The sequence below is a fragment of the Siniperca chuatsi genome, linkage group LG19, assembly GCF_020085105.1.
Source record: "Siniperca chuatsi isolate FFG_IHB_CAS linkage group LG19, ASM2008510v1, whole genome shotgun sequence".
Lineage (NCBI taxonomy): Eukaryota > Metazoa > Chordata > Actinopteri > Centrarchiformes > Sinipercidae > Siniperca > Siniperca chuatsi.
Window position 1 is genome coordinate 20,293,814 of NC_058060.1, and position 51,389 is coordinate 20,345,202.

Below are 51,389 nucleotides of genomic sequence, written 5' to 3' on the forward strand. Positions count from 1 at the left end.
ATGAGTGTGATGCATTACGGTTGATCACTTAGCACTCAGTACTGGATAAAGTTCATAGTGGAGATGCACCTGATATGTCTGCAGGAAGAGGAAGCTGTCACTGGATCCAGCTCAGTAGTAGAGAAGGTTACACTTAAAAAGCAATTCTTTAGCAAAAAAAGTAAAGAATATTGATATTCATATTGGTCTATACTGGTCGATATATTTGCTTGTGTAAAATATTATATTAGAGTCTGATGGCTGAATGATGTAATGAGTGTGCTGCTCCCATGTAGAGTATTTGGCAAAGGTAACCTCTGGGATGACAAGGGAGATAAATGTGTCATGAGGCGAGGACATGTAAAGATAGTACAGGCTCAGTTACTGTACTTGTACAGTTGTACTTGTACTTGTGAAAGGGGACAAGTCTTTTTTTTTCCCACTGTAGAAAGATCCTGAAACAATTAAAGATCCTACCATAAGTAGTTTAAGGTACAAAAAGCAAGATGTTTACTGCCAGACTGCACAAATGACTATATAATTATATATAATTTATATGACAGACATTGAAAAACCTGCCAAAAAATGCCAGAAAAGATCTCTGTAATTTCTGTTTATTTTTGCTCATCTTGATTTATAGCAGGAAGTTTGCAGTGATCTAGAAACTGCTTCATATTGAGGGCAGTACGGGTTATGTTGGAAGTATATAAATTCATACTCATTAAATTGCTGAAACCTCCTATTGATATCCTGGGGTAATATGAGAGGTTCCCCAGTCTGTTTATTTTATGACTAGTGTGGCCATGCTCTAATTTTTTCTCATTTGACACACAACTATAATAATACAAATATTGAGAGGAGACTTCAATGTGTAAAATCGGATTCCCCTTTAATAAATGACTTATAAGTTGTAAAAATAAAACAACAACAAAATACTAGAAAGTCTATTCTTTGACATGAGTGAGCTAGTTTGTTATGAAGCTAAAACAAGGGAAAATCCGGGAAAACAATTGTAGAACTGAAACAAATGTTAATGTATTATTTATGTCAACATTGTATCAATTCTTCAGTCACCAGTAGAGGTCAGTAGAAGTCACAGTGGCTTAATTCCCCTTTAACTGAGCTGAATTTCAAGCAAGCTTCTAAAAAACATTTCGATAAAGTATAATCTATGCAATGGCAGCTTATCCTGTTACAGTCCAGTAAATAACTAAAATGCCACCCTTTCGTCCCGAATCCATGATTTTAGATAATGCTGGCAGGCGTTTACACTGAAATATGATGCTGTATCTCATGCTGCTATAAATGTCATTAAAGCAGTAAAAGCAGCATTAAAACAGGCCGCCCTTCTCCCCCAAAGGAGCACACTTAGACAGCTCTGAACTACAGTATTGACTGCTTGAGAAAGCTCTATAAATAGCGGTAAACACCTGTTTCCTGGGGCTCATGGCACCCTAATGACTGTCTGCTCACCTTCAAAGGCCAACATAACCTAAATTCACCACAGTGCCATCTTGCGACAATCTTGAATTATCTCTTTGATGGGCAGAGCAGAACACATTAAGGGCTCGAGGTTGGTGTTGAAACACACCCTTGACACTGATGCTGTTCTTTGTTGCCTAATTTTCTGTGACAAAGTGACACAGAGGTTTAGCTGTGATGATTCATGCTTCCACCAAGATGAAACAGTGACGATCAAAAGGTGGATATTAAGGGAAGGAACTGAAAAATTATTTATTCTGTGCTCTACTTACTGGTTTGAATTGGGCTGAACTGGGTGATGTCACATATTTATGTGCACCAATCAGGATTTAGCAACATTTGAATCAAACTCTGATGACAGACCCACACATCATTCATTTTAGTTCACCCAGCCCATCTATGTGTTGGTTGATTGTTATATATGTGTATGTACATGATTGGTTGTCTTTTGTATCTTTTTAAACTTTTCAATTTTGTTTTGCTCTATACCCATCCTATTTAAATGTTCTGTTTATGATGACACGTTGGTCTGATAATAAAGTTGTTCTTTATACCACAAGTGTTGCTGGAGTTTTGTATTTGACATTTGTAAATGTAATTTAAGTGGAATTTTTCAAGAACCAAGTCTAGAATAAAGAAAACAGATCAATCACAGTTTTTTGACAAATTATACAATATTAAATATCCCATTAGTGTGAGACTCATAATTACAAAGGGGTATATTTAGTTTTCTGCATCTAGGGTCAAACACAACCTGTACTTTAATACCAAAAAGCACATTTAACCCCATAAGGGGGAGGTGTTGTTTAACATTTTCCACAACATGTTGTATTGTTTAGATACATGTGGGAAGAACCACTTTCCAGTCCTCAAAAAACATCTCTTGGCTGTTTCAAAGAAAGAATACCTTTAAATGACCTTTCATATTTTGTGCTGATTTCTCCAGAGAAAATGAAAACTGGTGAGAAAAAGGCTTTAGCCCAGTTATGAAGGGAACTGATGTGGCAGAGCTAAATGCTGCAGTGTGTTTCAGTCAACAGCACAGTGGTGAGATGAAGGGATCTGTCATCTAGTGTAAAACAAGACCTCTGTTTAAAGAAAGACTGTAATTATCAAAGTGTAGATTTGTATCTCAGGGAAATGGTGCAGCAGTTGAAAAAGCCATTACAGGTTTGAGATTTGCATCAGTAAAGAGGGACGGTCTGAGCAAATGAATGGCACCATTTATGTGTTATGTAACCACCCAAAGAGGTGAGGGAGGCTAAGAGGGTGAGAAACTAAATACTGAGGCTAGCGGGGGGGGGGAGGGGGCTGCAGAAAGAGCCAGTCTAAACAGAATATAAGTGTTGGATGAACCAGTAAAGGCTTGTCTGTACAGTAAAGGTGATGGCAGGAGATGAGGACACTTGGAGATTTTTATCATGTCCCACAGCTTCACATAATTTGAGGTTTTGCAGATGAGAGCTCACTGTACAAGCCAGACTGGTGGCCGCCTGCGTGTGTGTGGCAGGGGAGGCAGTGAGGGACGTGACCTTGGAAAGATATTGTTATAATGTAAACAGTAGGGCTACTCTGTCAGCTTTGCTACCGATCTGTTTTAAAAGACCAGAACATGGGTTTTCTTTTATTTAAACATAGTTATTTTCAAAATCACTATGTTTTGAATGTTTATTGTGGCCCTTTCAGCCCAAGCATGTCTGTCTTGCAAAGTCAGTCTCCTCCATAAAACTCTGTAATGAAAAGGTCTTTAAATTTAAAGTCCCCCTCCACTCAAAAATTTGCTTTGCTTATTGTTCACTCAGATGTTTGACCTTCACTTTGCAGACTGATGTATGTGCAGAGTCTGACACTAGAAGGCTGTTTTCATATACCTATCTCAGTTTAAGGCCTGCACCTTCAAGCAGGATTTTGTGACATCACAACTGGTCTGGAAGCCAATCACAGTCCACTATGCAACGTACACAAGTGTGATGTGGAAATGTGAAACCTCCAGTGCACTTTTACCTATGTTTACCTGTTTTATTATTGTATTCATATCATAGCATTCTTTAGTTTTGAAGTGAAATGTTAATAAAGTTTGATGTTATTTTCATTTATTTATTATTATCATTATTATTATTATTGGCCTGCCATTCAAAGGTTATGTGCAATATTAATGATGGATGTCTACAAAATGCCATTTGTAGGTTAACCACATTTCACAAAGTAACAGCCATAGCAGCACAGTGACTCGTTAGTTTGGATTATTTTACACATTTTTAGGATGTGTTTTACACATCTTTAAAATCAACAGGTTCATTAATTTCAAGACAAGTCATACTGCAATTGTTGCTCAACCTGCACAGTCATATCAACATAAGATGATGTCCTCTCACTTGTTTATTTGTGTTTTCTCCCCTCTGTATAAAAATAAAAACCTGCATCCTCTTGCGCTCCATCTGCCAAAGTAAAGTTAATAGTCCCATTATAGCTAATGGATTGTTCTCATGGTTTATTCAGTGCATCCTCTTGCCTCTCCATTGTCTTTGGCCTCTGGGAACTGCTAATGCAGCGTCAGTAATGGCTTAGGTAAACTGTTATGTCTGATGACAAAACAATAGCAGCAATAGCAAACATGAGAGTGGGAGATGGCATGCAAATAGTACACAAATAAGCAGATATATTGATAATGTGTCACATAATAAAATCTAAATCAAAAATTAAAAGTCAGAGGCTATCCTGGATGGCCAAATATACACTTGAATGACATAACACATGGTTCCCTGTAAAACCACAGAGTACCTGATAAATAACAAGATGATTTACTGCGAGGCAATCACAATAAGTCACAATGTCAGACAGTACATGAGAAATGAATCAACAGCCACTCACAACCACTTCCTCATGCCACCACTTGTTGCTTAAATAAACATGGGAAAGGAAGTTAAGTTAAGGGGAGGTGGAGGGTCGGGAGGAGACAATCAGGAAAAGTACACACAAACTTGATTTGGACTCCTTGGTGTTTTCTAATCAGCGTGGACCTAATTATGTCTGACACTCACATGACTGCACACCTCTGTCTGTCTTTGTTCTTTGTAAAAATGCACACATATGCACACACACAAACGTAACACACCCATACACTCCTCAGCTGAGAAAAGGGAAGGAAACGTTTGCTTACGCACAATCAGCTGATGACTTGCACAGTGTTTCCTGTTCTAATGACCTTCTGTCCAGTGTAATCCCACTGTATGCTGTAATAATGTCTCTAAAATATGAATGAACCATGCATGGCGTTTTGGTGACCTTTAGAGAGGCATGATGGGTGATAGGTCTTTTCTGTTTCCTGCTAATGATTTGCCAGCAGAGTGAGATCTCAGCCAAGGACAGATTTACCCAAATACCAACCTGTTAATCTTTCTACAGACATAACACAGTAACACATGGCTGGTGTCAATGTAAAACAGGCTCTCTCAGCTGATTCATGGTGGTAGATGGTCATTGACTGCCACCTGCTGGAAAGAGTTTGAAACCCTGAGGACTGATGGGACGTTCATGTCTAGAGAGCAAGTGGGTTTTCTTGCTTTTGTTAGTGTTTTTTATTTGTTTGTTTTAATTTGCTTTGTTTTTATAAATAGGACGTACACGTATTTATTGCAATCATAATTTACTGTAAATTGGATACAATACAGAGGGTGTTTTAAAAGAGGCTATGCACTAGTACTGTGTGCTGCATTTTTAAACACTTGGGGAAAGTGTTTAGTGAAAACTCTGTTTGTTAACCCTGAGATGAGGAGAAGAGAGGTAACTTAAACTCTGGGTCTGGTAATTGGGTTGATACCATTTGTTACACAGATTTGGTGCAAAATTTAACCATTTTTGAAAAAACAATCAAAACTTTTGACATTTGGAGATTTCTATGAGCATTGCATTTTTCTGCGATTGGAAGCCCCTTATTGTCAATATTTCCTGAATGCCATGTGTCACTAGTTTGTGCTTGTAAAGTTGCATGAGGCTGTTACCATGGTAACCGACTCTTCAACAAACCCTGAGTTTCTCAGGGTTCTCCTCCCTCATACAGAGTCAGACACGCTGTTTCATTTCCTCATTCATTCAGTCATTAGTTAGCGGAGGTTTACTGTCAGAATCTAAATCCTGGTTGGATATTAGTTTGTTACTCAGGAATATCTGAAGTTGCCGCTTTTATGCACTGTCAGTCATTTATTACACAGCATCAGTTCACTCAGCTCAGAATAAAACCTCTGCATGTCCTTCTGTTTTTATAACACTGTGACTCTGAGCACACAAGACAGCTGTCGGTCTGTTTATTGCACGTAATGTGTAATCTCAGTTTAAATTGTAAAAATCAGTTTGAAGCTTTAGACATGTAGGATCAATGAAGAATTATCTTTCTCACTCATGATGTGATTGGTCTCACTGATGGTACATAACTCCTGTAATATTGGAGATTATATGTAAATATTTCTGAGTGAGCAGGATCGTGGTCCTGTTGCAGAATTCGGTTTGATTTTTTTTAAATAGTCTGTGTATAGTCTGAACGTGTTTTAACAACATGTCAGTGACTGTGTTTACATTTACTACATTTGTTCAAGTAGCTGAAATGAAGCTGAATGATGTTGATCCAAAATCCATTTTTACCTCGATGCCTTTTCAAATCCAAACCACCAAAGATATTATTACTGGACCAGATTGTGAGTTTACAGTAATGTCTCTATGTCTTTGATCTATAGGCTAGCCTATATTTTTACATCTTCAGTTGCTGACCCCTGTGTTTTGTCAGATTAAAGCTGAATAAATATATTTAAAATGCTATGTAGGCTATGGCCTAATACACAGCCAGATACGTCCACTTCATCATAGTATATATGTTATTTATTTATATAGATAGATAGATAGATAGATAGATAGATAGATAGATAGATAGATAGATAGATAGATAGATAGATAGATAGATAGATAGATAGATAGATAGATAGATAGATAGATTTAGGAAATGTAAGTCTGGTAAACAATGAATTAATGGACAACACTGAAGAAAACTTCATTGTGTTAACTTATTGACACTTGAAGCTCTGACTCGGGTTCTTTTTTTAAAGAACATGTGCACAGTCTCAAGGGCGTAGTGTTGCCATGGTGAATCGTAGTATCGGAGCTCCATTGATGATGGCTTTTCATAGTCCTCGTGCACCCGCTTAACTGTGATCATTCTCAGAGTTGATTGAACTAACAGATCAGCTGGAACCGAAAACTCACCGCCCGTCCGGCGCAGCCCGTATTCACAATCGAACGTACACCCCGCAAAAGACGGACCCAAACTTAAAGTTAAACCAATCAGTGTTGTCATAGAGCGATGATGTCGCAGTCGATTGGCTGAAATCCCAGCCTGTCAATCCACTATTCAGTGATACTTCCGCATCGCCAGTTTTTTAACTTTACAAACCACAGACGCGTTTCGTCAGGTTTGGTGCGGTTGAATCTGAGATTATAATTTTGTTTTGAGGTCCATCAACCACCTGGCTGCTGCAGTAAAGAGAGATGCAGGCTATAAGGTGAGTACCCCGCACATTCATGAAAATACTCCAGCTGTCTAAATAAATTCTGTAGTTTTAGTTGACTTTATTAACAAGTGAATTGCTACATAATAGTTAATAAAAGTTGTCTTTGCCTTAGTTGAGAGCAAACTAGGATATATGTTTGTAGTAAGTGTGTTTGCTTTGCCATTGTTCATATCGCACCCATTTTGCTGGTTGAGTCATTAACGCACTTGATTTCTCAATATCCTAGAAATTTCTTCCGGACTGCCTGGTCCTCTGCTGAAAGGCTAGATGACAAAACTGTGGTCATCACTGGTGCCAACACTGGTATTGGCAAAGAGGCAGCCATCGACCTGGCAAAGAGAGGTTGGTCTGACTGAAATTTAAGACTGCAGTTTGAATTATAACTTCGAAAGTTACATGTTCATGTTCAAGGTTCAGGGTACATTTATTGTCATTCTGCAACACAAGGCTGCGCAGTGAAATTAAAGTTGTTGCCCTCTTCAAGTCAGTCCTGCTGATCCTCACACTGAAGGAAACGTTGAAGGAAAAAAAGCACAGATGTCATCGTGACTTGCAGTCTTGTATATTACTGGTTGTTTTACCAGTTTCAAATTGGGCTGGGCATCATTTGACATTTTTGCATATGGTGCTAATATGATACCTTAGTTTCTGTACTGACACTGACACACTTATTTTCTGTGCCTCACGTGGAGAAATATAAAAATAGTTTACTACAACCCCCCTGTTTCTGTTAAAATAAGCCAAAATTCTCAAATGCATCAGTGTTTAATTTTGTCCTAACACAAAGCAGCCATATCTGAGGAAGATTTAAAATGCAGCAGTTCAAATTCAAATTAATTACTTGTTACTTTGGGTATTTTCTAATTACCCAAAGTCACATACTAAGCTCCACAGAAAGTTTACATTACATTTTCTTTAGACTTTGTAATTTGTAATTAGAGCGGGTTATCGAACTCCAATGCCATCTGAGTACAGATGGAAATGTAACATTGAGTATCAAAAAGACTATTTTATCACATGTTCTTCTATAGTATGGAAGATTTAAAATGCCTAAATTAAAACATCAAACAAATAATAAAGTGAAATACAATACACATTGTTATATGTATTTCCTTTTTATGTATGCATTTACTGTCATAATTAAATGAAAAAACAAATGTTAAAAACAAGTAAGTACATTTCTAATATGAATCTCTTTTAATCTGTTTTCAAGCTGAACCACAAATAAACAGATTGTAGTGATGATGTAGACAAGAGAGTAAATTCTGGAGCTGCTTAATATGACATCAATTGCATTTTATATTAATTTTCCATGCAGCTGCTTCACACAGCACACTGGCATGACGTCATGAATTGGAGTTTTAAAATCTGCATTTGAAGCTAAACCTCATTAAAACCCAGTAAACTGAGTCACATTTTCCTTTAATGTGCCATCTTGTTATTTTCTAAGACAAATATGGGCCCCATTTCCTTTTGTCCAGGTTGAAACTTTCTCTCTGAATTCCTCTTTATGAAATACGGTACACGTATTGTCAAGAGGGGGTGCTCTTCAGCCATATTACATGCATGCCTGGTGTGTGTGAGTGCATACATACACAAAACAAGCATGTTTATACAGACATTTGCTTATGCTTTTGTATTTCACTGCTCTTTATTTTTCTTTTTTAGGAGCAAAGGTCATCATGGCGTGCCGGGACATGGAGAGAGCACAGGCCGCTTTGAAAGAAGTGATTGAAAGCTCAGGCAACGAAAATGTTGTTTGCATGAAACTTGACTTGGCAGATAGCAAGTCAATAAGAGAATTCGCTGAAGCCATCAACAAAGGTGAACCCATTTGTTCCTTTAGAAAAATGCACACATGAAGGGACTTTAAAGCCACACCATTTTACTTCTTGATGTTCTTTTCAACAGGAGAGCCAAAACTCAACATCCTCATCAACAATGCTGGTGTGATGGTTTGTCCTTATGGGAAAACAGCAGATGGCTTTGAGATGCAGATCGGTGTCAATCACTTGGGTAAATGCAACTATGTAGTCTCTTACCTGTGTAATGAGGAAAGGAGTTAAAGATTCAAGAACATTTCTTTCATATCTGACACCCAAATTATTAATAATACGGTGTCCTGTTCATATAAAATCTATTTTAAATGAACCTCTACAGATACTTTGCTCTTCTGTGTAAGCAGAGCCAATTGTATCACCGGATAATTACAATCATTTAAATTTTTAAATCATTTAAAAGTCATGTTGCACTGCCAACATCAGTGAAACAGGTTGCTTTTAGTGTACACAGTAAATTTGGTCACTAAAAACCCTGCAGTTTGTCTTGGACATGATTACTGGTCTGCCTTTTTGATCAACATACAGACAATCTGGACACCTTTTTATATTAGTCTCTTACACCACCAGTCAAAAGTTGTTGTTTTTTAATACCCTATAGGTAGGATATGTTGCTATTCTAAGAATGGAGTAAATATAACTGAGACGTCCTTATTGGAAATGGCAGCGATCCAGTTGGACATAACCTTGGCAACAAAAATTTCCAAACTTGGATCGATCAATATACTTTTTCCATTTTATAGCTGTCCAGTTCTTATGTTTCGTAGTCTAAGCAGTCTTGTGTTTATACCTTAATGAAGGTTTCCAGTGTTTTTCACATCCCATTAGCGCGGCCACTTGGTTGTCAACGCAGGCCTGCCACCTTTCACTTACAGTTCTATCCAGTTTCTAACTGATTTTTGATAGTTTAAGCAGCAGTTTTCAAATATACTATTTTTAAACTATTTAACATATTGTCTCAATTATCAGTAGCTTCTCTTTTCTGCCATAAGCTAATCAAAATGACTGCTGAGTGTCCGTTTAACCAAAAATTTGAAACTTTAAGCATATGTTAAAACAAGGTAGCAATTGTCAAGCTAATTAGTGCTGTAAAAGCAACTGGAATGGTTCACCCACCTAAGCCTGTACTATGAGGCGTTTTTAATATTTTGTCCACCCGTTTACTGTGTCAGTGAGGGTCAATTAAACATTAGAAACACCTCTCAGTATAATGCAATACAATTCAACAGCACCACAAACTACAGCCTCTAAAATTACCTTTAAGTTGAATCAACACCTTTTTAAAACCGTTTCAATAAAGAATGAACATTATAACCTTTGTAAAGGTAGACTAAAATGTTTAGTTTTGGCTAGGTTTATCTAATAATAAACTGGTAACTGCATGTAAATCAACAACACAGACAGCGAATGAAGTATCAGAGAATATAATGTTACCTGCTACAAGTGTCATTACATTTTGTCAAAATATAATGACAAAATCTTATCTTATTAATTGCTATTTCAGCTACTTCTATTGTAGATCACAATGGTAAAATCCTAGCATCTGTTTGATGCAATTTAGATTCTGGATATAAAAACCTTTACCAGGTTTGGGATATTCAGCAGCCGTTTTGTGCAGTTTATAAAGCTTGGAAACGTAAAACAAAACGAAACAAATTTTTCTCAAATATCACTTTTGTGGTAAGATAGAATATTTTCTTCCTGCTTTCTCAAACTCTGAATTTGAATATGAAAGTCACATTCCCTTGTTCTCCAGGTCACTTCCTGTTGACACATTTGTTGATTGACCTGATTAAGAGATCGGCACCAGCCAGGATTGTCACTGTATCTTCCATGGCTCACTCCTGGGGCTCCATCAATCTGGAGGACATCAACAGTGAGAAGAGTTACAACAAGAATGGGGCCTACTCTCAGAGCAAGCTAGCCAATATCCTCTTCACCCGCTCATTGGCTAAGAGACTAGAAGGTGTGCATTATACCCTTATCTCCATCATTTTAGGCATTTTAAGAGCATCCTGAATTAGATTTGAACAGAAGATTGTCAAATAATGTTTTATTACTCATATACTATTTAATTCATGTTGTACAGTAATCAGGTATTGACTCGTCTTCCAGGCACAGGTGTGACGACATATTCTCTCCACCCCGGAGTCGTCCAGACAGATTTATGGCGTCATCTGAGTGGTCCTCAACAGGTTATCATGAAGCTCGCCAGTCCTTTCACCAAAAACTCTGTCCAGGGAGCTCAGACGACCATTTACTGCGCGGTGGAACCATCACTGGAGAAAGAGAGTGGCGGATACTACAGGTACACTTTGTTTTTACATACATCTCATCATACATTTCCTATCAACATCAGCATCTGATGCCATTGCAGAGGTCAAGAAGATAACAAGTAATGGCTTAATGCAGTTGTTTGTGACGCCTAAAAATTATGTTTTACAGCCCCTTATCACAGTCTACAAGTTGTGACCTGTTTGCCAAAGAGAAATTTATTGTGGTGTGGGCAATTTAGTCTTACACAAACATGAATTGTCTAGTTAGAGTTGTCTGACACAGGCCCTGAAATTACTGCTATGTGGGTTTGTTAGCTACCTAGCATACAAAAAATGCAGCCACTGTTCATGTTAACTTGCAAATAAAAGACTGTTAAAAGATACAATAGTTGGCTTGTAGATTAGAACTCATATACAAGTAAACTGTTATTTGCTCCATAGATATTAAGTAAAAAGTTAAGTATAAATTCATCACATGAAATAATCACTTCCCAGTCAAAATGGCATAGAAATCTACTGATGGCATAGAGAAAACCTTAAACTCATTGTGCATTGAATCATTCACGACCACACTGAATGCGTGAAAGAGCTAACTTATCTAAACTTTAAGTTGCTCATCTAATATGTCTTTGCTTACAGTGACTGTGCTCCTGCCAACTGCTCAGCGGCCGGTAAAGACGACGACGTGGCACAGAAGTTGTGGGAGTTGAGCTGTCGGCTGCTGTCGATAACGTGGGAATGAGGCAACCTGGATTCAAAATAAAGTCTGTTGTGTTTCTTTACTAACTGATGCGCTATGTCTTATTTCACTACTATTGCCTGCCAAGAAATTATGTTATTATAATATGAGTTTTCTTAGTTACATATTTTTCCAACAGTTCTTGTATGGATTTGTGTTACATACTAACATGCTGTATTTGCATAACTATTTCGTACTAAGAAAATACTAAATATGTAATTTGTGTAAAGTTTATGATACCACAAACTTATAATACTTTTCTATAAATTTTTAAAATATCTTTCTTGTAGTCAGAGTACAGGATTGTCTACATCTCGCAAATGTTTTTCTGTACCTGTATTTTCTGACATTAAACACAGTGTTACACTCCGTCCATTTGTTTTTGTCCCTCCTTGCACATGCTTGATATTTCAATTAATTGGATACAAAGGCCAACCTACCTGCTTATTTACAATGGGGGAAAAGTGAACAGTCAGCACCACAACATGACAAGGCATTGTGATATATTACTGTATCTCTTCTCGACACGTGATTCGATATCTGCTGTCATTAGCTGAGTTGCTCATCTCATTCTTTATTTGGGGGGGCGGTCAGTACCAGGCTACCATCACTCAAGGGTCCCTGAGGAGTGAAGAGACATGTATCATAGATTTCTGTTGGAAAATAAAGGTCCTACTAATGTAGAATTGAATACTTGTTTGATTGATTGTCCCTGTGAGAATTCATTCTGTGCCTTAAAATGAATGACAAAGCAACTAGTCAGTCATTTTGAAACAGTTACGACAGAGTTTTTTGGCACAGTGATAAACAGTTCTTCCTGCCTTTTAGAATAGTTATAAATACTGTTGTGTGTTATAAAAGTCAAGTTTATTTCTTATCAAGATAATTTCTTTATTACTAATGCTTTCGCATTCATCTTACCTCTGACACCTTTTCGACAGATAGTAATAAAGACAATCACAGTTACTAACTTTGATACCACTGTGTGATCTCTGTGTGACTGCAGTGGACTGATAAAGGCAATAAAACAAAAATAACCAGGTGTTCTCATGCCCCCGCGCAGGCGATAGCCGATGCCGGAGGAATTAAGTTTTTGGGTTGTCCGTCCGTCCGTCCCATTTGAACGCGATATCCCAGGAACGCCTGGAGGGAATTTTTTCAAATTAGGTAAATAGGTAGAATTTGGTGGTCAAAGATCAAGATCACTGTGACCTCACAAAACACATTTTTGCCCATAACTCAAGAATTGTGAAGACATTTTATATCCCAAAGGTCAACTTCACTGTAACATCATAATGTTCAGCAAAAACTCTTGAAGCTCTTTATCAGTCCTCTTTACTCCTGTTTAAAAATTGTCTCTAAGTGAAGACAGCATGTTTCTAACTGGAGGTTATTCACTGGAATCTCAATGTCAATATAGTGACATTCCATTTTGCCAAAAAATACATTTTATTAAATTCCTTCAAAGTCGTCACTACGTATATTATATGAGCCTGGACAGACATGGATGTAAACAGCAACTTGACTGGTTGGCAGAGGCATACAACCACAATGCAGTAATTGTAGTTTGATTCTGCTTAATACAGTGTTCTGAAACTCCATTTATCAACCAAATTATCAAACCAAAAACTTAATGTTCTTATAGAATGTGAGGCTGTTCTGATTGGTTTTTAGTGAAATCACTGATTTGACATAAATCGTTAAAGAAAACAAATGCTACAGTAGAAATTGAGAAAAAAAACACTGTACCTTTACATTACAAGTTCTTTAAGTTGCAGTGTTTGTGAAAAACATCTTTAAAAGTGGTCTTTGTTTGTTCCTATGATATTCGGAGTAATTATTAGTTGCATAATGTGTCCAAAGGTAACTTTGCATACATTGTTATTTATGGACATCACTGCATTGTATGTGAAAAGAAGCAGAGAGTCTATTGGATGTTGTAAAGACATCAGAAGAGGTTTTTCCATGCTTAGTCACTCGTTGTTTGAGTGCATCTTGGAACATCTACCTTGACCTTAACATATATAATGAAAACAAATATTTTAAACTTGATGTCCTTGATTAATTGGTTGATTATGGTATAACTGTGATAAGCTTAAATGAAACAAGACCTGAAGTCACCCCATTGTTTGATAACATATTGATTTACTCATTAAACTTGGTCTAATCATTTGCAAGGTGCCATAAATGTGTGCACTGAAGTCCTTCATCTCCATGGCCACGTATACAATCAATCATTAATGTTTAATAAAGAAAAGAAGCTGGCTATAAGACTCAGCCGCAGGTCTGGTAGTGATACCATCAGTGAGGAATAAGGCAAATGGTATGGATGTAAGGATGCACTGGTGCATGAAAAAACTGGACTAATTACACAGTTTAAAGAATGCTAAACGCATTTATGTCTAGGTTGGATGTTGACTGGAAAAAAATGTGATGTTGACATGACGGTGCAGTAAAGATTTTTGATTTTTCTTTCCCCGTGATGTTCAGTCAGAATGGAAGAAGCTGAAGACAGTATTGCAGTAGTAGGCATTGGATGCAATTTTCCAGGGGGTAAGCCATTTGAATCTGAAATCTTAGTTTTGGTTTATTTTTTGTTTCTTAATATTTTATTGACAAATTTGCCATTTACAGACATCTCTCTGTCTCTCACAATGTGCATTAAGATAAATGAACAATATCTCTGAATGTAATAATAGAAAATTGAAAAACAAAAAACAAGCTGCATAATTTCAACATTATTAGATCAGCTCTGAAATTAACAGATTAAAATGTGTTCACCTGAGACATACAACCTCTTAATGACCATCAGGGTTGATAAAATGAATCCCTGGTAATTCTAAAAGGGATGTTTGTGTGTGGCCAAATTATGTATTTCATTTCATAAAGCAATTTCTACCCTTTTCATCACAACTTTGTGTTTGCCAATCAGGGGAATCACGCAATTATAAAATAAAAAATAAAAATAAAATCTTTTTTCCAAACAGGAGAAGGGCTTGACAACTTCTGGAAGGTTCTGGTGGATGGAAGAAACTGTTCTGTGCCAATTCCCAAAGAGAGATTTGATTTAGCCAGCTGGTATGACCCTGATGACAACAAAGCGGGTAAATCCCGCACAGCCAAGGCTGCTCTCATTGACGGGTATGGTCTTTAAACCTTATTATAAAACCTATTTGGATAGGCCTACTTATGTGTTTTGTAAATTTAAAGACTTGTCTTTTTTCCTATTGATGAAATTATCTTATGTTGTTTGTATTACATCTTATGTCTCTATGTTATAATTTTTTTTGGCTTGGGCCCCTAACTATATTTTTTATTTGTAGTGGGTAAACAAAAACAAGCCTGTGTGTCCATTTCTTTGTAGCTCTTACTTTTAGATTGTCATCTTTAAACTGGGTTATTGAGACTTATGAACACTTTTGGGACATACTCCAAAAGTGTTTATGTTGTCTTTTGGTTTCAAAAAATATATATGGATAGATAGGTTGATTATTCTCTTACTTGCATTGAACTAAAAAGATGGTGTGTGGTCAAAACGGTTGTAGAATAAAATCAGAACTTAGTGTCACCTTAGGTTCATCTTCTCTTCAATATATGGCTTCTAAAACTAACACATAATCACTAATTAAGTAAAAATGACAATGATAAATATGGGAAAATACAGAAAAATTGTACCTCATGATAGAAGTGATTTTAGATAATCAAAAAACTCAGCTCTGTTTGCAAAGCCCTTTCTTAATTTTTCCATCTTCTCACATTTCCTGTGCTTAACCAGCATCTAACTGAATTATGCTGCTGTGTAGAGCACATCTTATTTTCTCATTTTAAACTACTGTCATCACCAGGTTAAGTAATTTTACTTTAGGCAATTAAAGTATTAAATTATGATCTATTTCTAAGTAACTAAATTTGATCTAATGGTTTTTAATTTTTCAGGTTTAATGAATTTGACCACAAGTTTTTTGGCATCAGTGACAGTGAAGTGGAACAAATGGACCCTCAACAAAAACAGCTCCTTCAGTGTGTCTACAGGGCTTTAGAGAATGCTGGAATTCCTATGGAGAAGGCCAGTGGGACCAGGACAGGAGTGTTTTTTGGTAAGTCAGTAAAAATGTAATGCCAGTGATTGGCTTTTATAGTTTTGTGTAATATTAGGAATAATGGCGCCATGTCACCTAAAATGCAATTACTTTCTGCTAGATGAAATTCTTACTTACAATTTAAATTTCCATCTGATTTTTACTACCGTTCCTTGAATTATTTAACTGAACTCTGAATAATCTTTTTTTTTTGTATTAATCTTTTATTATAGGTCTAATGAACAGAGATTATGAGACAAATGCTGCACACGTGCACCCAAGTGTGATCAACCACTGGACTGGCACAGGGCTTGCCATGAGTATTGCAGCAAACAGAGTCTCCTACATCTTCAACTTCACTGGGCCCTCACTGTCCATAGACTGTGCCTGCTCATCATCTCTCGTGGCTCTTCATCTTGCCTGTCAAGCCATTAAACAAGGTCTGTACAGTATGTCTAACTGAAGTAAATGACACTTTTTAAAGCAACCTGTGAGGTAACTCTGATGGAAAGCCATACCCCAGCATTGTAGTTTTAATTACAAGGATACATGTTAAAAAGGGCTCTCAAATACTACTGTGAGATATCGAGATATAAAATATGTTTTATCTTATGGTAGGTGATTGTGACATGGCTGTTTGTGGAGGTGTCAACTGTATCATAGAGCCAAGAGTGTTTGTTGCTCTCAGCAAGGCCAAGATGATCTCACCTGAAGGCACCAGCAAACCTTTCTCCAACAGAGCAGATGGTTATGGCAGAGGGGAGGGCTGCGGGGTTGTTCTCCTGAAGCCTCTGAAAAAGGTTAGAATATGTAGAGTAATAAAAGTGCAACAATTTCCCTTTTTCCCTTTTATTAAAATGTGACCATATCAGACATTAGACCAACATCAATTAATAACTGATTGACTTACTATAATTAAGCAATTTGTTTCTTTTCAACATTACTCAGCAACAGTACTCAGTCAGCAACTTCCCAGTCCCCGTTAGCCCTGTTTCTCTCCAGCGATGCTTTACAAGTCCAAACATTTTTTTTTACATAATTTGGACCGGGACTAAATATCACAATTTTCAGTTCCCATGTTATTGCATACCAATATGACACACTTTACAATATTATAAACATTGTACGCTCATTCTTGTTTCATTTTATACTTGTTGTCACTTCACAGGCTATACAAGACCATGACCATATCTGGGGTGTCATCAGCAAAACAGCAGTCAACCAAGATGGACACTCAGTCACTCCAATCACCAAACCGTCCATGACCCAACAAGAGGAACTCCTGCGTAAAATCTACTCAGGGTCTGACCTTGCAAATGTCCAGTACATAGAGGCACATGGGACTGGAACTCCAGTTGGAGATCCAACAGAGGCAGGAAGCATCTCAAATGTCATTGCTAAAGCCAAACCTCCTGGTTCAGAGACACTGCGGATTGGCTCTGTGAAGAGCAACATTGGACATACAGAATCTGCAGCTGGAGTGGCCGGACTCATTAAGGTTCTCTTAATGATGAAGCATGAGACCATTGTTCCCTCAGTTTTTTACTGTGAAGAAACTGCCAGTGTTGATGCCAAAGCCCTCAACATTAAAGTTCCTAAGGAAGCAGAAAAGTGGGATGCCTCCGGGGCAAGAATTGCAGGAGTGAACAACTTTGGCTTTGGGGGTACAAATGCACACGCCATTGTCAAACAGTACAAACAGTCACACATTGAGCAAAAGATTGATGGGAAACAGGCAAAGTATTTTGTCATGTCTGCAAATTCACCAAAATCTCTTACTCTGATGATGGAAGACACCATTAAACAGCTAGAGGCAGATAGCAAAGTTAATCTAGATTCTCTGCTGTACACATCAGCTTGTAGGAGGAGCCATCTAAAACATAAATACAGAAAGGCCATTGTGGTTTCATCTGTAGTTGATCTTAAAGAGAAGTTAAGTGCCACTGTAGCCAAAAAGATTAACCCGTCCTACTCAGATCCACGGTTAGTGTTTGTCTTTTGTGGAAATGGCGTCACTTACCATGGCATGTGCAAACAGCTACTAAAACACGAGCCTGTGTTCAGGAATAAGATCAAAGAGATTGAACAAATTTTCCAAAGACTGGGTACGTTGAAAATCTTGGACACACTTGAGAGTGAGTTTGAGGGTAGTGACTTCCCACTTGTTGTCCAGCCACTCCTTTTTGCTATCCAAGTTGGCATTAGCACCCTACTCAGACACTGGGGTGTCAAGCCTGATGCAATACTTGGACACTCTGTTGGCGAGGTTGCAGCTGCTCACTGTTCTGGCCTATTGTCTCTTGAGGATGCAGTAAAAGTAATCTATTTCCGCAGTACCCTCCAGAGCAAAGTCATTGGGGGGAAGATGTTTGTGATCAGCAACATGGCTGTATCAGAGGTAACTGCTCTTCTCCCTCATTACTCTGGTAGAATTTGCCTTGCTGCTTTCAACAGCCCGCAGTCCTGCACCCTCTCAGGTGATGCAGATGCAATTGAGAGCCTCCATAAGGAACTAAGCACCTCAGCCAACAGTCAGAATGTGTTCCTTCATGTACTAGATGTCCCTGCTGCTTACCACAGCCACATGATGGACCCAATTCTGTCAGAAATCGAGGAGACAATTGGCTCCTTACAGGTGAATGATCTCGACACAGAGTTGTTCTCAACAGTGACAGGCAATGAAGTCCAGCAGGGTGATTTCTGCACAGGGGAATACTGGGCTAGAAACATTCGTGAGCCAGTAGCTTTTGAGCAGGCAGTGAGGTCAGCAACTGAAGGAAAGAAGAATACAGTCTTTTTGGAGATAGCGCCAAGAAGGGTGCTACAGAGAAACATCATGGAATCTCTGGGTAATGACACAGCTGTTCTTGCATCAGTGCAGCCAAAGAAAGATCATGAAACAATAATGTCTGTTGTTTCTAAGCTGTTCGAACTGGGTGTCCATGTAAATTGGAACACCTTCTACAGAGGATATGAGACAATACCACTTCCTATACTGAAATACCAGTTTGATTGCTCAGACAGAGATGTTATCATTGGCGCGGCACACAAAAACACAGCACGTAATCATCCTGTGCTCTGTCAGACAGGAAATGAAAGCAACGTTTTCAGCTGTGATCTGAAGTCTGATTCTTGTTTCTACCTGAAAGAGCACAAGCACAATGATATACCCATCATCCCTGGTGCCTTCTATGCTGAGTTAGGTTTAGCTGCATTCATGGCCAGTGCCAAACCAAAAGTGCCGCTCAGCTCACTACAGCTCAGTGTCAATTTTCACAGTCCATTTGTTTTAACCCAGAATTCACCTGAAATGAAGGTGCAACTAGAAGAAAAAGAGAAAGAAACTAGTTTCATGGTACTCTCTCCATCTGCAGTGTATGCATCAGGCACAGTGGTTTCAAAGAAAGAGAGGCTGAATGAGGAGCAGTGCATTTCACTAAGCTCCATCTACAAAAGATGCAAATCTGTAGTGAGCTCTCAGGAATTCTATGGGTATCTCTCTCAAGGAGGCTTTCAGTATGGTGATGTCTTCCAGAATAAGGGGGATGTGCACTATGGAGAAGATCTCAAGGAGGCTTTTGCAGCTGTCACAGTTCCAGAAGAACTGCAGTCTCAGTTGCATGATTACTGCATTCATCCTGTTGTGCTGGATTTTCTGATGCAGCTTCTCCCAGTTACAGTAGAGCACATTTTTGCTGGTAGACCAGGATTTCCTTCAAAAATAGGAAGTTTGACAGTGCTTGAACCCTTGCAAGATGAGATGATTGTCTATCTGAGAGCAATTGATGTGGGCCTTGATCACTTTGAGGTTTGTGGTTGCTTTGCAGATAAAGAAGGAAGAGTGCTGGTTGAGGTTAAGCATGTGATAATCAAGTACCTTGGCAGTCACTCTCATGTGGTTGAGGAGTATTTCTACCATAATGCCTTTAGTGTCATCCCTGAAGGCCTCACATCTGCTCCTCCTCCTAAGGCCTTGGTCTTCTGTGACTGTATAGGGATCTCTAAAGGCCTTCAACAATATTTGGACTCAAGGTCTAGATACATTTCCTTCACACATGCAAAATATATCTTGAGTCATGGGTTTCCTTCTCTCTTGGCAAATCACAATATAACGGATATTGAGAAAAACTTTGATGAGGTCTTATTTTTGTGGGGCAAAGAAAACCTCACTTCACTGGCAGCTGATGTTGTCCTGCAGAACTTGGCGAGCTGCTGTGAGATTTTCCGCCAAATAGTCCTTGAGCTAAAGAGAATTAGCTTCCCAAATTCCATTAGGGCAGTCACCTACTGTTCATCTGACATCACACTAGACCACATAAGTCCAGGTTTTGCTCTTGTTGGCATGACAAGATCATTTGCTGCAGAGATACCAGATCTTTTATTTCAGCTGATTGATATAAGCACAATCTCTGCTAAGGACATTGCAGCTCTGTCTGAGGTCCTAAGATCATGTCCTTGCAGCAAGTACCCAGAGTTGGTGGTGAAAGATGGGCTGATTCTGAAACCTTCTATTGTCCGTACTCCACCTGAAATCATTGACAGTTCAGAGGGCAGTTTTACCTCTACAATGTCTGAACCCTGCATCCTTCAGACAGCTGACACACATAAGATGACTCAACTGAGTGCCATTCGCTTTGGGGAGGAGGCCCAGCCAATCAGTGATACATCAGTTGAAATTCAGCCCACTAATATATGTGTTCATTCATCTGATTACTTCCCTGTCAGTGCTTCACATCTGAAATTTGGCCAGACACTGTACTGGAACAAACACTCATCACAGAATCATAAGCTACTGGCTCTTGATTTCAGTGGTACTATTACAGCAGTCGGAAAATATGTCAGGAAATTTAAAGTGGGAGACCACGTTGCTTCCTGTTATCCTGTGGTGGCAGCCAGCAAGGTCAGAGTTCCAGCGGATGTGTGCTACAGTGCCAAGCGGTTCCCATTCCTTAAAAAAACACCCTGTGTTTCCTACTTTGTGCTAGCATGGGAGATCCTGCATCGAGCCTTGCCCAGAGTCAAACATAATCTAGGAATCATATCTTCTGTGCCTGATACTGCTCTGATGAAAGTATTGGCACTCACTTCTTACAAGTCAGGTTGGAACGTGATTGTTGGCACACAGTGCAATGGCTCTTTTGTAGATGTCAATCAAATGGATGCATTTGTCATCCTGCCTCCATTTAATGAATCTTTGATTGCTAAAATTTGCAACTTTCCAGGTGTCCAACATGTTGTCTTCATCTGCGAATCTCAGATGCAGTGTTCCTTTGCTCAGGATGTGTTCCAAAGTGTAAAGGAAAGTGTTCATGTGCAGACAATTCAGATGCCAGCCATTTTGCGAAAGGGATCCTTGAGTGCACAAAGGCCACACATTTATCACTGGCTGAAGTCCTTGAGCTTGCGCAGAAAATTTGTTCTTGAAAGCTTTACCTTTCAGAGTGTGAAATCTGAAAGCACCAAGAGCCTTAATGCAGAGAAACCACAATCATACTTCAACTCAAAGAAGCTGGCTGTTGTGGCTCTGGAAAAAGATGTCAGCAGTACGCTGTCTGACATTCCATTGCTGCCAACAAAAAAACTGCTTTTCCGAAAGAGAGCAGTGTACATAGTGGCAGGTGGTCTTTCTGGTCTGGGCTTTGAAACCGTCAAGTTCATTTCGCAAAGAGGGGGTGAGTACATTGTCATACTTTCCAGGAGCAAGCCTACACCAGATGTGCAGCAAGAGATACGCAATGTGGAGAAACAGTGTGGAAACTGCATCACTACCATGGAGTGTGACATATCTGAGTCTGAGCATGTGCACAAGGTTATCAGTGTCATCGGTCAGAAATTCCCTGGTTGTCCAATCAGAGGAGTGTTTCACAGTGCTGTTGTCTTGCATGATGGGCTGATTGAAACTCTTGAAAGATCTCTTTATGAGAAAGTCTTCAAACCAAAAGTAAATGGTGTGCTGAATTTGCACCATGCAACACAGCACTGTCAGTTGGATTACTTTGTGTGTTACTCCTCCATCTCAGCTTTTCTGGGAAACGCATCGCAAACAAACTATGCAGCAGCCAACACATTCCTTGACATGTTCTGCCAGTACCGGCGGAAACTCGGGCTTCCTGGACAGTCTATCAACTGGGGAGCTCTAAACCTTGGCCTCCTATTGAACAAGGAACATTTCCAGCGGTTTCTGGAGGCAAAAGGGATGATGGTGTTGGATGTGGCTGAGATTCATAAAAGTCTGGAGCAATGTCTTGTGCTCAATCGACCCCAACAGGCTGTTTGTAGGTTTCACTTCGGAAACATCAGATACAACATCCTCTCTCAAAATGCAGCCTTGACCATGCGCCTGTCTGCATTGGTAGAGGAAGCTTTCCAAAAATCCAAAGAGACAGATTCTCAGACTAAACAAACTAAATCTGTCTCACCAAAAGAGTATGTCGTCTCTCTGCTTTGTGAGACCATTGGCATGGATAGAAGTGAGCTGAAAGATGAATCACCTCTTTTATCCTTAGGCATTGACTCCATGCAGGCCATGACTCTACAGAATCTTATCTTTCAGGAGAGAGGTGTGAATGTGCCTTTGGTGAAATTGTTGGATCCCAATGCCACGCTATCAACAGTAGTAGCTTTACTAAGTGAAGAAGGTGAAAATTTCAGTGATGACACAGAGTATCTTCCAGTTGGAGACATGAATGATGTTTCTACCAGATTGTAAAAATGACAAATGCAGACACAGAAATGTTAAAATCAGTTATCAGAACATCATTATACTGGACTGGTTTAAATTGTGTTATTGGATTCAATAGAAGGCTTATGATGGCCATTGCAATACAACAGCATTTTTGTGTTAATACCACATGTTCATACTGTATTTTGCCTATTTTGTTGTCTTTTTTTTGTAAATGTTTGGCTCAGGTTTTTTGCTTTGGTTCATTTTGGTATTGTAGTTTTACATTGTTATAACCATACACCATGTTATTTTTTGGAGACATGCCCAATTTTTAATGAATGTTTTGTATCAGTTTTATTCATTCTGTTCATGAAAGCATCAAAACAGTCAGCATTACAATTAAATACACAATTATTGTTGCTAAATTATGATTTTAATAGTGAATACTTTATTTAAATTAAGTATATTCTTTATTTTATTATATTCATTTTCAATACATTTTGTATTTAATTTTTCAAGTCTGTCACAGGGTTCGGTCCTCATAATACTAAAATCAACTTACTTTTGTCTGCATGTTTTACATTCACTCATCTCTCACAGGATGGTCAGCTCATTGATTCTGATTGATTATCACTTTTATGATGATGATGGAACAAAGCATGTGATGCAGTATTCTGGCATGTTCCATAAATGTTCAATAGGGGGAACTGTATGATTATTGAGACTTTTGCTGACCACTAATTTATCACATCATGTGATAAGAGCATTGCTCTCCTAGAGGACATTGCCACCACAAGGACATACAAATAAAATGAAAACAGATACAGTAATCTATCATGTTAGTGTTTACAGCCCTGTTTTCCTACTAAAACTAAATTAAAATCACAACTAAGCAGTTTCCTCCGTTCAATCAAGAAATTTTTGGCTATACGATATGGTGTTGCAACTAATGCAGAACATTGTACCTTTTTGCCATCATAGCATCATTGCAGTTTGCAATTGCAATTGACACAAGAGTTTCGGGAGTGGCTCCAAATTGGTGCAGTCATGGCCTATTTTGTCTGTTCACATTTCCAAAAATCAGCTATGCTTCAATGATTACAAATATTACAAAATCTAAAAAATATGTAGTTTCAAAAATCCATTTGAAAGTCAAGACAATGTATTTTTGTATGCTAAACGTGTGTAAGTGTAAGTGCAACATCCAAACAATGACAATGACAGTGGAGTTCCATGGCATGAAGACTCAAACTATATCAGACTTTGGCTACACAAACAATACTTGATAGTAGGATAAATTAATTGTGGCATAAATAAACATAAAATAACACCAGCCTTATCCTTTTTTCCAACCTCATTTTGTGATTTAATAAGCTGCAACAACATTTAAGACATGATCAAGTATATTTTAATGTAAAACTGCAAGCTGACTCTCAGTTCTTAACATACCCAGGAAATGTAACCGTAGCACATTAACGATCACAGTTATTGTACAGATTTTCTACAGAGAACTTGTCAGCAACATAAATATACACATTACAATAAAAATCAGAAAGTAATACAGCACTGTATTCAAAAATTTGTGACTGAGCAAAGATGCCAGTGGAAAAACAACTATAACATATACTTACTAACTATAAAAGATTATTGTGGGGTTGTTAAACAAGCCTACTACAAAGAATTTCAATCAATTTGACTGCTATGAGAACAATACTACAGAGGTTAAACAGTGCAGTCCCTGTGCAAAAACTAAAATTAATTACAAACATTCTCATACATTCACAAAACCCTTTCTTACACATCATTCAAAGTATTCTTTGATGTAGTACATGAAATTATCCATTATTTATTACAATAGTTGCCAAAGTGGCCAGTGTACTGTTGGGGTCCAATATTCTAACCAAAGGTACATTTACGCCGGTCTCTTGGAAAATCTTATTCTGCAGAGTCATGGCCAACATCGAGTCAATACCCAGTGCACACAGAGCTGAGTCATCATCCAGCTCATCTACACTAATATTGCTGATGTCACTGACAATAGTTCTTACACTTTCATGTGTGGAAGACAAATCCTGAACCCTAGGTTCATTACTTATATCATCTTTTATCTCCATTTCCACTAAAGCTGACAGCCGCTCTCTGAGAGATGCATTTTGTGAAAGTACATGAATGTTAAGATTTTTGAAGTTGAATTTGCATATGACTTGTTGTGGTCTGTTCATCAGAAGACACTGTTCAAGTGCCTTTTGAATGTCCCACACATCCATTATCATCATCCCTTTTGCCTCCAAGAATTTTTGGAAATGGTCTTTGTTCAACAAGAGACCGAGGTTCAGAGGACCCCAGTTAATGGACTGTCCAGCAAGTCCAAGGTTTCTCCGATAATGACAGAATGTGTCGAGGAAGGAATTGGCTGCTGCATAGTTACATTGTGAGGGATTGCCAATGAATGAAGATATGGAGGAGTAGCACACAAAGAAATCCAGTTTGTTGCGAAGTGTTGCATAGTGAAGGTTTAGAGCCCCACTCACTTTGGGCTGCAGCACCTTTCTGAAGAGGGACTGATCAAGGGTTTCAATCAACGCATCATGTAATACTGCAGCACTGTGAAACACTCCTTTGATTGGACAAGAGGAGAATCTTTGTTCAATCTTTGAGATTGCATCCACTACCTGCATCGACACAGAAACGTCACATTGGACATTTATGATTGTCACCCCATGTCTTCTCTGGAGAAGTTCCATTTCAAACTGCATTTCATCAGTCAGAGTACTTCTGGACAGTGTTGCAATACAACCTCCACCATTGTGGGCAATGAACTTTACCGTCTCAAGTCCCAATCCAGAGAGCCCTCCAGTTACAATATAAACACAGCTTTGTTTAAAGAGTTGTCCATGCCTTGCAAGCAAAGGGATATCAGATACTGGACTATCACATTCTCTGTGATCTAGAGCAACTTGCTGCACCAACGTTGTTGTGAAGTAGGACTCAGCATCTGCATTGGTATGAGGCTCTTTTGTGCTTGATAATTGAAAAGTCTCCCTTTTCAAAGGCAGAGATATTGCATCAAAGCCTAATGACATTAGCCAATTAGAGACATTCCTGTTTTGTACTTGTAGATTGGCTCTCTGGAGAACATTAGCCACATCAAGTTTATGTACATGCATGTGTTCACTCTTCAATGCAAACATGTTTGCTGAGAGTGAGGAAGACATGTGATTGTTACATACAAAAATAATGTGTCTTTCATGACCACCACTGTCATACATCCACTGCCAAGAGTGATCAAATGGGGGAAGAAAAACAAATGCATGACTCTGAACAAAATGTAGAGATTCTCCTCTGAAATGTGGCAGAGAGGAAACATTCCAGCCTGACCTGTTTGCTGTCAGAGCCAAAACTTTCATCAGAGCAGAGGCTGAGTTGGAGGAGATAATGACCAGCTTTCTGTGCTGTTGTTTTACCTTAGACAGCATTCTCTGCAGGATCTCCCATGCCAGTATGAAGTAAGACACACATGGAGTCTCTTTCAGAAATGGGAGTCTCCTTGTGCTGTAGCACACGGCTTCAGGAATTATAATCTTTGCAGTGGCAGCAACTGGATAACATGAAGCAATATCATCTCCCACTCTTAGATTACAAACATCTTTCCCAACAGCTGTGACAATGCCTCTAAAATCTAAAGCAAGAAGCTTGTGATTCTGTGACGTATGCTTGTGCCAATAGATTGTCTTGCCAAAGTTCAAATGTGAAGTGGTGACAGGAAAGTAATCAGATGAATGCACACATACATTGGTTAGCTGAATCTCAACTGACTTCTCTTGGACAGGATTTACATTTGTGTCATAGGGAATGGCAGACAAGTGAGCCATAGTGTATGGATCAGTTGTCTGTAGAACAAAGTTGCTCAGATATTCTGAGCGCATATCTCCTTCACGTAAAGCCCCGTCCCTCATGGGGGTCCGTACTATTCTTGTTGTTGATGCTTGCCCTTTGCTGATCATGACCTCTTGTTGTTTGTAGGTGTTTATTACATGAACCAGCGTTTGAATGTCTTCACTGGTCACAGAAGCAAGGTCAATCAGGTGAAAAGAGAGACCCACCATCTCTGTTGCACAAGCCCTTGTCATACCAGACAGCACAAAACCAGGACTGACATGGTCCACAATCATTTCTGTTGATCTATAGGTTATGACGTGTACAGTGCAAGAGCGTTTGCTCTCTTTCAAGGCTAAAACAATCTGCCGAAATAGCTCACAGCAAGTCACCAAGCAGTCCAGCATCTTCTCAGATGACAAGTGACTGAGGTCCTCTACCCCCCAAATGAAGAGAACATTTTCCAATTCCACATTGGTGTTAAGTGAGTGGAACACTGATTTTTGAACTTGGTCTGCCATCCAATGCTCTCTGCTCTCCACCAATGCTGACTCTGGGTGTATGTATGGCCTAAGTCCTTTAGCAATGCCATGTTTGTCTTCAAAAACTATTGCTTTTATTTTGCTGTTTTGCAAGTCTCTCTTGTCAGGAATTGCAATTACTTCATTGTGGAAGAACCATGACTGAAGAACATTTGAGCAATTGCCCAAAAATGAGATCCTCACCCCTTTAAGTTCCACCAGTACATGACCCTCTGGGGTGGAAATGCAACCACATACATCGAGGAAGTCTGGAGTCTCTTGAGTGGCTCGTAAGTACATGACCATTTCCTCTTGTAGTGGTCCTGATATAGCTACACTACCAATAGCTGAGGGGAATCCCTGTTTGGCTGTTAGCCGTCCGATAGCTACCACAGCAGTCATTTGCAAGAAATAGTCCAATAACACAGGGTGAATGAAATAGTCATGAAGATGTTTTAGGAGTTCATCAGGGACTTGAATTGCTGTCACAGCTTCCTTGAATTCATCTCCAAAATGCACATCATCAAGCTGTTTGAAGACAGAGCCATACTCAAATCCTGCTTGAGAAAGAATTGAATAAATCTCTTTTTTCTTCATAACCAATTTGCACCTTTGGGAAATCATGTCAGGACAAATGGTTGGTTCTTCTAACAGTGGTTGGTCATCTGTACACCTGTATGTGCCAGAGCTGTGTGTTGTGACAGAAGACTGTATTTTAAATGAAGCCTCATTCTCTGCATGTGTCACTTTCAACTGATGACAGTTTGAGTTTAGTGTGAACAGACTGTCAAATCTTACACTGAGCTGGAGCAGAGAAGCAGGTTTCTTTGGCCTTAAACTTGCCATCACTGAGGCATAAGCTAGTTCGACATAGAACGCGCCTGGCACAATGGGAACACCATTGTTTTGATGCTCCCAAAGATATGGTACAGTCTCTAATGAGAGGTTGCACATGTACTCTTTCTTATCCTGCTTTATTTGGGATATGAGCTTATGGGGAGAAAAAGCAGATGATTCATCATCTTTTATCACAGCGCCAAAATTCAGTTCTTTCTTTGTGTTGACAAACTGATAGACTGGAAAAGTTGTGGGCAATGTCTCACAGCCCCTGTAGAGCTGAAACCAGTCCACACTGATTCCCAGTTCAAATAGTTTTGCCACAGTAGACAAGATTGTGTCATAATCTTTCTCTGGCTGGATGGAGGAAAGAACTATGGCATTATTTCCCAAAGTCTCATGTATGTTCCTTTGGAGAGCCCTACGAGGTCCAATCTCAACAAAGACCACATTTCTCCTTGATTGCTTATCTTTGGTGGCAGCACGCAGTGTTTGTTCAAACAAAACAGGCTCTCGGATGTTTCTTGCCCAGTACCTGCCTGTTCTAAAGTCACCATCTGAATAACTGTCTCCAGTCACCGTTGAAAAAAGTTTGCACTCCTTATTGTTGGCATCCAAGGGATCAATACTTTTCTCAATGTCATCTAGTATAGGATCCATCATATGGCTATGGTATGCTGCTGGCACATCTAGTTCATGAAGAAAGAGATTTTTCTCTGTAAACACAATCTTCAGCCTCTGATGGAGGATGTCTATAGCATCTGCATCCCCTGACAGAGTGCAGGACTGGGGGCTATTGAACGCTGCGACACAGATTTTCCCAGAAAAGACTGGAAGGATTTTTAATACCTTTTCTACAGCCACATTACTAACAAGAAGCATTTTCCCTCCTGTGACCTTGCTCTGAAGAGCACTGCGGTGGTACAAAACTTTCACAGCATCCTCAAGAGACAAGAGACCAGAACAGTGAGCGGCAGCAACCTCACCAACAGAGTGTCCAAGCATGGCATCAGGTTTGACACCCCAGTGCTTTAGGAGAGTGGCAATGCCAACCTGAATCGCAAAAAGAAGGGGCTGGACAACATTTGGCTGGCTGAAATCATTATTATCATAGTCACCAGCAAGCCATTGACTGATGCTGATGCTTTTATGACTCTGGAAAAGATTCTCAACTTCTCTGACTTTATCTCTAAAAACAGGAACCTCTCTCAAGAGCTGCTTGCACATACCCCTGTAGGCAACACCATTTCCACAAAACACAAAGACTAACTGGATGTCAGACCTTATTGACTCAACCTTTGTTTTCAATGCAGATGTCAGCTGATGCTCTAAATCGGAGAGGGAAGATGTTAGGAAGGCCTTCCTATATTTGTGTCTAGAATGACTCCTTCTACATGCTGAAGTGTATGACAGTGCATGTAAGTCAACTGTTTGATCGCTGCAAAGCCTCTGGTGGCTGTCAGTGATGGACAGGATAAATGATTTCTCAGAGGCTGCAGATATTACAAAGATTTTTGGACAGCCTTTTGGGATCTGTGTGGGAACAGCGGTCTGTCTGTGCTCTCTTACAATCACATGTGCATTTGTACCTCCAAACCCAAAGCTGTTGATCCCAGCAACCTTTTCTAATGACCCCTTTGTCTCCCATCTTTCAACTTTAATTGGAATACTTATATGCAAAGCTTTTACATCTACACTGGCACTGTCTTCTGAGTAGAAAACTGAGGGAACAATGGTTGCATGCTTCATCATTAAGAGTACCTTAATGAGTCCGGCCACTCCAGCAGCAGATTCTGTATGTCCAATGTTGCCCTTTACAGAGCCAATCCACAGTGTCTCAGAATCAGGAGGTTTGGCTTTTGCGATGACATTTGAGATGCTTCCTGCCTCTGTTGGATCTCCAACTGGAGTTCCAGTCCCATGTGCCTCTATGTACTGGACATTTGCAAGGTCAGACTCTGAGTAGATTCTGCGCAGGAGTTCCTCTTGTTGAATCATGGATGGTTTGGTGATTGGAGTGACTGAGTGACCATCTTGGTTGACTGCTGTTTTGCTGATGATACCCCATATTTTGTTGCAGTCTTCTATGGCCTTTGTATAGAAAGTCACACAATTAGCAGGCTATCTATTATCTCTATGCAATTTACTAATGACTTGAAATTACTAAAAAATAAACACAATACTTGCTTACATTTTTCAGAGGCTTCAGGAGAACTACACCGCAGCCCTCCCCTCTTCCATAACCATCTGCTCTGCTGGAGAAGGGTTTGCTGGTCCCCTCAGGTGAGATCATCTTTGCCTTGCTGAGAGCAACAAACACTCTTGGCTCTATTATACAGCTGACACCTCCACACAGAGCCATCTCACAGTCTCCTAGTTGAAAAAGAGAGTGAAATTAAATATAGAACATTTAAATGTGATGCCTTGATTAGCTTGCTTTTAGGCATTGCATTTGTAGGGAAAAGACAACCAAATACCTTGTTTTATAGCCTGGCAGGCTAAATGTAGAGCCACCAAAGATGAAGAACAGGCACTATCAATGGCAAAAGAAGGGCCAGTGAGATTAAAGGTGAAGGAAATTCTGTTGGCAGCCACACTCATTGCTGTCCCAGTGCCATTGTAGTGGGTTATTGTAGTAGGACTGTCACTTCGGAGCATCTCGTAATCACTGTTCATTAGACCTGCAACGCCATTACAAAAGCAGAGTACGTTACAATTTGTATATCATGAAATTGTGCTTGGAGTTTTAAATGTATCATAGAACGTAGTGGTCACCCATGTAAACTCCAGTTCTGCTTCCACTAATGCTTTCCATAGCTGTTCCTGCATCTTCTAATGCCCTGTATGCACACTGCAGAAGGAGTTTCTGCTGAGGGTCCATGAAATCAGCCTCTGCTTCAGTAATGCCAAAAAACTTGTGATCAAACTCATTAAACCTAAAATACAAAAATAGCAGATCCATCATAATTCAAACATCAACACTCAATAGAAGGATTAACACTTAGTCTAAACAGACAATGCTTACCCTTCTATAAGAGCTGCTTTGGTTGTCTGTGTCTTTCCGGGTTTGTTATCATCAGCATCATACCACAGAGTGGTGTCAAACCTCTCTGCTGGAATATCAACAGCACAGTTCTTTCCCTCCAACAGAACCATCCAGAAATTGTCCAATCCCTCACCTATAATAAAATGGACCACAAAACATTAACTCAGAGAAATTCAAAATGCTTGCAACAGCACCATAATTAAGTCATACCTCCAGGGAAATTGCATCCAATCCCGATAACAGCTATGTCATCCTCTGCGTCCTCCATTGTTCCTTTGAGATGGTAATGAATTTGCTCTGGTGGAGTTGCTTTATTTTAAAAGCCAAAGTGAAATTTCATGCCTCTCCATAGTGAAGCTTAATGTTCAGTCCTGGTTGCTGTCTTTGGTCAGAACAAGTGCTGCTGTACCTCCCACCCTTTATAAACATTGAGCCAGGCATCACTGAAAAGGGACAAGAAGACACAACAATGCCCTGGCTTGTTGCATCTCAGTTGGCTTCATCTGGAACTAAATGCACTAATTGTAAGTTAAGAGCATTCAAAGGCAGCAGTAAATAAGCTTTTGTTCTTGTTTGCAGATTGACAAAAGAACACAGTGTATACTAAGAATCTGATTATCACTGGAAGTGCAACTTGTGGCCACATCCTCTCTAAAAGGAAAGTGTAATGTATTTACTCCATAGAGGTTCCTGAATATAGCAACATTGTGGTGAATATGACTGTATTAATCAGGTGTTAAAAGAGATAAAGAACACAGAAAGAGAAAGATATTTTTTCCTCTAATTTAAGATAGGTATGCTTGAAAAAAAGAGAAACCCTAGAAAATAAGTACAAACTAATTGGATGGTCACAGAATCTGCAGATGGATGAATGCACATAAATCAATGTCTCTTGACAGTGGCAACTGTAGTTTTTTTTTTTTTTTAAAGCTGGCCTAATGGATATTATTATATATATAAACAAATGACAATGTGTATAGTGAAATGTGTCACTTGTAGTGATAAGCCACAGAGAATTATCACCCAGCTCAGTTTCCCTCAGCTTTATGGAGCTTTTTAATGTCTTTCAGCTCATTGTTTTGTCAACTGTTTTGATTCAGTCTTTATGTGAAAAATCTCTGATAAACCCACTGTAACAAGTAGGTATCTGTACAGTACCTAACAGCACACTGACAAAGTTAGCAACTAGCTGGTGAACATGATGGGGCATTTAGCAGCTAATGTAAAGAGCCAGATATTTCACTCAGGAGTTAGCAAAGACCAAAAGAGAACTAAAAGGAACGTGAATATTGGACTCACATTCATCAGGTGGCCAAACACACAGCTTCAAAAGAATGGTAATGTTTCTCTGTGTGTGCTGGATGTGTAAATACGGAACTATTTGCTAATACATTAGCCATATCAGCTTTATAAGCTTGTTGCACTGCCCCCAAGTGGCCAAAAAACAATTAATGCAAGCTTAAGTTTAATTTGAGTTTGCACTGAACACATTCATGAGTAAGAGTAACCTTTATTTGAGCTTCAAGAAGGCCTTTGTCTAAATCAACAAATAGAAGCACAAAGCTCCTTTCACACGCTTACAGTATATATACATTTCCGCTCATTTATCACTTACAGGTGAGCTTAGAATAGGGCATGAGGGCCTATCACTAATTTCAAGAAAATAGGACACACCTTTGGGCACTTAAATAAATTAAGAACACACAAAATAGATAGCATATGGTAGATGTAACTGAAAGACATCATTTAGAGAAAAAAAAATTTATATGAAGAGTTCAACAAGAACAGAGGTATCACCTGTACCTTGCTACAGCCAAATGGTACGTTCTAGATTGAGGTACTTTAAGGTCCGATGGTCCACCAGTCTGTACAAATTTAAAATGAGACATGGATACATAAATTAAATCACCATTCACCTCACCTTTATTAACCATGATCTTTGTCAAATGCATTTGCTTTATAAACTTGTTATGATACCAAATATGACTGATCTCTAAAACTACTACAGAGGTAATTTGTCTTGAAAGTAGAGGACAAAAGGACCCTTATGAAACCTCAAATATCTTTGTGAACTGTAGTAGACAACCTTGTGGAGAACAAATATTTATTTTCATCCAATTAAAAAGGCGGGGTATGCGATTCTGGAGAAATCCAAATACCACGACAAATGCCATGATATAGAGCGAACAGCGACACAGCAAGTAATATAACTAACGTTAACTAGGTTGTGGGTTAGCAAACTGTCCCTAAAGTTGCTGCTGCGAAACTAACGCACAGAGAGGACGAGATGGTTTCCCAGAGCCAGTACACCAGCTCCAGACAGCGATACTCACAACTCTCCTGCTACTATAGCTAACATCACAACAGCATATCTTCTGTCCGTGGGCAAGTCATTTAACGTTACCTGACACACAAATCATGTCTGGAATGGCTGAAATAGTGTTTTGAGGCCCAGTCTGAGCCACTTTATTTCCCATTTACAGAGCCAGGGCTGTGTACAAAGACCAGAGTTTTTTTCAGCGCACACACTGAACGGACTGTGAGGAGATATTCACTGAATTTGACAAAAAGACGTGTATTGGATTAGAATCGCATACCACACCTTTAAACTGTGAAGTGCTTTAAAAATCGCTGTGAAGTCTTCTCTACAAGAAATGCAAGACAAATGTAAATTAATAAAATAAAAATGTATATAAAGGGGTGAAATTTCGGTGTCATCTTGACAGTGATAATCAGAGGGATACAAACAAATGAAATACAAGGCCTCCAAAAGACCTGTGTGCAATTGCACAGCTTCATATATACATGATACAAGAGTCTAAAATATCTACTGAGGTATCTAGTGGTCCAGTGATTTGCCCTCCAGCACCATCTTGATCTCTTTGGCATCCAGAGTTTCATATCTTAGCAGGGCATCAGCTAGCGTCTTGTGCTCTTTACTATAAGTCTTCAGGATGTTTTTAGCACGATCATATGAGCCCTGGATGAAGAGAAAAATTGGTGAATCAGAAATTGATAAAGAAAGAGATGTTATAACTAATCTGTATTAATATATCTGTAAATTAAACATAGTTAATTTGAGAGTGCTGTGGGAAAACTCACTTTCAGTAAAGCCCTGACTTCTTGTTCGATGGCAGCTTGTGTCTCGGGGCTCTGCTTGGTTACGTCACCGTAGGTCATGACACCAAGCTGCAAAAAAAGAAAGAAAGAAGAAAAAACACAAATTACATCCTTAGGTTGAATGAACAATAGACCTTCTCATGCATTTGTCACTTGTAGTTACTGATCATTATACCTGTGAGAGTCAGACAGAGAGTTTCATTGTCTTAGGTGTAATTATGTTATAGTAATGTTAGAGGACTACAGGTTTTCATTCCAATGTCACAATAAATCAGTGTCCCAGTCTCTGATGCTCAGAAGTAGAAATGTTATTATCTCCACCCATTGTAAGCCTGGAAGGGATCATGCGTTCGGCTGTGTTTGTGTGTGTGTCTGTCCGCAGCTAATCTTGCATACTACTGGACCTACTTATTGGAAAGGATGTTCACTCATCAATCACACAAATTAAAATTTTACCTTGTCACTCATGCCGAACCTGGTCACCATCATTTTTGCTATTTTGGTTGCTCCATCGAAGTCGCTGGAGGCTCCTAAAATGCACAGTAACATGAAAAGATTGAAACCAGTGCTGTGTTACAAACGACCAAAGCATACAATCAATATTTTAAGACATGTACTATAATGACCTAGACACACACACACTCATAAAAAAGTTGCAATGTTTATGTAGTTTTCACTTGTATTTTTAATTGCAAGTCAGTATTTATTATTATTATTATTATTATTATTATTATTATTATTATTATATTATCATCATCATCATCATGTTATCTGTATATATTCTAATAGCACATTTTTTCTGTTTATATTTTATTTCACACAATGCTAACATCTGTTTCCCATGTCAATAAAGCCCAACTGAATTGAATTACTATAATATTTCACTGTAGTATAGCAGTTATGTGAGACTTTGTTTCATACAAGGAAAAGTATTACTTGATGAAAATGAAAAGTATGCATTCATCCTGAGGATACCAATCTGTCAAAATTCTTTGAAACCACACAAATGTGCTTTTTGCAGTACATACACTGCTCTGATCAACTTTTTAAGTGTCAGGTTAGGTTTTTTTATCTTTAACAGCACTTCTGGTCCTGAAATGACACCCAAGCATCAAGTTCTATTATTCCCACACCAGTAGTGATGTAGTCATCTCCAAAGATGAGCTCCTCTGCTACTCGACCGCCCATACTGACATCCATCTGAGCCAGCAGCTGGGCTCTTGTCTCACTCCAACGGTCATTCTCTGGGAGCATGGACACCTAGAGGACAGTGACAAGGACAACATTGATTAGCTTTAGTTTTATAGTTTTATTTTGAACAAAAAATGACACAAACAGCAGTGGTAAATAGTATGAGATATATTGCAAAGCCACAAAAAAGCTCACATGGCCGAGAGTTGGGCCTCTAGGCATGATAGTGGCCTTATTGATGGGCATTGCATCTTTGGTGAAATAGGCAACAATGGCATGGCCGGACTCATGGTATGCTGTAATGGTCTTATTCTTCTTGTCGATTTGAACACTCTTCCTCTCAGGACCTGGTATGAAAAAAACAAAAAAAGAGAAGGATGTTAAGTGATTAAAACAAAAACTCCCATTCATGTTATCTCTTGTTGACATTCTTCCTGTCACCTAACTAGAGTGTGTCTAGGTAATCTGTCTCGTCATGTGACGTGAGGGATGCAGAGCAGATATAAACACTGTGTCTATTCACCCATGAGGATCTTATCCTTAGCAAACTCCAGATCCTTCATTGTGACCATCTCTTTCCCGTCCACGGCCGCCTTCAGGGCTGCCTGGTTGACCAGGTTTTCCAGCTCTGCCCCAGAAAAGCCCACTGTGCCCCGGGCAATAATCTCCGCATCCACAGCTGTACAGGAACAAATACAATAGAAAATGCCTTCTTTATGGTTTCTTTGAAGGTGATCAGTGTTCAAGAGACAATGGTGTCCTTTACATAGATGGCAAACAAAGGTATTCTCACAGGCTAACAGCTTTGAAGGCTTTAAAATAGTTTCAATTGATAAGGAGAGCTGATGTTTCTGCAAAGTTTGCAGGATTTTCTCACTAATATCGCATAAATTGCCAATTAAAAATTGCTTCTAAAATACTAACAAAAATATAAAAATCTGAATCAGAAATACTTTATTGATCCCCGAGGGGAAAGATTTTCTTTGTGAGATATTACATATATTCTTTTATATTTTTCCACTGAGACCTACCAGGGTCCATTGTGGTCTTGGAGAGGTACCAGTTGAGAATTTCAGTGCGTCCTTTCACATCTGGGTGAGGGACCGTCACCTGCATGTCAAACCTTCCTGGCCTTATCAGAGCGCTGAAAAGTAGTAGCAAAGTCGTATTAATTAAGATTCATAGTACATAGATGATTAATTTCTGTTAAATTACTCAACTTTACTGCATTAAAACCCAAATGCCATGTGAAACTGGTTGTTTGTTTCTGTGCTTGTGTCCCATAATAATGTTTGAATAATGTTTGCAATAAGATTTTATTATTTTCATCAAATACGATGAGTTTTGAATAGTGTGAAGTATGTTTTCAGATACTCAAATTAAGTTTTGGGTTTGAATTCACTCTCATTGTATAAATGGACATTTAAGCAAATGTCAAAAACAGAGTTGTTAGAGTTGTTTCCACTTCACAGCACATTTTAATTAACTTCCCATGAGAATGTGTAAATAAAAATCACTGTGTGACTTTAAAGTTGTTGTCTTAGTGTAGTTGATATGAAACAGGCATTGAATTTATTTCAAACTGGTTATTCAACAGTAGGTTATTGTACTTAAATAAGGAAATTAAAGCCCAGGTTAAAAAATAAAAAATAAAAATAATATACATATGTGTGTGTGTGAAATGTAAACATACGTATCCAAAGCCTCTGCAAAGTTTGTAGCACCAATAACGATGACACCTTCATTTGGTTTAAATCTGTAAAATACCAAAACATTGAGAATAGGAAGTGAAAGTTCTTAACAACATTTTATTCAAACTATGCAGTTTTAAAAATGTCAAAGCCAGACAACTGACCCATCCATTTCAGCCAGCAGCTGGTTGATTGTTTGTCTGGAATAGGGATGCATAGGAGACTCGATCCTCTTTCCACCAACGCTGTCCAACTCATCAATGAAGATGACACAGGGAGCATTAGCTTTTGCCTCTTCTGCAAACCACGAAAAAAAAGAGAGATTGTAGTTGTTTGGATACATCCTCAACTGGTTACTCACATTTTCTCACATTCAGCAAACTTACTGAAAAGGTTCCTGATTCGGCTCGCACCAACACCCACAAACATCTCATCAAACTCTGATCCAGAGGCATAGTAGAAAGGCACATCGGCCTCCCCAGCCACAGCCCGTGCTAACAGAGTCTTTCCTGTGCCTGGTGGTCCAACAAGGAGGATCCCTGACAGGATAACAGAGCAAACAAATTAGGATAAAATAACAGCATATCAAGACCACTTGCCAAATTTGTGCATTAGGCTATGTTCCTGGACAATAAAAAAACAGAGGAAATGGGACATATGGAGAAAATATAATATAAAATACCTTTAGGCAACTTTCCACCCAGCACAGTAAACTTCTGGGGGTTCTTGAGAAACTCGACAACCTCTTGTAATTCATTCTTTGCCTCCTCCACCCCTTTGACATGCTCAAATGTCACATTCTTCATCTGGATGGGGTCAACTGCTGAGTCAAGACCAGATGTGGTGCGGAACCTCACTGTAAAATCCCAAAACAACTGACTTAGCACAGTAACACCAGAGAAGCTTCCCATTTATTTACAGTGTCTCAAAATGACAGGCAGTATAACTGCTGGTTACAATATGCACATATGCAAATACAAAGATCCAAATGTATGCTGCTTTTCCACACTTATCGCTTCCAACTATTCGATTTGTTCCAGCACACTGGCATGAAAACATACATAGTTGATAAAGATATTTAAGTATTCTACACAGTGGTATGCAGCAGAATGATCAGTCAAACTCTACATGCACACCACAGGAGAGATATAATGTCTTATCAGCTACACTGTGATGTATTAACCTAAATGTACACGTAAAAAAAAACCATATTGCATCAAATATTTAAGCTAAAAATAGGTTCAAGTAAAACAATCGCTTTTATTTTACAACTTCCTTGGAGACACTAATTGCGATGTGCATGTAGGGTTGTGAGTTGATTTGCAAGTATGGGAAAGAATAGAAACTGAAACAAACCAGCATCAGAAAAGGAGCCTTTACCAGAGAGAAACGGGGTTCTTGATAAGCCATAAATACCAAGAAGTAGGAGGACCAATAGGATCAACCTGGTTCTCCTCAGCGAGTCTGTCAAATCACAGCAGAGACAAAGGTTAGTTAGAAGTCCTTTATATCAATAATAGGATCTCTGTGTTGCCACCCAAAGAAAACCTGGTGCAACTGTTACACTGACTACCAGGGAATCCTTAGGCTATGTCCACACTAATACGTTTTCAGAATCAGAAATACTTTATTGATCCCCGAGGGGAAACTCTTTTGTTACAGCTGCTCACTATCACGTCAATGTACACAGGAAAAGAAGTACTAAGCAAATCAAAATATAATACACTCTAATACAGATCGGATAAATTAAGTACAAAGTGGATATAAGTATAAAAGCTAAATAAGTGTAAGTACAAAAGTGGATTTAGAGGTTGATAGGTTGATAAGTATGCACGGTATAATAATACAATGTAATAATATAAGTAATAAGTAATAGTGCTATAATGAGTACTGTCTAGTTAAGTGTAGCTTATTAAGATGATTATGAGACGGTGGATATTGCACAGCAGTAATAGAAGTATGAATAAATAAATATCTGAAAACAGAGAATATTGCACAATAATTTCAAGTATAGACTGACACTTAGAGGGAGGAGTTAAAGAGTTTGATGGCTACAGGCAGGAATGACTTCCTGTAACGCTCTGTGGTGCTTTTTGGGGGGGATGAGTCTTCCGCTGAAGGTACTCCTTTGTTTGACCAGCACGTTATGGAGTGGGTGGGAGACACTGTCAAAGATGGCATGTTATTTTAAAACAGCGTTTTACGATCTCCGTACACACACAAGTGTTTTAGCACTGTTTCAGAAATAATCTCCATCCAATGACCACGCACGTACACTGGGCATGCGTGTGCCGGTGTAAACAGGAAGCAGATTGTCTACATGTAGGCATTATAAAATGCAGAATTTAACAGCACAACAGCTGCTAGCCTAGACAATAAGGTCTGCAACACCTGAAATTGTTATCCATGTTGAATTAACCGCTGGTAGTCAAGGCTGATGTCGTAACTGATAAGACCTAGTTAGTTTTCAAACTAAAACGGGGTCAGCAGCATTTCAAAAGTCTGGTTTAGGGGTTCAAAAACGCCCGAGTAGCGTGGACGCTAGGCGTAAACGTAGCAAAGGTTATGCATTATAAAAAGAAAATGTATTAGTGTGGATGTAGCCTTAGATTATATAATGTTCCTTTTCTTTCTAAGTGATAATTGTAGCGCCTGATGGCCAAGTAAGTGAGCCACATGCCTTGTGTTCTCTGAGTGAAGGCCTGAGACCTCATGAACCCCTCACTGAAACCCGTCTTGAAAGCCTCCTGCTGGTTGTCTGGAAGGTTCCTTTGTTTCATCAGTTGGTCCAGTGAATTCACCTCTGGCCCCTTTTCCCTCTGAAACAATCCCTGTGAGGGAAACAGTGAAAAATTCGGTTGGAAAACTTCAAAATGTTGTCCTTTTCACTTCTTTACCTGCCCCTAATTATTTTGGTATTACAGAGTGCCTTCCAATAATTAGTGAAAGTCTTGTGTGTACATTCACAAGTAGGTCCCACTAATCTTTCCATCAGACAGAATATTAATGCACAGTTCCAGCTGTTTGTAAACATGCTGACCTTCATGAATGCTGGTGTGTAGGGCTCAGACTCCACCGGACCATCATAACCAGACTCCACTCGTCTGGTCTTTGATCGGAGTGTCTTGAAACCCCGACTCTGGACCCATACTAAATAGAGATACACACGCACAAAAAAAACAAACATTAAACACTACCCTACATGTCAAGCTGTACATACACATAGATAACTAACACACAGCAGGTTATTCAAAGTCAGTTTCTTACCAGGCAAGAATTGTAGCTCTGTGCAAACTTCTTTTAACGGACTGTGGTATTGTCTGTGGAATATTGGGGAGCCAAAAACCCCCAACCTTCTGTGTGAAAACCCTGTCAGACGAAAAGTGCAAAAGGTTTATTTCACTTTACATGATATAGTACATTGCTAAATGCGTAAAATTAGTTTCTCAAGTAACAAATTGTCTTGATAGATACGACAGCTTTTGATAAAGTAAGCTTTGGGCCATTTTCTTAGAAGACAATAAACCTGGGTCGCCTTTCAGCTCAACGGCCAGAACTGCTCACCATGCTTGTTGTGAAAGAAGCTGTCTGCAGAAACGTGACTCGTCCTCCATATCGAAGGAACAGCGGGAGGTTCTTCTGGTCCTGGTGTAGGCAGTAACCTGCTGACCAGCTCATCCAGCTGACTCCCCCTGATCTCTGACAGACCAAGATCCCTCAGACTCACACTGGGCTATGAAGAAAGGATAGCAAAAGTAGGTTATCTAACTACTACGACTGAAACCTTTTCTACGACAGAACACTCCTGGACGAATGAGGGACTACACCGTCGAGGTTATCTACACTTTTGTAAGACAATTATTATGGAAATAATGACATATCACTCTTTCTCTCACTTTTTCAGAGACATATAGAAATTAACATCTTGACAGATATATTGCACAAGTTGGACCTGCTTTTGTACTCTGGGATGTGCAAAATAATTTGTTTGAACATGAAATAGACAGACAACTTGTCAGGTACTGGTAGGCTTAAAAATACATGTCTTGTAAAATTGAAAAACACTTAAGTATGGATTTTTAAAGCATAATGCTTATATGGTTATTACTGTGTGTTTAAGAAAATGCTGCTGCTGAAGACAGACATGCATCCTCTGCCTTATTTACAATGTTTATTTTTTCGACAGGAAAACTTTTTGGATAAAGGATGAAAACCCAATATAAAACAGCTTTAGTAAAGATTCAGTAAAGTTCACTCATGAGAAATTTGTCTTGCTTTATGTGTTTGATCAATGTGTAACCCTCCTGAAAAGAGGGTCCTCCCTCACTTGCAAAAACTGATGTCAGACAAATTCCATGATGTTATTGGCTACAGATCTATTGTTTACCATAGGTTGTCCAATGTAACCAGTGTTCAGTATACATTTTTTCTTTTTCAGCATTACCAACAAAGTAAAAAAAAATCTGGGTATGTGAAGACATTAAAGTTCAGACCAAAGTCATTGATGATTATGTACTCTCATAGAATCATGCCATTTATCTGTGGTGACCATCTCACCTCTTTTAGAAATGAACTGTGCTCTGGGATGAAGTCTTTGTGCAGGGTCTGGACTGAAGCTGTGGCTGAGTTCTTCAGAGAGTGGAGGGCATTGATGAGCTGGCTGAGGGGCAGTATCATCTGGCAGATACATCAACAGAGGAGGGTGAAGAACAGCCTCTCAGCAAATGGTGACATGTATAATCTTACATTTATTATGTACTAAACGCTCAGATAAGTTAATGTTTAAAGAACTATTTCAGTTTTGGTGGATTTAAAGTAAATCTTCCAGACAGGGCCGTGGGACAGGACTGTTATTCAAGCGGACTCTCCACTGCTCTCCACCAAACAGAGAGGATATGGCCCTCATACGTCAGATGTATGCGAGTTATGTAACCTCAACTCCGTGAAAATGAAGTTAGCACCCATCAATTCACTGTAAGCCTTGTTCTTCCCATACTTATCAGATGGTAAAGTAATGACCAAAAACCGCACGTACACAGCTTGTCGCGGCTCCCTGTTTTATAGCTTACTAACACGTAGACAACGTGACATAAGCGTGGGCTGATTATGGAGAAACCTACCGTTGACTTGTTAATGCTAACATTAGCCGAGCTAAGTTGTTATTGGCCGTAAGAGAAGACATGATATAACTTAAACAACGCCAGACAGATCCTCTTGTTGCTATAACTCTCATAACAGTCCTTCCTGGGCAACGTTGTCATTGTAACTAAAGGACAGATACGTTGACAGAAGAGCACACATAAGCTAGCTAAATCAAAAGGCTGTTATCCAGTCGGCTTACCTGCTGAGGCTGAAACGACGTTGACAGTGAAAACATTTTTGACGAATTCAAAATCAGGCCTTGGAGGATTGATGTATGAGGAGAAATCCTCTGTATAACTTAAATGAACGAGTCCTCTCTGAAGCGGTGTCCTTTTGTTTTCCTTGTTACACAACTTTCAGCAGCTTATCTTACAGCAGCAAATGGATTCTCCGGCATCTGAGGTCATATGGACTACAAAGTGACGTCAAGTCGAATTACTACCGGTGCAGCTTGCATCACTTGTTGAACTCAAATCGAAAGTTTATTAAAATTAGATTAAATGCTTAACCAGTATATGACAAAAAACATGACTTTTTTTGAATTTTCTCATTATGTGTCTTACAGGAAAAACTTGGCTGGGCTGGCTTGGCTGTTATTACACAGTTTCTATATTTACTTCTTGTGTCTGTTCCTGACTGCCTGACTAAAATTACAATGTCGAAAATATGAATATCGTTCCATTATCTTATTTTGACAAATGGTAATACAATTGATAATTTTACAGCAAAAATTAATAACTAACACTTAATTACTGCACACGTCAGGAGCATTTCATGCTTTGCATACAGGCAGTTACTTGTACAACTAAATGAAATGAACGTCAGAGGACCCCGCGAGAAAGCAGTGGAATTCAAAATTTCAAAACAAACCCGAGAGTGTTGTTTTATAATGCAAGTGTTTACTCTGAGCTAGCTGACTGTTACAGACACAGCCCAGTTCCTCATTTGAACTTTAGTAATAACATGGACGCAGATGAAAAGCACGACTCCAGTACTAATGACAAATCGGTGGATATTCCTAAACCGCCGTCAATCGAGGATTTCATCGTTTTGAAGCCCATCAGCCGCGGTGCTTTTGGCAAGGTCTACCTCGCACGGAAGAAGTGCAATGCGCGATTATACGCCATTAAGGTGAGTCTCTTTGGTCTTTGACAACTTTGAGTCATTTAATGATACTCATTTTAATTGAAAATACTCTCAATTTGTTTGTTTATTTCTTTAGGTGATGAAGAAAGCAGACATGGTTGATAAAAATATGACGGGTCAGATGAAGGCAGAGAGAGATGCACTTGCTCTGAGCAAAAGCCCTTTTGTGGTTCACCTGTTTTACTCCCTTCAGACAGCCACCAAGATTTATCTGGTAACACATAGTGGCAAAATGCACAAAACACATTTACAATAACTATTTTGTATTATTTGTTTAGCTGTTATTAAATCTTTATTTTCACGTTGCTTACAGGTAATGGAATACCTTATTGGTGGAGATGTCAAGTCTCTGCTTCACATCTATGGGTATTTTGACCAGGATATGTCTGTAAAATACATTTCAGAGGTTGCGTTGGCTTTGGACTATCTCCATCGCCATGGTATAATCCACAGGTACTTTGACACAATTTCTTCAGGTGTTGTTAAATGCGTATAACACTGATTTTTTTTTTGGATGAGATTTATTGTGTTACCTGGAATTTACCTGAATTCTAACTTTTTAGGGACTTGAAGCCAGACAACATGCTGATATCCAACAAAGGTCACATCAAACTAACAGACTTCGGCCTTTCTAAAGTCAAGCTTGACAGAGGTATGAAGTCTCATCAGCTTGACACTTGAACAAATTGCGACCATCACCACTAGTAATGTTAGTAATATATTCTTTATTTTATCTCTGTGCTCTCTACCAGAGCTGAGTCTTATGGATATCCTTACTACTCCATCCTTGGCTAAACCAAAAAAAGATTACTTCCGCACCCCGGGTCAAGTCCTTTCCTTAATCAGCTCCCTTGGATTTGTAAGTGGATTTATATAATTTCGCATAGAGAGATGTCCTGTTTGCATGCTTCATGCATAGTTTGTATTGTATAATGAATCTTCCTTAATTTTATCAAACCCAGAATACACCTGCAGGAGAAGGCAAACGTCACTGCAGCGCATCTGCTGTGTCCAGTCCCATGTCCTGTGGCAAAATAAAACGGAAAAACAACTCTCTGGGTTCTCCCTTGATGAAGAAAAAAGATCAGCTGTACTCTCCGACTCGCTACCCTTGGAAAATGGGTATGTCATGGTAGATATCCCAGAGATATCCTCTTGGATTTTTTTTTTTGTTTTTCATTCATTAATCTTGTGCAAGGACTATTTAATCATTTATTAAAAAGCAGGTGCATAATATAGCTTCCTGATGAGATCTTGGCAATGAAAATGTGTGTCAAATACATTAAGTGTTTTGGTTTATCTGTATTGTCTCCATAGGACCAAACAACATTGTGTTTAGTCCTCATAACCTGGCGAAAAATCTGACTCCCACACTGCTGAAGACCAGGAAGAGGTTTGAGACGATGAGTGCAGGCAGCACCACCGACACTGAAGGTGGCATCAGTCCACTGTGGGAGTGTGAGGAGGTCAGTGATTGTAAAACTATAACTGTATGTAATTTATGACCCACTAAACAATGTTATGTTTTGATTAGGGGTGTCCTGACCAACTTTGTTGCCCCAAAATCTTAATTTAAGTAATTTAATATTAGGGATCTGTGAAGTGATGCTTTTTTCCCCTAATTTTAAAATAGTTACCCATTGCAGACATTTTAGCCTCTTTTGTATAATGTCTGTAATGACATACAACAGCTGGTGTACATGTAAGGGGATAAAATTAACAAAGGATTGGAATTTGATTGGTTTTAATACTGATCAATTGAAATATGCCATCATCAGTTCATATACTGATCTTTCAGATTGGTTCATTCCTTGTGACGATCATTTTCCTTTTTATCTTTCTTCTTCAGAAAGAAAATGAACATACTAATGAACAGAAGGGGAAAGGACACTCAGAGTCCAAAGGGCCTGAACAGGACTGTACGTCCACAAAACAAGACACATTTGGCTTCTCTGCTAAGGCCACCAGCAATCGGTCAAAAAAGTCAAATCCAGATCATCTTTCAGGAAAGAGGCCTCACACCAACAAACCGGGGTCTGTTTCCACAGCTCGGGAGGACTTTTGTCCATCAGCCTCATCTGTAAAGAGAACATTTTCTGATGTTGAGGGAAGTCCCGAGCCATTGGAGATCCAAGCCAAGAAGAGTAATGCACACTACAAGAGATGCTACGAGATTCCAGAAGAAACTGCAAGGTTTCACACTGGCCTGACCGGAACATTTTCCACCATCCAAATAGGTGACTTCATGGCTTCCACTGAGGGGATTGGGTTAGCTGAAGACCGGGTCCCAAATCGCTCCAGTCCCATTGTTGTGGCCAAGAGTCTGTTTTCTGAACTGGAAGAGCCGATAGAGGATGTGTTTGACGACGGAGCCAAAGACTTGTCACATTCAAGTTTCACATCACCAATTGCTGGGAACAGTGACATTTGCAGGAGCTTGAGCCTTGACTCTGACGGGTCTATGCATGAAACGTCTCTCACTATTGACAGCCATGCATCTCTCAAGCCAAACAAGTGTTCCAAAATCAGGAATTCAGCATCATTTGAGGAGCAAGACTCATCCATCACTGAATCACTCCCACAAACTCTATCTGCTGTTACTACTGAAACACCCAAACTTGGTAACTTTGGCCGGAGAGATGAATCTCAGTGTTCCTTTCTTAACCGGCTGCCTGATCTGGCCTGCGGTGTTACACAGTCCCCCTCGTTTCTCAAGCCACGAAATGTTGTAGCTTTCCGTAGCTACTGTAGCTCCATTAACCGCTCCAACATGTCGGGGGTGTCCCGACTTAGCATCGGGTCTGTTGAGGCTATGGAACTGTCCACAACAGCTTCTTATCACTCTACGTCTGGCACTGCAACACCAGTGCAGAAAAGACCCAACTCCAACAGCTCTCTCTATCAGGTAAGCATACAAGGACACAATTCATATTTTATTCTTCTTAAACAGAGCCACGATGTTGGAGAAAAAAGGTTTTGCACCAGCTGTCCAGTTGTAGAACTCCTCATTCAAAGTAGTTAGTACTAGTAACTGCAGGCTAGTGGTACATCTTCCAAGAAAGACCACTAATAAATGTTGTATTTAGCCTTGTTGTTATAAGGTTTGGACATTATGATGTTAACACTTCTACAATATTGTGCAAAATCCAAAAAGATGATATTTTTAGCCACCTTAGTGGCATGGGGATGTCAGTCTTTTGATCTGTCTCAACAACTAATGGGTGGATTGCCACACAATTTGGTACAGATATTCATGGTCCCCAGTTGATCCTAATCCTAAATCTTGAATCCTAATGATCTTTTGGTGAGCCCCTGACTTTTCTTCTGGTGCCACCATGAGGTTGACATTTATGGTTTTTAGTGAAATGTCTCGGCAACTATTGGATGGATTGGAATGAAGTTTGATAGAGACATTCAAGGTCCCCTCAAGATGAATTATAATAACTTTGCTGATCCCCTGAACTTTTCATATAACACCATCATTAGGTCAAATTTGACTTTGTCCTATACGAATGACATTCCCATCAGCCTCAGCTGTATTTTGTGTTTAATTAGCAGATGTCAGCATGCTAACATGCTATACTAAAATGGTAAACATAGTAAACATTATATTGGCTAAACAGCAGCATGTTAGCATTGTCATTGTGAGTTTGTTAGCATGCTGATAATAACATTTTGTACCTAAGTTACAGCCTCATAGAGCCGCTTACATGGTTGCAGTCTTGGAGTCTTGTTTTTATTTGTGCACAGAAGTTATTATCTTGGGCACACAGGATTAAAAATATCATCTTTTGGGACAGAAACGTCACAAAGGTTATTTATTGAAGGGCAGTTGTTTTGGATTACATGTCATGCAGTTTTCGATTCTATTTTTGTCATGTGTCATTTTTCACATTTACTTTCATCTCCTTCTCACATCAGACTCCTCAGTCCATGTCGACCTCTCACACCCCTTTCAGGACTCCAAAGAGTGTCAGAAGGGGTGCGCTGCCTGTTGAGGGTGCACCCATTTTAGGAACTCCTGACTATTTGGCTCCAGAGCTTCTTTTGGGAAAACCACACGGTAAGAAAAGGAAATAAAAAATTCCAAGCACTACAACAATGGCTCTTTTTTAGGTAAAAAAATAGCCCAACACAGTCTTATGGTATTGTCATTGGATGATTGACATTGTAGCCCTTGTGACAGGCATTTTCTTTGAGTTTCAGGACATTGTCAGTGTGGTAAGTTTATAATGATATCACTGTTTTTGCAAGCGAGCTTGCATGATCACACAGCCTGCTAATACGCTAGAAGAAATGAGCTGATTCTTCCCCCATTTTCCTATCCCACTGGTTCTGTTTCTGCCCCTTGGATTGGTGAATAAACTGTGGGCCTGATCAGAGGGAAGGGGACAGCATTTTAAATGTGTGATTAAAAAGGCAAAAAAACAAATGGGATCGTCTCCTAACATTAAACTAACACCATTGTTAACAGTTGGGGAATCAGATTTGTTGAGGAGGCTGATATGCTTTTAACTGGACAAAAGGGTTTTTCTGCTTTTAAAATCTGTGGATTTCTGTAATCCTGGCACAAAGTCAATGTGTAATGGTACTGGCTTAATTTTTGACATTTAGCAACTGACATGCAAAACGTCATCTAATAATAACATATTGATCTGACATGCTGTTATTCATTCAAATGTTAACATGCTGAGGGCAATATTTCCTGTCAGTTGCACAATGTCATTTTGTAGCATGAACAGTCCGTTTGTGACAGGAATGATCCTGTGTGGCAGTATTTATTCATTGGCTGTCAAGTACTTTTCTTAACTCAATAATAAATGGTTATGATAATTGTAATTTAAAGTCCTCACAGTTATTGAGAAGCAACAGTACATCTTTAAAACTGCAATGCTAGACACAGATATCAAGGTGCATGTTTTAGATGTTGAATTTTTGGATTTGCAAAATGACAGTGGAGACAATGGAGATTTGCTTGTTAAAACCTGTCCCATCAAAGTGAATTATTGCTATAAAGTAAATTCCTAATGATCCTCGTCAGTGAGTGTTTCATGTGTGAATGAAGGAATGTAAAGTTCATACCCAGAAGTTGAATCCCTCCATCCTCAGTCTAACTTAGTCCCTGCTTCTGCCACATCGCAGCACAATTAGTGCACACTCTAACAGGAATCACAGGGATAAGTGTGGTATTTGAAGCCAGCAGCTGTATGAAATGTGACTTTTCTTTGCCCCCATCCAGACTTCATGGTGGACTGGTGGGCGCTAGGTGTGTGTCTTTTCGAGTTTCTCACAGGTGTGCCACCTTTCAACGACGAGACGCCTCAGCTGGTCTTCCAGAATATACTCAACAGAGGTGGGTTTGGTTTTCTTTTACAGGAGCATCCAAACCTAAACCACAAAGTGCTCTAAAATATAACATAAAGCCTGTATTTGATGATCAACATGCCTAATATTGCATATTTATATACATTGTTTGATAGTTTTAGTTGAACAAATGAATTGATAATGTTAATGACATGCTTTTGTTGCTTCTTTTACCACTTCACTGTCAACAATTTTAGATATTCCCTGGCCTGAGGAAGAAGAGGAACTGTCTGTAAACTCAAGAAATGCGATTGAAATCCTCCTGACCATGGACATGACAAAACGAGCTGGTCTAAAGGGTGAGGACCACTTTTAATCTTTTTTTTTCTCCAAATTTCAAACATTGTTGGTTCTCAAACCTTCATGAGATTCATGAATTTTACCACATAAAGGTCCACAAGCACAAGTGATCGATTTTATTTATTTATTTGTTTGTATTTTTCACAATCTTAGTTTTTGATCCAATCGATCTATCGATCGATTTTCTGGTGTGCAAGAGCATTGTAGTAAAAACTTGAAACATACCCGATATAATCTAGAGTACACTACAACTAAAGCTAAGTTCGCAGATTTTTCTGAGGCTGTTAAAGACTTTTTTTTTTTTTTTACATTAGTAATGTTTGTAAACACAGTAGGCCCATATTTAAAATTTTGACAAATTCTTAAATTATGTATGAGAACTCTGCTCAAATTTATGTGGTACAAAATGAATGACTGGGCCTTTTTAAGTAGCTGTAGTCAGAGAATTATCCATAGTAAAATGCTAATATTGGCCTTAGTTTCAACACCCATTGTAAGTAAATCTAATTGTAGGACACAAAATTAAATGGGAAGTGTGTTCTGACAATTTTGTCTGAACATCCCCCAGAACTCAAGTGTCATCCCCTGTTTGACGGCTTGGACTGGGACAACCTGCAGAACCAGCCGATGACTTTCATACCTCAGCCAGAGGACGAAACCGACACCTCATACTTTGAGGCAAGAAACAACGCTCAGCACATCGCTGTGTCCGGCTTCAGTCTATAGAGTTACAAACATTAACAGTTGAGTTTTATTAAAGCAGCAGTCAACACATTCTAGCTGTTGATGAGAATGTGTTGTGTGTTGATGAATCACTTGCTTTCATTGTGAAAAACTCAAAAAAATCAGATCCATTATACAAATGAATACACAGGAATGATATGGATTCTGATTCTCTGTTCAAGGTTGTATTATTTTTAACAAGCATTTTACGAATGTGCAATCACCGGTCATAGGAGCCAGAAAAAAGCTGAATCTGTTGACTGCTCAGTTAGTTTAGAGTATGCGTTGTAGAAAGTAAATTTATTTTAAAACTTATTACCATATTATATAGTTATGTCTCTTAAATTAAGTTTCTTCTACTAGCAAAGTACTATTTGCTACTGCTTTTCCTTTTGATAGGCTTTGATGTCTGTGTTGTTATGGTGTTATATTGATTAAACAAAATATTTAAGTTTATGTAACGCTCCAGTTTTTGCTGCACTGTTCATCATTGTAAGGTTCCCCTGCTGTTAGTAGACTGGGTGGGCAGGCCCCCTGAATTCTCTCCTTCAGTTCTACAGTACTGCTGAAGAAAAGCATGCTAATATATTCACGAATAATGTATTTTATATGTAAATCTTGTTGCAAACATTTAGTTTTGTTGTTTTAAGACAGGAATAGTTACTTGGTATTCTAAGAGGACTGTTTTTTTGCTGCTTTTATGTCATTAGTATTTGTAATTTTCACACTACTAGGTTTTTAGATAAGTTCACTAAGTTAGGCTCCCTGCTACCTATGAAATTTTATCTTGTTCACTCTATGAAAAACGTAAAATACAAATAAAATGTGTTTGTAACATGATGTACTTTGTGCCTTATCAAACATCACAATGACAAAAAATGCCACTTAGCGTCTATCTGTTAAATATTGAGCTGCAGCCTGTCAGCTAGCTAGCTTAGCACAAAGACTGGAAACAGCTAGCCTGGATCTGTTCAAAGGTCTATCTTGTTTAGTTAAATCCGTACAAACGTCGAAATTTAAAAATGACAAGTTGTGGTTTTATGTATGGGACTATTTCTTAGTCGGGTTCTTCCTGTGCTAAGCTAACTGCCGTCTAACCTTAGCTTCATATTTGCAATAATGTTCCTGACATGAAAGTGTTATCAATCTTCTGTGACAGCCCTCTTGACTTCCTGTTTGGGCTGTCTTTCCCTTTTTAGGAGGGAAGCAGGAAGTGCATCACTGATTTGTCACCTGTGCTGCTGCTCCTCAGCTATATAAGCTGGTGGATTCAGTCAGTTTCTCTCAGTTTGGGCATGTGGTTTGTTGTTTGGGTTAGGGAGTTTTTTGTGTTTATTTTCTTTGTTTATTGCAATTCACTATACACTGATTCGAACATGCAAAACACTACTGATATTACTGATTTACATACTTTACATTGCTATTGTTTAACTTCTATTTTGTTAAATAAATCTTTAGTTAGTTGTGTGTTGTCCTCTGCTCTTTGTCCTTTCCTTGAGCCGGGCTGTGACAAAGTGGGGGCTCGTCCTAAAGTATTTTATAAGTTGCAAAGTGGTTTACGGTCATCTGTAACTCTACGAAGACTAGGGCTGAGTGTACTTAGTTAGATAGGTATATTAGTTTTAGCTTTGGGTAACATGCATGCGTTGTTGGGTCATTTGGAGGAGTGTCAATGTGAACAGTTGATTGACATCATTGGCAGTTATCAGTCTTTGTTTTTGGATAGGCTACTCCGTCCCACACGTGCTTGATTCAACATGATATCGATATTGGTGATGCTCAGCCCATTAAACAGCGTTTCTATTGGATGTTTCCTG

At 39.0% G+C, this 51,389-nt stretch overlaps 5 protein-coding genes across 10 annotated transcripts; 3 read left to right on the forward strand and 2 right to left on the reverse strand.

Moving 5' to 3' along the window:
* Positions 1 to 6,689: 6,689 nt before the first annotated feature.
* On the forward strand, positions 6,690 to 12,243 carry rdh12l (retinol dehydrogenase 12, like). 2 transcript variants are annotated; one of them, XM_044175580.1, is made up of 7 exons: positions 6,690 to 7,010; positions 7,246 to 7,361; positions 8,688 to 8,843; positions 8,931 to 9,035; positions 10,614 to 10,823; positions 10,973 to 11,165; positions 11,773 to 12,243. In XM_044175580.1, exons 1-7 carry the CDS (start codon positions 6,997 to 6,999, stop codon positions 11,873 to 11,875), a joined length of 897 nt encoding a protein of 298 aa, XP_044031515.1. In that variant the 5' UTR covers positions 6,690 to 6,996; the 3' UTR covers positions 11,876 to 12,243. The 2 variants fall into 2 exon arrangements, with proteins under 2 accessions (XP_044031515.1, XP_044031516.1); XM_044175581.1 differs by lacking the exon at positions 6,690 to 7,010 and adding an exon at positions 8,501 to 8,592 and having other exon boundaries at positions 7,255 to 7,361.
* Positions 12,244 to 13,039: 796 nt separating this feature from the next.
* Positions 13,040 to 23,950, forward strand: LOC122866220 (phthioceranic/hydroxyphthioceranic acid synthase-like). Of its 3 annotated transcripts, XM_044175570.1 has the most exons (7): positions 13,040 to 14,195; positions 14,363 to 14,425; positions 14,860 to 15,013; positions 15,809 to 15,969; positions 16,185 to 16,391; positions 16,570 to 16,751; positions 17,120 to 23,950. In XM_044175570.1, the coding sequence occupies exons 2-7, from the start codon at positions 14,368 to 14,370 to the stop codon at positions 22,658 to 22,660; spliced, it is 6,303 nt and encodes a 2,100-aa protein (XP_044031505.1). In that variant the 5' UTR covers positions 13,040 to 14,195; positions 14,363 to 14,367; the 3' UTR covers positions 22,661 to 23,950. The 3 variants fall into 3 exon arrangements, with proteins under 3 accessions (XP_044031505.1, XP_044031504.1, XP_044031506.1); XM_044175569.1 differs by having other exon boundaries at positions 13,040 to 14,425; XM_044175571.1 differs by lacking the exons at positions 13,040 to 14,195; positions 14,363 to 14,425; positions 14,860 to 15,013; positions 15,809 to 15,969; positions 16,570 to 16,751 and having other exon boundaries at positions 16,271 to 16,391.
* Positions 23,951 to 24,000: 50 nt separating this feature from the next.
* On the reverse strand, positions 24,001 to 32,319 carry pks1 (polyketide synthase 1). Its single transcript, XM_044175573.1, has 7 exons — positions 32,195 to 32,319; positions 31,106 to 31,338; positions 30,875 to 31,028; positions 30,625 to 30,785; positions 30,327 to 30,530; positions 30,041 to 30,222; positions 24,001 to 29,940 (listed from the first exon to the last, which is right to left on the reverse strand). Exons 2-7 carry the CDS (start codon positions 31,161 to 31,163, stop codon positions 24,451 to 24,453), a joined length of 6,249 nt encoding a protein of 2,082 aa, XP_044031508.1. The 5' UTR covers positions 31,164 to 31,338; positions 32,195 to 32,319; the 3' UTR covers positions 24,001 to 24,450.
* A 70-nt stretch (positions 32,320 to 32,389) lies between these two features.
* LOC122866223 (ATP-dependent zinc metalloprotease YME1L1-like) lies at positions 32,390 to 42,438 on the reverse strand. 2 transcript variants are annotated; one of them, XM_044175577.1, is made up of 18 exons: positions 42,239 to 42,438; positions 41,455 to 41,574; positions 40,462 to 40,630; positions 40,165 to 40,266; positions 39,938 to 40,047; positions 39,578 to 39,728; positions 38,278 to 38,361; positions 37,580 to 37,753; positions 37,284 to 37,436; positions 37,062 to 37,194; positions 36,900 to 36,962; positions 36,238 to 36,350; positions 35,730 to 35,885; positions 35,402 to 35,553; positions 35,149 to 35,275; positions 34,472 to 34,545; positions 33,998 to 34,084; positions 32,390 to 33,875 (listed from the first exon to the last, which is right to left on the reverse strand). In XM_044175577.1, the coding sequence occupies exons 1-18, from the start codon at positions 42,272 to 42,274 to the stop codon at positions 33,735 to 33,737; spliced, it is 2,145 nt and encodes a 714-aa protein (XP_044031512.1). In that variant the 5' UTR covers positions 42,275 to 42,438; the 3' UTR covers positions 32,390 to 33,734. The 2 variants fall into 2 exon arrangements, with proteins under 2 accessions (XP_044031512.1, XP_044031511.1); XM_044175576.1 differs by having other exon boundaries at positions 38,254 to 38,361.
* Positions 42,439 to 42,622: 184 nt separating this feature from the next.
* mastl (microtubule associated serine/threonine kinase-like) lies at positions 42,623 to 50,412 on the forward strand. 2 transcript variants are annotated; one of them, XM_044175574.1, is made up of 13 exons: positions 42,623 to 43,170; positions 43,262 to 43,399; positions 43,499 to 43,638; positions 43,749 to 43,837; positions 43,938 to 44,044; positions 44,148 to 44,307; positions 44,503 to 44,651; positions 45,035 to 46,090; positions 47,107 to 47,248; positions 47,392 to 47,406; positions 48,425 to 48,538; positions 48,747 to 48,848; positions 49,418 to 50,412. In XM_044175574.1, exons 1-13 carry the CDS (start codon positions 43,003 to 43,005, stop codon positions 49,573 to 49,575), a joined length of 2,538 nt encoding a protein of 845 aa, XP_044031509.1. In that variant the 5' UTR covers positions 42,623 to 43,002; the 3' UTR covers positions 49,576 to 50,412. The 2 variants fall into 2 exon arrangements, with proteins under 2 accessions (XP_044031509.1, XP_044031510.1); XM_044175575.1 differs by lacking the exon at positions 47,392 to 47,406 and having other exon boundaries at positions 42,652 to 43,170.
* Positions 50,413 to 51,389: the final 977 nt, after the last annotated feature.

Coding starts and splice junctions, on each gene's coding strand:
- rdh12l (XM_044175580.1), top strand. Junction 9,036..10,613: donor GATCGGTGTCAATCACTTGG/GTAAATGCAACT, acceptor CTTGTTCTCCAG/GTCACTTCCTGTTGACACAT. Junction 11,166..11,772: donor GAGAGTGGCGGATACTACAG/GTACACTTTGTT, acceptor CTTTGCTTACAG/TGACTGTGCTCCTGCCAACT.
- LOC122866220 (XM_044175569.1), top strand. CDS start 14,368: ATGGAAGAAGCTGAAGACAGTATTGCAGTAGTAGGCATTGGATGCAAT. Junction 14,426..14,859: donor TGGATGCAATTTTCCAGGGG/GTAAGCCATTTG, acceptor TTTTCCAAACAG/GAGAAGGGCTTGACAACTTC. Junction 15,970..16,184: donor CAGGACAGGAGTGTTTTTTG/GTAAGTCAGTAA, acceptor CTTTTATTATAG/GTCTAATGAACAGAGATTAT.
- pks1 (XM_044175573.1), bottom strand. CDS start 31,163: ATGGAGGACGCAGAGGATGACATAGCTGTTATCGGGATTGGATGCAAT. Junction 31,029..31,105: donor TGGATGCAATTTCCCTGGAG/GTATGACTTAAT, acceptor ATTTTATTATAG/GTGAGGGATTGGACAATTTC. Junction 29,941..30,040: donor TCCTGAAGCCTCTGAAAAAT/GTAAGCAAGTAT, acceptor TTCTATACAAAG/GCCATAGAAGACTGCAACAA.
- LOC122866223 (XM_044175576.1), bottom strand. CDS start 42,274: ATGTTTTCACTGTCAACGTCGTTTCAGCCTCAGCAG. Junction 41,575..42,238: donor CGTCGTTTCAGCCTCAGCAG/GTAAGCCGACTG, acceptor TGTATCTGCCAG/ATGATACTGCCCCTCAGCCA. Junction 38,362..39,577: donor CTTCACTCAGAGAACACAAG/GCATGTGGCTCA, acceptor GTGATTTGACAG/ACTCGCTGAGGAGAACCAGG.
- mastl (XM_044175574.1), top strand. CDS start 43,003: ATGGACGCAGATGAAAAGCACGACTCCAGTACTAATGACAAATCGGTG. Junction 43,400..43,498: donor CAGCCACCAAGATTTATCTG/GTAACACATAGT, acceptor CGTTGCTTACAG/GTAATGGAATACCTTATTGG. Junction 44,308..44,502: donor TCGCTACCCTTGGAAAATGG/GTATGTCATGGT, acceptor TTGTCTCCATAG/GACCAAACAACATTGTGTTT.